The sequence below is a fragment of the Callorhinus ursinus genome, unplaced genomic scaffold (genome assembly GCF_003265705.2).
Source record: "Callorhinus ursinus isolate GAN/ISIS: 27379988/994484 unplaced genomic scaffold, GSC_fseal_2.0 scaffold62, whole genome shotgun sequence".
NCBI lineage: Eukaryota > Metazoa > Chordata > Mammalia > Carnivora > Otariidae > Callorhinus > Callorhinus ursinus.
The window spans coordinates 3,326,157-3,398,245 of NW_027397124.1; the positions used below are offsets into that span (position 1 = coordinate 3,326,157).

Below are 72,089 nucleotides of genomic sequence, written 5' to 3' on the forward strand. Positions count from 1 at the left end.
AACTGAGTTTTAGAAGTGAACCAGACATCTTAGTTATAACAGTGGAAGCTGGAAAAAATATAACGATGTCTTTAAAATTCTGAAGGAATGTTTTCCAACCTGGAATTCTTTATCAAGTCAAATTAGCAAATAAAAGAGGATTTTTTGTTTGTTTTTTAGAGAGAGAGCACACACATATGCTGTGGGCGGAGGGGCAGAGGGATAGGGAAAAAGAGAATCTCAAGCAGATTCCCTGCTGAGAGCAGAGCCCGACTTGGAGCTTGATCTCAAGACCTGAGCCGAAATCAAGAGTCAGACACTTAACCAACTGAGCCACCCAGGCACCTCATAAGTGAGGATGCTTAAAGACATATTGAAGTTTCAAAACATGCATCTTTTCTACAAAAGTTACTGAAGGATTGGTCTAATAAGACAAAGAGATAAAGAAAAAGGAGATCAGGAAACTGTGCATCAGGTTCAGAAAAAGAGAAAAAATAAGTTCCCAGGTTGATGAAGAGAAGGCACAAAACTGCAATTGTGCATAGAGTAAAACTGAAACCGATTAGTGTGGAAGAGACAGGGAGATGACTCAAAAATATGTTAGTATTCTTGATGTAGTTGGCCGTATTAGGAAGCTCCCCTCCATTCCTTTCAAAGAACAATTTAGTGATAAGGTATAGAAAACAAATCAAACCAGGGGCGCGTGGGTGGCTCAGTTGTTAAGCATCTGCCTTCGACTCAGGCCATGATCCCAGGGTCCTGGGCTCCCTGCTCAGCGGGAAGCCTGCTTCTCCCCTTCCTACTCCCTCTGCTTGTGTTCCCTCTCTGTCAAAATAAATAAATAAAATCTTAAAAAAAACAAATCAAACGAACCAACCAACTCAGCTGAGGCAATTTTATATATATATATATATATATATATATATATATATAGCCACATGCCTTCCCCTCTCTCCAGCTTTTCTCATGCCCTGGCTTCTCTCTTTAGGACCAACCCTGATTCTGATATTGAATTATTCAGGCTGAAAGCCTAAGTAATTACTCATATAAACTTTTTAACCCCTGGGCCCTGAGCAGGTCTAGACTTGCCCGCCTCATTCGGTGACTTCCATTCTGCATTCTCAGCATGATGGAAATTTAAACAGCAAGGATCATGTAGTACACATCAGATTATAAAACTTTATATACTGGCGGTGTCTTTGACTATAAAAATTGGTTTTCGTGCCCTGCTTGGATTTGGCACCAGACTAGAAAAGGCTGAACTCTCGCTCCTCAGGAGCCCTCTTGACTTCTCAACCACAAACTCATGTCAGCTGAAATCTTAGAAGTGGCCACAAGCAGTCTGGTTTTGATACCTGCCAACATTTTCCTCAAGCTAGCCCTTAACCACTTTCATAATTCACTTTTAAAACTACCCAGTCCTCATAAGTCAGTGAGACTAAACAGTGTCAGCTGCTGGCTTCGAGTCGTTTCTCTGATGGCTGTATTAATATTTCTGTGTTCTCACCTCCTACCCCTGGAGGCATTGGCTTGCAGGACTGGAGCTATTAGTTAGTTCCACCCAAGATTTTAGTCTAAGGCAAGCCATAGACAGATGATGTTGAAGACAGATGTTTCTGAATCCATATTCACCAGCTTTAGACTGTATCAAACACCCAAGTAAAGAGTTATTATTCTATCTCACTTACATTCAGAATTCGGATTCAATTGAAGTGTGAGACAGAGACAAGCTCTCAGCCCATGGATAACAGAATATTCTGACTTCCTACTCTCTCCTGTATTTCTCTGTTTCTGTTTATTGCTCCATTTTTCTTTCCATCTCCTGGGAAGAATAGCTTGAAACTGTGGTGCTTTGGTTATGTGTTAGGTTTTCTCTTTTTTAGAGAGTTCAGGCAGGAGCTCATCTTTTAGATTTGTATTTTGAATTGCTTTACTTTTAATCTGGATCGGGCTTCATTCAACAAATTAAACTACAGCCATAGAACAGTAATTCAATTCACACTGAGGGATTTTTTTTTTTTTCTTCCCACAACAAGATTCTAATGCAAAGATACTTCTACATACCCCTTGGGATCAGTTGTTGTATGAAAGCTTTCTTTCACCAAAATACATTTCTAGATCTTAATAATGAACTTTATGAAATGTTTTCAAACTATGAACACTCTTTCCAACATACTGACATGGCTTTAAGAGAAAATACTTCTGGGTAGAGGAGACTATCTTTTGATTTTGGGTTCAAATTTTTTGTTTGGGATAGACTTAGAGTAGAAAACAAAGTTTTGGGTCATTCTTTGATCACTCTCCTCTTCATCTTGGGTCCCCAGCTCTCTCTGGAGAAACGTATGGAGGCTTATTAAAATCAGGAACACCAGGGCACCTGGGTGGCTCAGTCGGTTAAGCATCTGACTCTTGGTTTCAGCTCAGGTCATGATGTCACGGTCCTGGGATAGAGCCCCATGTTGGACTCTGTACCCAGCATGGAGTCTGCTTGAGTTTCTTTCTTCCCCCCTACACTTGTGCTCTCTCTCTTTCTAAAATAAATAAATAAATAAATCTTTAAAAAAAGATCGGGAACACCAGATAGAGCTACAAGAATCTGTGTGGACAATGAGTGACCTTCTGGCCAACGTCCAGAGGTATGTTTAAGTTGGGATTCTCTACCCTGAATAATTCTTTTAACAATGGTCCTGTTTAAAAACCTTCTGGACAGAGGGAAATGTCTTTACATCGTCCCCCCAGTGCAGTTTAGTTTGTATGAGGTGACTGGTATAGACAATAACCTTTGTTATCCAGAGGTTGGTTTTCTTGCACTTACTTCTCTGCTCAGTGAAACCTCACTTCTTATTAGCGCAAGTGTATTCACTTAAACAGAGGCTTGGGGAGAAATTTGTGGTTTTCAAAAGATCTATCTCTTGACCTGTTACCACTAAATGTTCTTATTAAATCTTCCATCTGACGTCTGTTCCCGACGGCCAGTTTCGCTAGGTGGGCTAGCATCATGAATCTTAGCAGGGAGGTGAGGCTGGCTAGAACCCGAAGACCAAAGACCCTACCTTTCCTCTCTTGTGGTTGAGAAGTCAAGAGGGCTCCTGAGGAGCGAGAGTTCAGCCTTTACTGTCATGGGCACTCAAACTGTTACCTTTCAACTCTAATAAAGCCACGGAGATTTGCAGCATGAGGATATGGTCCTACGACAAAGGGAGGACAGTATGTATATTGTCACGTGGCATGTTTTAGGCACATGGGTACCACCATTGTCCGAGGGAGAGGGCTCAAACAAACCATAATATTTACTTACAAGTGCCAGGATCTAGAGTAGCCTTAGGTAGAGTTAAGAGTCATACGGGGAAGCCTGAGAGGGGCCCAGTGGAAGGAGTTTAGGGCTGCATCACTTTCCTCTCTGGTGAAGCTGCGTCCATGTCTTTTGTGCGGGTGAACAAGTGGGAGTGTCCCAGCTGACCCCCAACGATAAGCATATTAACACCTCATCTCTTTTCCCCAGTGGTGAATGGAGGGGGCGGGGGCACAGATAAAAGGGAAAGTGTGGGGGAGATAAAAAAAAATGCAACAAGGGCCACAGAACTGGTTTTGGGCGGTTGAGAACCCCTGGAGAGGGCCGTGGTTCCGGGAGGAGGGCTCCGGGACACCTCCCTCCCTTGCCGTGTTCCAACCACCGCCCCCGCGGCTCCTTCCCTTTCCTGCCCCCGCAGCGGCCTTGTGGGGAAAGTACGGCCCCCGCAGGGGAACGCCCCGCGCCCCTCCTGCTTTGGCTGCCTCATCTCCGTCCCTCAGTGCTAGTCACCTGCCGGCCGCCGCGGTTCCAAACCTGTGCCCCTCTCACCTCACCCCTGCGCTACGGGCTGGGCGGCCTTCCTCCCGCCGGAGCCCGCGGGCGGGGGCGGGTGGGGGGGAGTTGGGGCAGGGGTGCGCCGCTGGCTGCGCTCTCCCCCAGGGAAACTTGTGAGCATAAGTCCTGTCTTAGAGATTCCCTGTGCAGGGCAGCGGAGTTTGGGAAACCCGCGTGGGTATCCCTTCTCGGGGACCCACCTGACCTGTCCCTCCGATTCTGAGTCGTTCCGGTGACAGCTGAAGTGCAGTGTCTTTAATTGTACGTCTCCCCAGGAAACGTCCACTTCGTGAGGGCAGGAACTCTGTCGGGCTTTGAAGTGGTTCACAAGATACTCATTTGATTGAACTCAGTTGAAACCTTTGTCCTCTCCTGCTCCTGCTAAAACAAAAGCAAACTTCTTTTTGGCTCGTTTTTGTTTGTTTTTGAAGAAGGAAGATTTAAAACAAATAAGACACTAGGAAACTACAAAACTGCAAAAAAATTTTTTCTTACAAAAATCTGTAATATTGTTCCTTGGTTGTTTAAGTGTGAATGATGCCAGACCCACACTTGCTTGACTTTTTTTTTTTTTTTTCTTTTTTGGTAAAGATTTACTCCAGTGAAATCTCTGCTTCTCATTTTATCAGTCTTTTATACCATGATGTGGAAGGCATTAAGTTTTTTCAGGAAGAAGACTCACATGCTTAGTTTCTTTCCCTGTCTCCCTCAATATCATGTCTCCTCTCTCTCTCTCTCTCTCTCTCTCACACACACACACTCAATTTTCTGATAGATTCTGCTAGGATTGAGAAACAAAAGCTGATCATTATGGGTAAGATTCTGCAAGTTTCCATAATCAAGTTTGCAAGATTTCATAATCTTCCGTTACTCCCCCACTGTCCCATTTTCAGCATCCCTTGCTTCTAGAAGTCTCCTAAGTTAGTGTCATTGCACGGATATTGAGAAAACCAATGCCTGATGCTGACTTCTGCTTCTCAGCAAGTATAGAAGACACACTTTTATGCTCTTAGCTGTTATTTGTGTTGATACAGATGCTATTACCTGATTTAAACATCAAAGGGCTGATTTTATTTTGCTTTTGCCCAGGAGAAGAAAGAAAGAAAGAAAGAAAAAAAGAAAGAAAGGAAGGAAGCAAGCCCCATTTTGAAAAGGAAAGTATCCAATAATTAAATATACTTTCCCAGAGAGCTGAGGAGCAGATGTTCTGTCTCTTTCATGGAGTGGGAGGGTGTGGATACTTATGGGAGTTGTACCCAGAGCACATTTCATAATCTTAAAAAGTCAAGGGGTTTGAGGAAAGTCCCTAAACATGGGAGGTCTGGTTGGGGTAAATTCATACTTGTGCAGCAACACAAAAGGGAATTTACCATGTTTTTTGGCAATCATATATTTTTGCATTTCTTCTCCAAACTCTCAAGATGTGAAAGATTGTTATCACCACAAATTAGTAGAGTTTTTGAGGGGGAAAAAAAATCTTTCTACTTGGCTAAGACAGTTTTACTGAGTAAATTGTTGCTGGGATTTCCATAATAGCCTACCACACAGAAGAAAAGTCAGGCCATACAAAAAGTAAAGCCAAATTTGGAGGAAAAATCATTAACAAAGTAGATGGAAAAGAATGAGAATTATTTTTACTCTAGTTCATATGACATGATTCTGAAACAGGTAAGATAATTAGAGTCACCTGAGGAGCCTTTTCAAACACGCTGCTGCCCCATCACCACTTCCTACCATCTGCCTGCTGGCTTCCTATTCCATGGGATTGGCACATGTCATCTGAAAAGACTCCTGAGTTAAATCCAGTTTGCTCTCTCCATCCCATTCTGACACCCTCTTTCTCAATTTTAGAACCAGGGCTATAATATATATAAACTCTTGAAGAAAGGACAACTTCTATTGCTCTTTTAGAGGGAGAGTATGTCTTACTTTCTTTGATACACCATCCTATGGCAACCCTCTGAAATTGATCTGCTTGGACAGATGGGCCTCTGAAGGTGAAGACAACCACTCCTTCTTCCCTCAGACCCTTGCTTTAGAGAATCAGCTGCTCATTTTGTGTGCTCTATACATGATTAAATTCCCTCCATATCATTTATAATGTTATTCTTTTCTGATCTCTCTTTCAATGAACTTGAAATATCTGTGTATCTGAAATCTTCTGGGACTGAAATAAATCTTCAACGTTACACAGTTTTTAGAGTTGGAAGGAGCATGAGAGATTGTTTCCCACAATTTTACAGGAATTCGTTTTACAGTATCCTAGACAGTTGCTGTTCGTATATTTTAAAAAATTAGGCACCCATTACCTTATGTGGAAGCACACTTTATTTTTGGAGAATGCACATTTGAGCCAAATGAAATGCATTTCTCTTCCTAAGGTCTTCCAGTTACAGGAATCTTAGAGATAGATGGCATGTCCCCTCTCAGTAACTTCTCATGAGCCTCAAATCAAGCTGCCAGTTTACTTAGGAGTGGAACACATTCACATTTAATAATCACGGACTTTACACTCTCTGCTGAATTTGATTTTCCAGCAGATCCACAACTCCCCTGATAATTGAACACTCTTCGTGGTGCTGGTCACATGACCCTTCCATGGCAGTCAGGGCAGGGAGGGGAAAAAGTGAGCCTTCTGCCATCCTCAGCAGGGTCAAGGGAGAACCTCAAAGTCTGCTTGCACTAAAGATGATCCCGGTCATCCTGTGGGACAGCCAGAAGGCATGGCGACAACCTTAATTTCTCATATACTCTGCACGACACCAGGTCAGGCTATGAGTTCCATGGAAAAACAGCAACAACAAACGCATGACAGTTGGACATTTCGTGTCATATAGAACAAACGCACTATCATCTGGTGGTTTTGGCATTACTAGGATGAAGTTTTAGTTTTTATTTTTATTTGTTTTTTGTTTCGTTTTGTTTTTAGAGAATAGCCACTTGCTGTCTGAGCTTCTGGGGTCATTTCTCACATTTCTGCTCCAGAAATGTGTGCACTTGGTAAATAGATTTTTATTGCTAAGACTAAACTTGCTTGTTTTTCTTTCTTTTTTTTTTGTTAGATTTTATTTATTTATTCATGAGAGACAGAGGGAGAGAGAGAGAGAGAGAGAAGCAGAGGGAGAAGCAGGCTCCCAAGGAGCAGGGAGCCCGATGCGGGACTCGATCCCAGGACCCTGGGATCATGACCTGAGCCGAAGGCAGACGCTCAACCATCTGAGTCACCCAGGCGCCCTAAACTTGCTTGTTTTTCTGTTAAAAATTTGGATCCATCACTTTTCTAAAATCTTAGCCTTCTTAAAAACACTAGTTTCCTTTCTAATGTTTACAGTTTTCTGTTACCTAATACTTCTCTGTATTCTGTTTATCCCCTTCCCTGATACTTAGTAAAGATTTCACAGAGTGTCTCTACTGCAGTTCCTTCCAAAACTCCAGGTGTATGAGGTTGATGAGCTTCTTGATAAAAAGATGTGATACAGAGGCTCCTTTGCCTGTGGCCCTGGGAGACACTTTGTGACCAAGTCAGAAGGAATATTTAATTCTTTTTTCTTTTTTTAAGATTTTATTTATTTATTTTATTTGAGAGAGAGTAAGAGAGTAAGCAAGTAATCAGGGGAGAAGCAGAGGGAGAAGGAGAGAATCACCAGCAGACTCCGTGCTGAGCGTGGAGCTAGATGAGGGGCTCGATCTCATGACCCTGAGGTCATAACCTGAGTGGAAACCAAGAGTCAGACACTTAACCAACTGAGCCAGCCAGGTACCCAGGACTAGTTAATTCCGAAAGTGGTGCCCACATGCTCTATGTGAAATGATCTAATCAACACTTTTGGGTTGAACTGTCTTCCTCAAATAGAGATTTGAAGTGCTAACCCCCGTATCTGTGAATATGACCTTATTGGAAATAGATACATTTACAGATGTGGTCAGGTTAAGATGAGGTTAAACTGGCCATATTGTTTTATGACATGGGCCGTAATCTAATGACCGCTGTCCTTACAAGAGGAAAAGAAGAGACATGCATGGGGAGAAGTCCACATGAAGGTGGAGGCAGAGATTGGGGTGAGGCAGATTCAAGCGGAAGGACATCAAGGATGCTGATACCACCAAAAGCTAGAAAATTTGGGAAAGCCTTCTTCCTCAGGGCCTTCCAAGGGGGCATGGTCTTGTCGACACCTTGATTTTGGACTTCCAGCCTCCATAACTATGGGAGAATAATCTGTTGTGTGAAACCACCAAGTTGGGGGCGCCTGGGTGGCTCAGTTGTTAGGTGTCTGCCTTCAGCTTGGGTCATGATCCCAGGGTCCTGGGATCGAGCCCCGCATCGGGCTCCCTGCTCCTTGGGAAGCCTGCTTCTCCCTCTCCCACTCCCCCTGCTTGTGTTCCTTCTCTTGCTGTGTCTCTCTCTGTCAAATGAATAAATAAATAAAAAAAAAGAATAAAAGAAACCACCAAGTTGTGGTGCTTTGTTATGTGGCAGTCCTAGGAAACGAATACAGAGCTTGCAAAGGACGTTCTGTTTCCTTGGACTAAAGAGGCAGTAACTTGGAACTCCTGTTTGCCTGCTTTCCATATTAGAGGCAGAGCCTGGAAGGAAGAGTCAAAATATCCAGGTCTCGTGGCTCTGAGCAATCGCTTATTCTGTGGGCCTTGGGTTTATTTACTCCCTCACTTGCTCACACGCTCCTCACCCAGTGTTCTGCTGAGTATGCCCAAGTCCTGGCCCTTTATGAGCTTTTACTCTAGGAGGGGAAGACTGAAAAATAACAGGGAAACGGGTAAAAAAAATGTCATTGCATTCAGTGTCAGAAAGAAAATAGTGTCCCTGGTTTCTGGTGTAGCTTCTAAAATTTTGGGCTCTTTGGAGTAAGAGTACCTCTTACATATGTTTGTATGTTCATGAGATGACTAGTGGCTGAGAAGCCCTAGAGATAGCTTTAGGATGGGGGCTGATCCCCAAAGACCAAGGAGTGATTAGAGGGTTGGAACTTTTAGCTCCAATTCCTAACTGGGGAGGGGAGAGGGTTGGTGATTGAGTTAATCACCAGTGGCCAATGATTTAATCAATCATGCCTACATGATAACCCCTCCCCCACCCCCATAAGTCTCCCTACAGCCTGGTGAACACACTGAGGTTGTGGGAAGGTAATGCACCTGAAAAAGGCATGGAAACTCTTCTACCTCTCCGTCAATGACTTGCCCGATGCGTGTCTTCCATTTGGCTGTTCCTGAGTTGTATCCTTGATAATCGACTGGTGATAGGAAGTAAATTGCCTTCCTGAGCCCTGTGAGCCATTCTAGCAAATTATCAAACCTGGAGGGGTTGTGGGAACCCCCAGACTTTGTCGGCAGGTTGGGTAGGCATGTGGGCAACCTGGGAACACAAGACTTGCTCCTGAAGTGAGGGCGGTCTTGCAGAACTAAGCCTGTGGAATCCGCTGCTAACTCTGGGTCGTTAGTGTCTGAAATGAACTGAGTTGTACGTAGGACACCCGGTTGGTGAACAGAGAATTGGAGGTTTGACTGATATGAGGGAAAACCCCCGCACATCTGAAGTCATGAGTATTGTGCGTGAAAGCAGACCAGGACAGGGATCAAGAGCGAAAGAGAGAGAGAGATCGGGTGGTTTGGAAAGGCCTCTCTGAGGAAGCAATGAGAATGTGGGGAAGGAGGGAGCCATGCCAAGTTCTAGTGGAAGTGTGTGCCAGGCAGAGGAAACATCATGTTTTCAAGGCCTCAGCATGGGAATCGTGCTTAGTGTGAGCCCAGAGTAGAAAAAAGTCTGGGAAGCTGGAATGGAATGGGCTGGAATAGAATGAGCAAGTGGGGGTGGGATGGGGGAGGGGAGAGGGGACAGAGGATGGGTTCAGAGAGTGGGCCCTAAAGCTCAGATCATGAGGGTCTTATCACTTATAGTAAGGAGTTGATGGGAAGCCTTTGATAAATGATGTGTATGTGTATTTGTGATTCTAATCTGTCAAATGCAGAATTAAATGTTTGCATTTATATGTATATATATGTGTGTGTGTGTGTGTGTGTGTGTGTGTGGTGTGTATTCTTTTTTTTCTTTCCCTAGAGGTCAAGCTTTAAGATAAAGAAATGGCGGGGCGCCTGGGTGACTCAGTTGTTAGGTGTCTGCCTTCGGCTCAGGTCACGGTCCCAGGGTCCTGGGATCGAGCCCCGCATCGGGCTCCCTGCTCGGCGGGAAGCCTGCTTCTCCCTCTCCCACTCCCCCTGCTTGTGTGCCTTCTCTTGCTGTGTCTCTCTCTGTCAAATGAATAAATAAAATCTTAAAAAAAAAAAGATTAAGAAATGGCGCTCCTCACTGTGATTACTATAGGCCTTTAAGATGATTAGCGGATAGGCTGTTCTCCTGATTTTCCCCTAAATGGTGGTGAGAAGGCTGAGCCAAGGGGCAGGTTTCTTCCCCATTCCTGACATGTTCCTTTCAGGAGGAGAGCTCAGTGAGGGGACTCTGGGCCTCCCCAGACTCCTGTCCTATAGCAGGAGAGCCTGAGATGCTCAAAAGGGGTATCATGAAGAAGCCCTAAACATTCAGTATTCATTGAGTATCCGCTCTGTGTCAGGCATGATGCTCGCTGCCAAGGACACAGCAATGAAATCCTCTGTGGCCCCCTCCCTTAAGGAATGTGCGGTCTGATAAGGGTGTCAGACGGGCCCCATGCCTCGTGAGCAGCATATAAGAGACGGATGCATGTAGTGAGTATTTACTTACTATAAAGCATAAAGAAGCTTAAAAAAGGGGTGCCTAACCAGAAGGGAGGTGTGAATTCTCCTGAACAGAAATGTCTTCAGGTCAAGGTGGCATAAATCTGTTTGACAGATTGTCTCAGCAGAGAGGGCCCTGACATAAGATGAAAAGCTCAGGTATTTAGGTCGGAAAGGTACACCAGTTATTAAGGCCGTGTTCTGGTATCTTTTGTTGCCTTTGTTTTGGAAATGAGCAAAAGATTTCCATCAATCTTTTGAACCTCCGGATTTAATCTAAATATGATTTGCTTTTGCTGTGCAAACGATTATCCTGCTCTGTAATCATTTGCAGGTAGAATAGTGAAAAATGTAATCTATTCCCCCATTATCATGCAAATCCCATATTTAAATATTTCCATATCACTATATTTTTTTACCCTTAAGTTTCTTTTCTTTTATAGCCTGTGGGAGAGGGTAGGTTCTGATATCGTCGATTGGATTTTTTTTTTTTTTAAACTTTGGGCTAATAAATCTAAAGTTTGCGGGAAGCTGCATTTGGAGATGCTATCCTTATTATTTGTGAGCTGATGGAAGGCGAGAATCCTAAGCCAGCCGCTGATGCCCCAGCAGAGGGGCACGTGGCCGAAACCAAGCAGCCATGCACCTGCTTCGAGCCCGTCCACTTCCTGAGTGGGTTTGTGTTTCAAGTCGCCCTATTATGAGCTGAGAGATGGCTCAGCCAAGGAAGATCGGGAGATGGGGAATGAATAATTGCTTTTCTCAACAGAAATAATTCCTGGAAGTGGGGGCAGATGAATAGTTAGGTGGAGAAATGGATGACTAAGTGGGTATTTCCTAAAATGGATAGGCCACCTTACATCTTTATTAATGTCCGCTGGGCTAGTTATTTCGTTTGAATTTATGAGGCAGTAAGTTCAGGTAGGAAAGGGGTAAACACCAAGAGCTGGTTTCAAAAAAAACAAAAGGCATGGACTTTTAAAGTGACCTGTTTTCTTTGCAGAGTGCGCAGCCTAGATCTTATGTCAAAAGTTTTGGGCAGGTTTTGCAAAGCAGTTCGCTGGTATGGGAACCAGCGGGAGAGTGTGCTGGCTCTTGCATGACAGGATACTTCCATCGAGCCCGTTCAAAGAGAGAACACAGATAAAGTGTTGGTCTCTGGGAGTCTGTTCCAAGATAGGCTGTGTAAACATGAGAATTTCTTAGAAGTCCATGGGATTTTTGAGGTTTGTCTATCAGCCATAGAGGCAAGGTTAAACTATGGTGACAAGTGACCCCTAAATCTCAGTAGTTTAGAAAAACAAGGTGTATTTCCTGTCCATGTGCTTGTCCATTTTCCCTTCTGCATTGTCCTATCTCCAGGAACCCCATCTGATAGAAGAACCACCAGCTAAAACATTGCTGAAAAAAAAAGAGAGAATGGCAGTTCACACACTGGCTTTTTTTTTTTTTTTAAAGATTTTATTTATTTATTCATGAGAGACAGAGAGAGAGAGAGAGAGAAGCAGAGGGAGAAGCAGGCTCCCCGCTGAGCAGGGAGCCGCCCGATGTGGGACTCCATCCCAGGACCCTGGGATCATGACCTGAGCCGAAGGCAGACGCTTAACCATCTGAGCCACCCAGGTGCCCGACACACTGGCTTTTAAAGCTCCTCTCAGGAAGGGATGCACAGCACTCCTGTTCTCTTCACCGGCCACAGCAAATCACAGGGCCACACCTGGCTAGGAGGGCAAGGAATTGCAGTCCTACCTTACGCCCTGAAGAAAATCCAGGAAGATATGCTACCAGGCTAGGTAGCACCTAGGACTTTCACAGATGGAAATAATGCGTATAAGCAACTAATTGAGGGGACGACAAAACTCCAGATAGCCTTTTCTAATTTCTTGCGTGTTGTGTGTGTGCATGTGAAAGTGAGGCACTAAGGCTGAATACAGAGACAACTCTAAGGAAAGATAAAAACCTATACCCTCCCCACCCCAGCACCCAAATAAAGCGCTTATGCATCCAGAGGCTTACTTGTAATAGAATTGTTTAATTCATGTTCTATGGACCCCTGTCTGCTGGGCTGAAGACAAGCTGGGGCGGCTACTGGATATGACTGAAGAGATTTCTGAGCCAGAAAGAAGGAGAGAGGAATCGAACTGTCTTATTCAGGAGGCAGGAAGGCGGCTGTCTGCTCAGGACACCAGCAGGAAGCACCGAGGCTTGGAGAGAAATGGAAAGACTTTTCTTGTAGGGAAGCAATTCCCACCCTCTGGGTTTTTAATCTTGTCTAATGATTTTATCTGGCACAGAAGGAATTGGGGGAAATGAGCGTGTTTTTTTCACTCTTCACCCAGAGGGTAATCCTTAAGAAGAGAGTGATCATTTGTGATACCTCTTCTCAGATCTACCAATCTTATGCATGATTATTGCTTTATTGAGATTGCAAACTGTTCTTGAATCAGGGCTGACACATTAGCCACTGCTTCCCATGTAGCCAGGAAGAAATTGACAGTTTGCACATCCCCGGGTTAGCTTCACATTAATTAAAGCTCCACACAGCTCTGTCTGCTTCCTTTTGTTATTCACATGGGTTTTTGTGCATCACGCTGTTTACAAATAAGGCTAAATCCAAATGCCACACTTGCATCTAAATGTCCAGATCCAGGCCCATTTGTAATTGCTGGATGCTCGAAAGAGTGGGCAGACTTGGTGAGTATAATGAGATGGAAGAGCTATACAACTCGATTTCTTGTCAGATAACTTCAAAAGCTATATACACTTCCTTTTACTAGCTGAAGTTTCTGGAAGCCAAACGTCTGAAATATATTAAGTAGAAGTTTGCCTGTGTTCATAGTCATTTCCTCAAACTTAAGATTTCACTTCCACAGTATCAACATAAGCAGCTTATCTTGCGTAAAATCTGAGATTCATTACTTGGACATCTGAACATGGGGAAAATAAAGAAACAACCTAACACTAAAAAAAAAAAAAAATTCTACACATTAGGCTGATAGAATCTTTTTAATCTGTCAATCAGATGTTGTTAGGTCCAAAGAGCAAAGCTACTCTATTGAGTTACATTTTAGCCACACAATTCCTTTCCAAAAAATGAAATAGATGTGTGAAGTCTACTTATATCAAATTTTAATGATTGTTCATTAAACATGTTTGAATGAGATTAATGTCAATTTCAAATATGCATGAGTCAACCTCATACGATCCCCCACTAATTAGAAAAACGTTTCAGAGTTGCTGGTTACAACCTGCGTTGTTCAGACTGATGAAAACTTCAAGACAATATTACATGGTTACCTTCAGAAATTTGTCAGCAAATGTGTACTGTGTTGCTTGCCCGGTGGAGTACTAAGTAGAAGGAACTGCTCTAAGTCTGCCTTTAGTCATGTGGTGGTGAGGTGTGGGGAGGGGAAGCAGTCCTGGAAGCTATGATTAGGTCTTGTCTTGTAGTGAACCTTACCTTTGCGTCCGGACTGTGACCTGCACGGGTGCCTCTCACTCTCGACCCCCGCCCCTTAGATGGGGTAGGCTGGGGCTGGGGGTGGGGGTTGGTTTGGTTCGGCTAAAGCCCCAGCCGGTAGGCTCTCCAGAGGGCAGGTCTTGTCACTAGAACCGAGTGGTCTGGCATATTTCAAAACGGTTCTTTTCTTTTACCCCCTCTCCGTGGTGGAAGCACAAGGGCACTTTACCCTGCCTTTCACTGTGAGAACCTGTGAGAGCTCCAGGAGGTAAAACTCACAAAAGTGTGGAGGCCCCTCTCTGGCCGGGCCTCCCTGAAGTTCGTGACTCAGACTGGTCCACACTGAGCCTCCAGCAATTCAGTTAGTTCAGCACCAGTCAACTGCAGCTCAGGTTTTCCTAAGCAGGTGCTGGTTCCCTCGGGGCTGGCTCATTGTGGCTTTCTGCGCCCGGGCCTTGGGCTTCACTGTATTTGCCTGTCAGTACCTCCAGTCTGGAGGAGGAGGGGGGCGGGCAGGGCTCTGTCCTGGGGCCTCACTCCTCTAAGGGATCTAAGAAGAAGTGTTGATTTTTCACTTCGGCGTTTTAGTTGTTGCGGGGCTGGAGTGGCCTCTTTCAAACTTGTTACCTGCCAGACTGAAAAACGGATGTTTGCCAGTGCATTTGAAATCGCATTTATGCGGTATCTGTCCTGCATGGTGACGTATGTAAAAATCCCAATCTGTAAATGGTCACAGCTCTGGTTGACCTTTTTACCATTATAACCCTAGTACTTAGCCCTCTGCCTGGCGCAGAACAGTTGTTTGGTAAAACCTGGGTTGACTGACTAGCTAGCAGATCTGAAAGGGGGCTTTCCAACAATCAGGAAGAGATTCCCAACGCTCCTGGGCCTCAGGGCAGCAGAGCAGATGTCTTAAGGAATAACTATCCGGCAGCTGATGACTCTAGGATAGAAGGGAAAACAGAATGGGGGGAAAAAAGACCGTGACAGACAAAATAAAAGAAGAAAGAAAGAAAGGGAGAGAAAGGAATGGAAAGAACCCAGGATCGTGGAGCCTAGCGGAGTGCCCATGTGCACAGCCTCCCATGGTGTTGGGTGTCGCACTGCCAGGCACTGCCTGCCCAGCCTAACCCTGGACTCAGCTCAGACCCCCACGGCTCTGAACCCGAGATGGGCACATAGGTGCCCTTTTCCCTTCTCATTCATTGACTTGCCACAACTAAGATTGATTCTTTTTTTTTTTTTTAAGATTTTTAAAAAAATTTATTTGACAGAGAGAGACACAGCGAGGGCGGGAACACAAGCAGGGGGAGTGGGAGAGGGAGAAGCAGGGTACCCGTCGAGCAGGGAGCCTGATGCGGGGCTCGATCCCAGGACCCTGGGATCATGGCCTGAGCCGAGGGCAGATGCTTAATGACTGAGCCACCCAGGGGCCCCCTAAGATCGATTCTTGACATCAACATTGCTTAGAGTGTGGTTGTGGAGTTCATCAGCTAAACAGGGTCACTTCCGAGAGTGTAAGGCGGTGCCCTTGATAATTACTATGGGACCTCAGGTGCAACTGTGCTGTCCCAGGAATTCTGGGTGAGTGGGGTTATCCTACTAATGGCCCATTCTGCTGCAGGTGATTTCCTACTTTTGGCTTGAAATATAGGTAATACCAATAGGGCTAAGAAATGGATAGTATCACCTACTTTCAGAAAATTTGGATGGTCAAATTTTTAATTTTTAACTTCCATTATTTGAGAATGTGTATCCATAATAAAATTGTTCTTAACACCCTGGGGTTGGAAACACTCTCTTCTTTCTCTGTACTTTTTTCCCCTCCCACTTTGTATTAGAGTTATATGTAGACCCATCTTTCCTCCTTACTACATCTTATATTGTTGGAGGCAAAACATTTCTTAAAAAATTTTTTTAAATCAATTACAGGTACTAATGAGAATGGGCTTTTGATAAATATGAAAAGCAAAAAGACAAATCTAAGGACAATGATTTGAGAATAAGAAATCTTATTTACAATGCCTTAAGGAGGGAAAAAAACCATTTTGGAAAGCTTTCTTTTCTGATGAATCTTTGAAAGCCAGTTTTTGTTAAGTGAATTTACATCTAAATTTTAACTCTGTTGACAGTTAACTCAAGGGTCTTTTATCTATGCTTAATGTTACTAGCTATATCCTGCCATCAATCTCGGGGAAAAACTCCCTATTGAAATCAATGGGGAGTTCTATGTAAAAATCAATGACAGGATATGGCCTGTAAGAATAGTGGTTACTATAAACCTTCGGCGAGGAGGCCACCACAAATGGTACTTCAAGATAACCCTTTCAACCATGTTCAAAAACAATGGGAAAACCTGCTATTCTTGAGAAGTGGGGAGAATGGCAGGAAGGAAACAGCACATGTTCGTATGGGATAACCTACCTGTTCCCACAGTTTAGCAGGGGTTTTTCTTCGCTTTTCTTTTTTTTTCTTTAAAGATTTTATTTATTTATTTGAGAGAGAGAGAATGAAAGAGAGCGCACGAGAGGGAAGAGGGTCAGAGGGAGAAGCAGACTCCCCGCTGAGCAGGGAGCCCGATGCGGGACTCGATCCCGGGACTCCAGCATCAAGACCTGAACCGAAGGCAGTCGCTTAACCAACTGAGCCACCCGGGCGACCTCGCAGCAGCTTTTCATTGTCTCTTCGAGATTCTCAAAGAAAAATCCACTGAAAAAGATTCATGCTTAAAAAAGTCGGTATTCTTTGAACGGGAAAGAAATGCACACCACCATACCTGATAACACAAATCAGCCCGGTTGAGTGGAACCCACTGCTCCCTCCTCAATTCACACAGTAGCCCCTGGCTCACATTCACCCACTGCTGGCAAAGGCAAGGCCAGCACATCGAAGAGGAGAGAAAGAAGGGAGAAAAGCCATGAGGACGCTCACTGTCAATATGAAAGACCTGTGTCTTCCAGGCAGTAGAGATATCTGAACAATAAGTTCTGGAGTAGTTTGAGAGAACACATGGGCCGTGGAGAGTGAGGTATTACCGACTTGCCATTTCTGTCTGGTTTCTTGTGGTAAAAACGCCCCCCTGGCTGTTCTCGTACAAACAGAGCGGAATAATTGGTGCCTAGCTACAATTAGACACATGACCTTCACCACCGAGAATCCCCCATATCATGTTCTCACAGCACTTCTGGAGATAGGGGAGACGGGGAGGGCAGGGCTCCTGGCTGCATGCGGTCCCATCTCTCTCCCGGGGGACGGTCGGCATCCCTCCTATGGCCAGCTCTGCGGACGCTGGATCCTGAGAGCACCGGTCTTTAAGAGACTCCAGGAGATGAGCCCCTGTCTTCACACACTTGGATTCAGTTTTCCAGGCCCCACAGGGGTCCTCTGCCCCCCCCCCCATTATAAACAATGCTCTCGAGTAGCTTTTCACACTTAATACGTGATTATATTCTCCTGGATATGCGAGAAAAGAGAATTTCCTCTTCTCTTTAGGTAGCATGTCCATTCCTGTGTGCAAGGCCTAACATGAAGGCCCGATATTATGTTACCTTGTCATCTGGGGAAACCTAACGTCAGAGTCCTTTCCTCACGCTGCTCCTGGGGCTAAGGCCTCCTAGCCAAACAAACCTCCTCATTATGGGGTGAGGCAAGGTCCTGCTTCTCCCTGAATAGTGAGTTTCAGTTCCCCGGTGGCCTGAGGAAATATTCTAGCCAGCCAATCACATCCTCTTGTAGGAACCAGGGCTCACCTCACCCTCTTGATATTTCAAGGCCTGTCTCCCACAGCCCCCTGGTGGTTCGCTGGGTTCCCAAGTGCAAGCCCTGTGTGTTCCCCGGGTGCCGTGCAGTGTTCTCTTCCTCTGGGATGTGAGGATATGTGACCAATGAGTTGCTATTGATCGCATCTGTCCCCTTTCAGGTGTGGTGGGCTTGGTCATCCCCATGACCCTGGGTGAGAACCCCACCCTCACCAATGGAGTGAAGAGACGATTCAAACAACTTCCTTAAAAGGAGATTGAATTTAGAAGTGGTCTCCTCCATCCTTACACATAATTATCTTAAATAAAATGTAAATAGGAGAGCATGAACTTTTTAAAGGAAATAGCCAATATCACGGTTAGTCATGTTTTAAAAGGAGACATGCATTTTGAAGACCTAAAAGAGATGATGCACAGGAATATGATTTGATATCCAGGGCCTGGGAAGGAAAATGATAGAAAGGCATCAGGATTAAAAGAATTACAAAGTTGCAAGCAAGGTACAGATGTGGTATGAGGTGGAGAAGTTCCAGAAGGAGAGCAGAGCGAAAGGAGAAAAGCTGAGGAACCACGCTTACAGGATGGACAAGACTATGGAGAGATTTTGTCAGTAGCCCAGACACCTCCAGAACCTAGGGGAAGGAGAGGCAACCAGCATCAGGAGGTAAGTGGCTTACTTCAAACCAGAAATTATCACACTGAGTACATGAAACCGTGTTGGTTTCTCTCAACCATATATGGTTTTTCTGCCTCCCCCCATCCAATATTTTTGAGTTTAGTAGTTTTTCTGTGGTCAGTATGCGACACACAACAAACTGCTAAAGAAGGCAAGGAGAGATTGGACGAGACCCTGGGTGAATGGGGGCCTTTTACATTTCCTGCCTGAGAACAGACGCTAAAAACCCCAAAAGTTAGCTGGCAGTGGACAGAGAGCCAGCAGAACCAAATTTCCCCCATTTTATTCCATTCTTTCTCCTTATTCTACCTCGCCCAGCCACTCTGCAACAATCTGAAGCTTAACTATGTCCCAGACACCACAGCAGACACTGAGATTGCAGATCAGAAAGGCTACCGCTTCCTCAAAAGATCCGCCACCACCTGATTTAACCAGGCCGAGGTCATCCTTTGTGAAATGAGGACCAAGGAGAGCCACCTAAGGCAGCCTTTGTAAGAAGGCTTCCAGGGAAGGGTTCCCAGACGAGTGGGTACTTCAAGGGAAATTTTGCAGGCAAACAGGACTTGGTCAGAACCACCTAAGATGGAATTAGCAGGATGTGGTGACTAAGGGGTCATGAAAGGGAAGGAGACAGGGGGAGTCTAAGATAATTCAGACAAAAATCTCAAACAACGATTCAAGGATGTGGAAAAGCATGATGTATCTAAGGAACTGTAAGTACAGTGGTCCCCTTTTATTCACAGGTGATCCTTCCAAGACCCCCAGGGGGTGCCTGAAACCTCAGACAGTACCGAACCCTGTATATACTAGGTTTTTCCCCTTGCATGCATACCTACGATAAAGCTTAATTTATAAATTAGGCACAGTAAGAGATTAACAGCAACTATGAATAAAATGGAACAATTATAACCATATACTGTAAGAAAAGCTATGCGAATATGGTCTCTGTCTCTCTCAAAATATCTCATTGTCCTTACCCTTCTTCTTCTTGCAATAATGCGAGATGACCACATGCCCCCACGAAGAGGTGAAGTGAGGTGGGTGACATAGCATTAGGTTACTGACCTGATTCGTCAGAAGGAAGAGCTTCTGCCTCCTGTTGGGGTTGGCCACAGTAACCGAAACTGTGGAACGTGAGACTACGGATAAGAGGAGACCAGTAGAGTTTTGGGGTTTCTGGAACGTAGCTTTTAGAAAGGGAAGTGGTGAGAAAGAAGGCCAGGTCAAATGAAAGACCTTGAATGAAAGTTAGGCAGCCTTGAAGCCTTGGAAATAGGCAGGACTTAAGGGATATAAAGCCTTGAATGCCAGTGCAAAAACAACGGGGATCACTGAAATATGTTAAGAAGAGTCACATGATCTGACTTCATGTTGTTATTTCTTTGAAGACGAAGGGGGGCAGTTTCAAGAGGTATTCAAGAAAAATCTCTGGAAAGAGATGAATTTAACCAAATATTATAGTTGATTCAAGGGGAGGCTGTGAAAGCGAGGGCCCTGGGGGACTGGCTTCTGGCTTGGGTAACTGGGATGGGGTATCATGAAAGCAGAGAGTGCCCCGAGGAAGCAGGAGAGTGGGCCCACCCAGAGCTCCATGGAGGTGCCCAAGGGAGGAAGAGTACGCGCTGTGACAAACGTATTTGCAAGGTGTAAGAAGTGTAGGGATCTGTGTCTTGTGGCCTCTCTTTTCTGGCATTGAGGGGGCTGAGCCAAGTGCCAAGTGTGAGGGGACAGACAGGGACGTAGATGCTCTGAGTGTGGGGGCACCAGTCCCCTCGGTGCTGCTCCTGGCACACAGGACGGAAGGGGAGGAGGCAGATGGCTGGGTTGGCTCGGGTTGTTTGTGGGGTGGGGAGGGGCCATGCTGACTTTCTCAGAAAGGCCCCCCTCACTGTGGTCCGCACGGCACCTGGTTCATTCCTTATCGGATCATGATGGATATTTTTCTCATCTTTTCCCCCACCAGATGGTGTGGCCCTTGAAGGTGGGCACAGTCTTTTTGCATCTCCATATTCTCTCTCCCTACCACGTGGCCCAGCATTCGCAGCTCCTTAAAGTTCTGCTGAACGATTGACTGTATTAATACAGAGGAATTTGGAGAGATAGTGGGAAGATCAGGAGGCGGTTTAACACTGAAGCAGTTCTGTGTGATTATTAAAAAAGACTGAGTGTGGTGATGAGAATGGGCTTCTGAAGTATAATAGAGGTTAAATTCAAGTGACTCTGGAGCTTATATCTGTTGTCACTCACTCCCCATTTCATGAGGCGCCGAGCTGGCTTGCGATGAAGAGGAAGGCTGTGAACGAGATTCTCACAGACTTGATGCAATCAGGATAGAGTCAGTTCAGCTTATATTTATTAGAGATACCACATAATAATATACAACCCACTATATCAAAGCACAGGGATATGCTGCATGTTTTAGCATCTGTTGGAAGAATTAAGGTATAAGATACTGTCTTTATTCTCCATTAACTGATAATCTCTTGGAAGCATAATGGGGCCTACCTGTGAATGAAAGGGGGGCTTCACATTCTGGTCGCCAAAAACTGACATGGCAGTTGTCAGATGATTTCCCTGAGTCGTTTTGGTAGTGACTGGATTGGCCTCCTTGAGTGTGGTCAGACCTACAGGCGTGCACACGAGAGAGCTGAACATCAGGCCCAAGATTTTAGGGTTTTCATTTTGCTTACAAGACAAATGACGAAAACAATAAAATCTGACAGTGAGTTTTACTTCATTATATACTCTTGGTATTGGGAATAAGAAGCCACATGAAGAAATAAGAAGAGTGAAAGGATAGGAGTGTTATGACAGGGTGGGACAGTGGGGTGATGATGAGCATGGCCTCTGGGGACCAGCAGACAGGACTTGGCTCTCGTCTCGGAGCCTCAGCTTCTTCCCCTTCACGGCAAGCACACTCACTAATGTCTCCCTCACAGGCTTGTGGTAAAGGCCAGAAGAGCTCCTCCTGTGCCTGGTGTGTCCCGAGAACATTCCGGAAAGGCAGCTAGAGATACGTGAGTGGTGAGAGTGCTGGAATGGTGGCCAGGCGGCTGGCCCTGCGCGCACGCCCGCACTCAGACGAAGGGTTACGTCTATCAGCCTCAGAAAATGCCTTCTTGGCAAAGTGCTGCTTACACTGCCGACTGGGATTTAATGCTCGTGTAATTTGCAACCTCACCCACCCCCTTGTTTTTATTATTAATAAAAGATAATAATGACCGTGAAAATCTGGCGATACTAAGTCCCAGACCCAAACTCAGGGGCAGACCCTCGTTTGGTGCCACCGTAGTCTGTGTATTTATTTATTTATTTATTTTTAACTTTTTTAGAAGATTTTACTTATTTATTAGAGAGAGACAGAGCGAGAGAGAGCACAGAGGGGAGGGCAGAGGGAGAAGCAGACTTCCCGCAGAGCAGGGAGCTGGACATAGGGCTCAACCCCAGGACCCTGAGATCAGGGTCTCTGCAGAAGGCAGACGCTTCACCGACTGAGCCACCCAGGCGCCCCCCCACAGTCCGTGTATTTAAAGCTCCTGGACTGTGGGGACCGGGCAGGACATGGTTGCCGTCTCTGCTGCGGCTGCTCTCTCTTAGTCGGTGATTTCCTTTTATGGTTGCCTGTATGAATGAGCAAAGCCTTAGTCCTATCATGGCATAAAATGTGTTCTTTCTCTTCCTACGAAGGACCCACTGAGTTTTTGTTCTGGCCAAATTTGACCCGAGTAGTGTGGCAATAACCTCAGTTTTTAGGAAGCTCACTTTGGAAATTGTGTTGGTATCAAACATGGAGAATCATGCAGATAGGCTTACAGATTAAGTTTATTATAATGAAGAGTGTTCTCATCTGGTTAAAATTATTGTTTTTATGCTGGTACTTTAAGATACAATTGCAGATACAATTTTACGCCTAATATATTGTTTATTATTTTAGTTTACTACTTAAATTAATGCCATTATGTTTACATAAGCCCACATCTCCGCCTCTCCAAACCCTGTTTTTGTAAGGCTTGTGCTGGAGGTTTTTTAGAGCAAATTATAACCTAAGGCTGTCTTTATGATGCTGCCATCTCAAACCCTTTGGGGAATTAGGTAAGGCATACATAAATAAATAAGTACACGCTGTCACACATCCAAATAAAAATATGAAATATTCAATTTAAAAATGAGTATTTTATCTTTACGGTGCCAAAATACCCAGATTTTTGGCTGTCTTTGAATACGGGTGGGCGTTGTGAGTCAACTAGATAGAGCCTGAGCTGGCTTAGTATCTCTCCCTTTTATCTGGATTTGGAAAAGAATCCAGAGCTGTGTTTTTTTTTTTTTTTTTTAAGATTTTATTATTTATTTGTGAGAGAGAGAGGGATAGAACAGAAGCAGGGGGAGCAGCAGAGAAAGAGGGAGAAGCAGGCTCCCTGCTGAGCAGGGAGCCCGATGCGGGGCTTGACCCCAGGACCCTGGGATCATGACCTGAGCTGAAGGCAGACGCTTAACCGACTGAGCCACCCAGGCGCCCCTCAGAGCTGTGTTCTGCAAGCAGCACCTTGAGTATGGTCTTAACTGCACCCTGTTGGTTCTTCTGCCCAGTGATTTTTCTCTACTCCAGGGTTTCCAGTAATTTCTCTCTCCAGAAATTTGTTCTCTGGCCTACAAAGACCATGAGGGGGTCCTGGAGGCCCAGAGATTCTTACTTGTCTCTTTTGGCTGGGTTGGTGGAAGGCTAAGCCCCTGGTCATTTTTCTCTCACCATGGATATGGGCAAATGTCCCTTGCATTTCAAATTAAAATACTTAAACACATAAGACAGATTCAGCATCTCCGATTTCTTTTAGAATGGGAACAGTTTGGTAACAGTTATGAAATCAAAAGATGGTTTAGAATGTTTAGGATGGCCGTCAAAATAATAGCTACCCTCTAGTGAGTGCTTTCTGGGATTTGCTTTTTCCATGCATCGTGTTTTCTAGCATTTTCCCTCTGAGATAATGAAGACTAATTAATCCCAGTTTAATATGATAAAACTGAGTCTCAGAAAGGTTAAATTATTTGTCCAAGATCACACAGCTGAAGAATGGTAGGGTCAAACGTCTGTCTGATTGCAAGTCTGCTTTCTTTCCTATTATTTATTACTATGTTCTGATAGAATCTTGACATGTTTACAAATATGAGATCTAGTCCTACTGGAGGTTATTTACCCATGAGAGTTTACAGAGTGTTTCTTCTGTAAGCCCTTTTGTTAAAAAAAAAAGTGCTGTCTTTTTCTCCTATGAGGGTTTCCAATATGTTCTCTGAAGAAGTAACATCCCACCTGCCTGAGAATCACCTCTATCCATCACCCTCAGGGAAGATTTTGTCAACCTTTGCTCTCTTCACATTATGTTGCCGAAAATAAGTTTCCCAAAATATAAAAAGCTATATATGTTATAGCTTTTTGAAATCACACATAATTTCCCATTCTACATAGAATTTTGATAAGCCTCTCTTGCCTACTCACAATTCATATTAATTGCGACATATAAAGTATATTATTCATAATGGAAGATAACAGATAATATGAGATGAAAAGTTCCTTCTCCCTCATATGAGCATTGCATACAGAAGATTTTGGTTCGGAGCCCTAAAACCCAGCCAGTTATCTTTCAAAGTGACAAAGGGAGTGGAAATCAGTAGGTTTGCATCCAGCATCACTAGCAGAAAAGCAAAGCATGTGTTCTTTTTATGGTGAATTCAAGGCTACATGGTAGCATCTGTACCACGTCATTTGAGGGACCACCAAAATGTTGTTTGGGACAGAGTCTCTGTGCAACTCTTGTGGGGTACCACTCAATTTATGTTGTGCAGTGCAGAATGTCTACACCTGTATATAGCGGTCCCGCTTGCACTTACCTTAGCTCCAGCTCAGGGCTCTGAGAGCTTTTGTCCCTTATGATGAGGATACTGAGGGTGTTTGTTTCCATATATGTGAGATAATAGAAAATATATATATTGACCTCTGCCCCCGCTTCCTGGCACAGAGCTCTAAAACCCCTGTTATTTCCTAAGTGATAAGAGCACTAGGCACACCTTCTGTTCTTTGCTCTTTGACGCTAATTCCTGACACAGAGCCCCTAAATCCCTTAGCATTTCCTGGGGGATAGGACTGTCTTTTGTTCTAATGAGGCAACTCTGGGTGGGATCCTGGATGGCTCCTGGGTGGGGGCAGGTCACCAGAGAGGCCAAGCCATGATTAGAAGCTTGGAATTTTCAGCCCTACCCATTCTCCAGAGAGGGGAGAAAGGAGTTAGTCATTGATCATACCCTACATGAGGAAGCCTCCGTGAAATCTGAATGGTATGGGGTTTTAGGAGTTTCCAGGTTGGTGAACACATCCATGTAGCAGGAGGATGGTGTACCCCAACTCCACAGGGACAGAAACTCTTGCATTTTGCCTGCCCGGCAGACCCTGCCCTACGTTTCTCTTCATCTGGCTGCTCGTCTGTAACCTTTAGCATGCCTTTTAATAAACTGGTAAACTTAAGTGAGTGTTTCCCTGAGTTCTGTCAGGTGCTCTAGTAAATTACTGGAACTCACGGCGGGGGTTGTGGGAATCTCTTATTTGTAGCCAAGCGGACAGAGTTGCAGGGAATCTGGGCCTACTATTTGCAATTGGCACCTGAAGTGGGCCTGAGCCCTTAACCTGTGGGATCTGATAGTATCTCAAGGCATTTAGTGTCAGAACTGAGTTAAATTGTAGGACACCCTGGTGGCACAAAGTTGCTTGGCGACGTGCCCCAGACATGGTGTCAAGGCGCTCTAAGTGTATGGTGGTCGTATGAGAGTAAAGGAGAAACACAAGAGGGAAAATGGGCTTTTTTCCCCCCAACACAGTATGAATGTATTCTCTTGGAGGGATAGCCCACTAACTTATTAGTAACTGTTATCCTCGAGCAAAATCCTGAATCATGGAAGTTGGGGACAAGTTAATTTTGCTTCTGAAGGAGCTAAAATCAAGCTGAGAAGTGCAGATCTAAATCTGGCCTCAGGTTGAAAGAGCTTGGGGAGACGAAGGATAACACGGATCAAGCAACAGATGGGAGAAGTCAGAGGAGGGAGAAGGACATACTTTAGTTTGCTAGAATCAGACTTCCTTCTTTCAGAATTTGGCCTGGGTCCTGTGAGCCAGCCATGTCCAGCCTGTTCTTCTCTACTCTTTCCAGAGGACTGTACCTCATTAGAGTTCTTCTGATGGAATGTTAATATGGTTAGAAGTTTTATAAACTGGAAAGGGAAAGGCTCTTGGGCTTTAGAAATACACGAAATGGAAATTATTCAAATATTTCTGGGGTACCCACCAAGTGACATAACTGAAAGTGACAGAGTCCCAGATCAGTGAGACCGCACACATTGAGGTGTTTTTATATTTTATGTGATGCATCTTGATAGAATCATTAAGGTTTGGTGTAAAAAGTAGCTTCAGTGGTCTGGATGTCAGAACATTTCCAAAGCAGAATAAAGAGACGAAAGGTCAACTTTTTCAAAGTATAAATGGAATTATTATCAAAAGCAATTAATACCGATTGAAAGGGTCTTGCCAAAGGCAGGCAGACAAAAAGGCTACACCAGCTGTTTTGTAAGCCAAAGAAATAGCAGGAGTCCAGTGTGCCCGCTGGTGAGAACTGAAGCCATCTACTCCAGTGCGGCCTACAGTCCACATTAGCCTCAGTTTGATATTTCATTGTATTCATTAGCATAACTTCACTATTCTGGGAGACCCTTTCCCAGGCACATAATACGTTTGTCCGCTATAGGAACAATTTACAGGACTTGGCAGTTCTTCTACAGAAAGTATAGTTTTTATACCAAGTTTAAAACTTTTGCCTAAAACTCCTCTCCTTGTGTTACCCATTAACCCTAAACATCACGAGCTTTAGGCAATCATCCCGCATCTCCTTTTGCCGCTCCCTCCAAGAAAGACCTACCTTAAGCCTGATGGGATCCAGAATATACCACTGTAGAGAGTTTTGTTTTGTTTTGTTTTTCCTGAACTCTCCTTATCTGTCTAAAAGCAGAGCCTCCCCAAATAATTCAACTGTCATAAATCCCTTCCCTGGGAGTTTTGCAACTAAGAGATTGACTCTTATCACTGGACACAAGAAATCAGAAATTGGTGCTAGTATAAGAAATCACCTAGATAGACAGTCACAAAACTATCATATCTCACATCTGTTCCCCTAAGGGCTCATTTTTCTCTCCTAATAGATATTTGTTTGCCTGCAAGCACCTTTTCTCTCCTTCCTTGTCCCCTATTAAGATGGTTATGTAAGCCCCAAATTCTAATCACCTTTTGAAGTCCAAATTTTTTTTGAACTCCTACATACTTATGTGAATAAAAATCTGTCTTTTTACTCGCTAATCTATCTTTTATCAGTTTAACTTGCATACCTCTATTTCTAAACTGAAGAGCATAGAGAAGTTTTTCCTCCCTGACAAAACCAAACTCAAAAATCTCAGTAAAATCCAACCTTGTCTCTCCCACTCCAAGAAGCTATCGAAGATCTGTGGCGGTGGTGTTCTCTCTCCCCAGCAATAAACTCAGCTTTGTCCTTTTAACACGGTATTGGTGATATTTGGAGAACTAGCACTTGACTCTGCATTTCAGAAAGTGGTGAGAGACCTCTTCTTATATAACAGAAAGACTTCTACTCAGTTGGAATATTACTCTTCCACTGAAAATCACAGAGAAATTTCTTTTTGTCAGAAGACAAGTCTGAAAAATATTTGAAACAGATTTGTTCCAGAAATAAAAAAGGTTCATTTGTGATATGTGAAAACTGTTGGAAGTTGAGTGCATTGGCAGAAAGGGATAGAATTTTTCATTAAATCTCAAATAGAGATGGAGTGCTGTGATTTGATTTGCAAGGCACTGAATGTCCCACAAGTTATTAATTCTGCACTTAAACAATTAGTTTGAAGACAGGGTATAGCTCATCCTTCACAAACTCGGATCACAACATATTGCCTGAATTCAATTCATAAAACACTTGTGGCTATAGCAGAGTTCATTCAATAATTTGCCATAGCTCAACCGTCACTTAATTGGCTCCCCTGAATGCTAATACAGTGACAGATTACAGAGGCAGCTTGTGCATAATGCGAGGGTCCTGCCGCTGTCCCTTCCAAAGGACTCCTGAGCGCTCAGTGAAAGTTAAAGGGCAAGACTTCAGGAACAGATGTGCATCTTGGTTTCCTGGAAACTAGTCACAAGGCAGTACAATCTTCTTCCATTCTGTGACAATAATTTGTAGAACATTTTTCTGCCTTTTAGATTGAGTTAAAATGATAGCCCAGATTCTGTTCTTCTCTGTAATAATAGGACTGTTATTTCAACAGGCAGCCAAGAAGGTCAGACCACTTCCAGAGCCACTGATTGGTGATTCCATCGGAGGAACAGTACAATTAAAATAATTGGTATTTTTCCATTATAATGAAAATTGGTTATCTAGAAGAAAACAGACTGATTTTTCAACTCTGAGGACTCTTTCAAAGGGTTCATACAGAAAATATGTAAAGAACATGGTGTTGGTAGTCTTAGATTTACAGAAATGTATAGAGCAAGTAACACATTAGATCACAAGACAAACTAACTAACAAGAAACATGGAAAGAACTAATGTTATGTTTTGGAATGGCATGATTACAGTATCATTTGGAAGAGCCAGGTCAACTCCACTAGGCATGCTCAAATTATTTTATAAAAATGATTTTGAAATCTTCCAAGAATTTTAAATGGCATAAGTTTTATTAACTTCACTCACAGATATAATAAAGACAATACACACAATGTTAAGAGCAGTTATGTGGCAAGAAATGATATAATACAGATAAGGAAAATGAAATTATGGCCTTGTAAGATTTGATCTCAGGTACCTTGGAGAATTGGCACTAGGACTGGTTATCAGGCCTAAGAAATGATGAAATTGCTCTTAAGGGGTTGTACTTGCATGGAAACCAAAATGACATCAAGCTTCAATAATTCAATTATAGGGAAGGCTGAATATGATGGGTTTGTTTCCAATAGAGCACAAGAGAGTTCTGGTTGGTGTCTTAATTGCTGTTTTAAAATAATGAAAAGAATGAAAAAAAATTTCAAACAGCCTCTTCATATTTGTCCAAAAAGCAAAGTCAAATGTAAGTATTTGACAGTTGACACAAAGGATGCTTTGTTTGGGAAAACATCAAAAGGTAGCCTATTAAGAGCTGGAATAATACCAAGGAACCTCAAAAAAAGAAAAAGAAAGCATGAGAAATAAATAGGCAGACATGAACAGAGACCAGATAGCACCAAGGTGTGCTGGACACAATGGCTCTTTTCTTCGCCCAGGACATTTGAGATTCTAATGAGGGGAACAACTCAATCCTGCTCACACCATGGCCCAGCCAGGGATGTGACTTTCAAGGAGAATGTGCAATGACAGGACATCTTTTGCAAATAAGTCCAATGGGCAGTCAATTTGACTCTTGCCGAAATTCCCAAGATCCCACTGTGAGGCCCGTTTCTGGGCAGGACAACCTGAGTCTTCTGTACTTGGTGTTAACTTTAATGCCCCTCCCCCAACTCCCGGCTATTTTAGTCGACTGAAAGAAGGAAAACAGTCTTGAAGGCATGTTTCCCAAAGCCATATTGTTAGAAGGCTTAGGCATTGTCTCCCCAATTAAAGACATCTGGACTGATTCGATTTTAGATTGAATTTGACTAAATTGTTTAAATGTCAAGCAGATACAGCTCAAGCGTGTCCTTGGAAACACGGCATCTTCTAAGCTGCGGCTCTACCCTCTGTCTGTGAATAGAGTGGGGAAGGGGTGGGGAGGGGAGCCCATTCTGTTCAACAGCTCCTCCTTGAGTTCACACAGTGTGTTTGGTTCGGTGGCACAGACCACTGTAGAAGCGTGATGCCTATTTTCAAGAAGTTTATCAACAGGGTAGAATTAGCACTACTTGACTCTTCCGAGGCGTCTCTTGTCAGGCAAGGGGTTGGGTGGCTCATTTCAGGAATTTACCAACAAGATCTATTACCCCTTCAATGGCAAGTATCGACGGTTTGTGCCATAAGATCCTTTGAGTTCTTGATCTTGAAATGTTCATTTCATGATTTTCACTAATTCTGGACTGTTGTGTTGTGGTCTTTCCCGCTTCTTCTCAAGGACCAGCTTTGAAAAAAGCATTCTAAACCAAACTTCAGATTCTCAGTAACATCCAATCTTGCCCTTTTCCTTCCCAAACCCTATCAGATAGAGCCCTTCAAAGGTGGTGTTCTTCCTCACCTCAGTAAACAGTGAACTCAGCTTTGTCTCTTCACGACGTGCATTAGCAGCTGGAGATGTGCGCACAAATAAATGACAGGTAAGTGGCAGAACGGGTAATGCCATCCCAGCTTTATAACTGACCGTAATGCCGACTCTCTGAACAGCTGTGTAGACTGCTTCTCCCGAGTGGTGCTGGGACAGAAGACTTCTGGTTGAGATTTGAACCAAAGTAAAACTTTGTGACCGAAAAGCAAACTCAAAACCCCTGGAGTCAACCAACACCTGAAAGTTATTCCACACAGGCAATTTTCTGTTGCATTAGACACAAGTCTATGTGATTATGTAACAGAAAATCGACTCTGCGAAATAACTGTAATTGTACCATCTGACAAGTCAACTACATGAGAGAATAGCAAATTCCTTTTAAATGAATACCTTGTAAAGGAATAGAGGAAAGAACTAGATACATATAGGTCCCACTTCTAGGTTTTGCTGACAAATACCCTTTGTCAGTATTCTCTTACCAGCTGTTCATTTTAAAAAGGCATCACTGTTCTTTTTGTTTGTATCCTGTTCTCTGTCTCATACAATTACAGAGTAAATTAAGTTGGGTACCACGGTATGCATTATGTTATTCACTTTAATGTAAGCTGTAGTTAGGTTTCTATGAAATTTCTATTGTAACTCCAAGTCTCACTCCATTGAAACTTTTCAAAACATTATCTTTTGGGGTTAAAATTTTCCTTGCTTCTTTTGAGGCCAGAAATTTTTTTTTTTCTTTTTGGAACATAAGAAGATTGCCTGCAGCTGCTTCTGAGTTATTGGTGAATTAAATCAAAAAGGCTATTTCCATTGTAAAATACTTTATTTTATAATCTCTGCAAAGCTCAACAAATAAAAGTTATCCCAAGAAACCCTCATAACACTTAAAATCATGTAAAAGGCAAATTTCTTACTATTTTCTGATTATTTTGGTTTCTAGGTAAAAGAAAACAGAACAACTCTACCACATTAAGATAACAAAGCAAATGACTAAATCAGTAAATTCAAACACTTAGCCTATGTAAAAGGTAGCTTTCTTCGCTTATTTACAAATATTGACTAAACGCCTACTTTGTGCCAAATGCCATGCATCACTCACATTTAATCTCCTCCAGTAAACTCGTGGACTAGACACTGTTTTGCAGATGAAAATATCAAAGCATAAAGTGACATACATTAGAAAAATAGCTAGGTACAATGAACATTTTTGGTACATTAATGTAAACTAATTTTATTCTTTTAATGAACATTTATTGAGCACCTACTATGCCATTGGGACTCCAAAGGTGAGGGAGACAGACATGGTTTTTGGCCTCATAGACTTTACAAGCATTTCAACTGTAAGGGTCCAAGTATCTATAAGTCGAAAAAAATATATGATGTATCTAATTCTATGCTTGGTTCTATGAAAGATAAAATCTTATTGGGACAGGTCAGGGGACAGGACACATAACATGGTACCACGAAAGAACAGCTAACATTGTGTAGGGCATGGTAATTATAATCTGTACAAAAACCCACATTCCAAATATCTTGAAATAGCAGAATTGGAAAAACATGATTGTAAAAAGGCTGTGCAGACCTAGGAATCAATGCATTTATTTTAGAGCTAAAACCAGTTATAGAGGTAGATAGGCTAGCGCTGTGATTTTCAAACTCTACTTGTGGATGTCCATACGTGCCCTGCTAGGTGTCTCACATGATGAGGGAGGAAACATAGATGAGGGAAAGAAAACAGGGACCAATGGAAGAAAGATCTGTTCTCCATTTCTTTTCTTTTAAAGATTTTATTTACTTATTTGGGAGAGAGAGAGCATGAGCAGGGGGAAGGCGCAGAGGTAGAGGGAGAAGCAGGCTTCCTTCTGAGCAGGAAACCTGACATGGGGCTCCATCCCAGGACCCCAGGATCATGACCTGAGCCAAAGGCAGACATTAACTGACTGAGCCACCCAGGTGCCCCTCTGTTCTCCATTTCAATAAAAACATTTCTATTATGTGTTTTATATACCGATTTTTAATATTATTGGAAGAAGGAATTATACTGCTAAAAAAAAACATCATTTTAAAAATAATTTATCTCGTCCAAATACCTTCTATGCAAATCTTTATATCTATGATCTCATTTCCTTCTGTTTTAAGTTGAATACAAAAATGGGAATAATTAGACTTTAGTGAATGGTCAAGACAAGAATTTCAGATATGATCATAATTAATGCAAATTGTCATCTGAGAGATCTTACTCAAGAATTAATTTCAATATTGAAGTAGCCAAGAAGATCATACAGTTCAGGAGCCATGGATTTATTCATTTCATTCACAAGGAATTTCAAATTAGAGATGGAACTACAAGATAAAACTTCATTCCAGGGAAGACACTGGAAGAAATTCCTCACTACAAAGGAAAGCCTCTCATACCTGTGAATCATGGACCCAGGATAATCATCTGTTTTGTCCAAAAGCATCAAAGGAAACCAAGCAGATCACCTTTCTTCATTTTCCAGAGAAAATCATCCACCATGTGAATTGAAGCCATTCTGGATCAGAAGCCCTTCTACTGTCAGATAAAAAGATGTTATCAAACCCATGTATAGAATATCCAGGACCAAGCAACAATTTATCAAGATTAGAGAAGTTCTTCAATCATCTAAGCCCAGATGTTTAGAAGAAACCACTCTTCAAGAGAGACTGGCCTTTCTTGCAATAAGAAGACTGTTTTTTCCTATAGCACTTCACAGCTTTGGAAATGACCACTAACCCTTAATCAATTCACACATCTAAACCCACATCCAAGCCTATGACTCATGGGAACCTATAAAGCTAGTTATGTGTAAACGGGCTCTATGTCAGATTTTGACCATCCAAGTTGGTCAGGAGTAAGATAAGAACTCAGGGCAGAACGAAGTCTTCATCATTGCCTGTATCCCTCGTGTCAAGTACTTATTAGAAAATAAATATTCATTGGATGAATTAATGGACACACAAGAGTATTACCCAGCAAGTACACAAGAAGATTGTGGGGGTAGTGGAGCAGAATAGACAATGAAGGGAACAGAAGCTCATACAATGCAGTAATGAGACAAAGCTCATCTCCTATGGGGAGTCTCTCATACACTATACTGTGAGGGGAAAAGCCATAAATGGCTTCCTGATCATAGCCAATCCGGGTCAGAGGACTTACAGAGCTATTGTAGTGCAGCAAGTCCCTGCATTACCAAATTGATCCCCAAAATGAAATTCTCTGTTCGGTGCAACTTGAGTGACATAAATTCTCACCCGATTCTAGTGGTGATTTATAAAGTTGTTTTTATCCAAGGATAGGATCCAGGTAACATATGTTTTAACCGCCTGTACTTGGATTTGGTAAAGCAATATGAAAATAGACTAACACTTGTAAGAAATTGGGCCCCACAGCTGTGTAGGTAGGCTCTCATTTACGTGAGGGGAACAAAGGGGTACTAAGAGGATCCCTTTATGAAAAAATGTCTCCCCCATCTTCTGTCACATATATTCTGAAAGTTCATCATGGAATAGTGTAGTGAAGTCGAATGAACATTGGATTTGGCATCAGCCCTAAGTCCAAATCCCAGATTTGCCACTTATGAGCTGTGTGACCTTGGACAAATTCCTTACCTCTCTAAACCTTAACCTGGAACATTTAAGAATAATTCCTAGTTAGTAGTGTAGGAGTCCAGGGCGGGCTGCCCCAGGATGGGCCACTTTGGCACAAAGATTATTTTGAGCTAAAAGTAACCCGAAACCAGTGGATGCAGGAAAAGCTCTCTGCTTAACCCTCAACTGCCTAAATTTACTTTGGAAAGGAGAGCCTGTACCAGGAAAAGACCTATTAACAGACTCCCCTGTACCTAAGAAACTTGTCTGCATAATAGGGCAAGCTCTGTTTTTCAAACATCTCCTTTCACCTTCCTGCTAATGGCCTTCCTCCCCTGTGTGTCCTCAGACCCTACCCCTCTCCTTAGCTCCTGGGCCTCATTGTCTTTGGAATCTTGTCTGTGTGGACTCTCCATATGTACATCCACCTGTTAAATGTGATTTTCTCCCATTAATCTGTCTCATATCAATTTGATTCTAAGTCCAGCTAGAAGGACGAACGGACAGAAGAAGGTCTTCCTCCTTGACAGTAGGGTTATTATGAAATTTAAGGGAGACAGTATGTGGAGTTTCTGACCTATGGTTGCCGCTCAACACATATTGTTATTGTTGTTATTAATTTATTGCCTTGAGCTTTGATGACCATTTTTTCCACAAAGGTCATATTAAAAGGTTTAAGAGAGGTCAGTGTTTGAGCCTTGATTAACACCTTGGTCAGGATTAGTCGTTAGTAACTAACTAGCTGTGGGGACTAGGAGCACTTCTGTTTTCTGAGGATGGATTTTCCCCTCTCAATTTCTTCAACTTTTCAGGAGCCAGTCCCTTCTCTGGGCAAATTTGTCTCCTTCCAGGCAGCAAGGAACTGCACGGATTACAGGAGAAACCGCTGCCTATGGCTCTCGAGCTGCCTTTCCTTCTGTTCAGTGTGTTCCTGTGAGAATGTGGCCATTGGGTTAGCACGTGTATCTCTGGGGCCGTTCTAGTTCACGAGGATCCTTTAAATGTGAGTGGACCCCCTAGGCCAGACATTCCACTTCCGCTTCGGTATTTATAAAACCTAATGGAAATTCTTATCAATCTCACCGTGTTTCTAGGGGAATTCGAGTACACAAAGCCTTTTAAAGTCTTTGTTAATAACATGGAATAAATAAAAATAGTCCTATGTTTCCATTGGACTAATCACAGGAAAAGCCTGTTTTGCTCTTTATTCCTCTAATACCAAAATCTTATCAAGACTTCCTCTTCTGTAAGGTTGGGCCATAAACTCTGGAAGTCACCTCAGGAGCCATGCCAGCTCTTTAAGACTATAAGCATGTTCCAAGAGCACATTTCCCAATAACACTGCTCTGTAGAAATCATAGTTGATAGGACTCCTGAAAATGTTGGTCAGAATGCTTCTACAGTTTTCATGTGATGTGTTTGCTAACTTGGATGCCAACTCAGGAATCTTCTGCTAAGAGTTAAAAACAAAATAGAGTCAAGGGCCACACAACAGTGATTTTGCTTACATGTTCTACATCAGATAAAACATTGCTGTAATGAAATAAATACCAATTTTCATGCATGGACTCTGCCCAAAACATTTTGGTTCTATTTTGAGAAACGTTTCAAGTATGGTCCAATCATTATACATAAGGAGAAGGTAAAATCTTTTCTTACCTTAGTGTCTTAAATATGATTTGTAGCCTTACGTTATGCAAAAATAATGTAAAATAGATAATCTTAAAATGAAAATATTTTGAATAGCTATTAGAGAATGGGATTTGAGGAAATGTGTCTAAATAACATCCCAGACGAGCCATAGCTTTTCTTATTTTTTAAGTTGATAAAAGCAAATGACATTTACAGAATTCCTTAGAAATGATATAAAAAAATAAACAGCCTACCCTTTAACTGAACTTTGAAAATGTGGTAAATGAAAAGTATTTCAATAAGGCAGTTCTCTAGAACATTTTCAGTTGCTGGTTTGATTTTTGCATGTGCACTTTTATTATGCATTGTGAACCATATGAGAATATGAATAAATTTATGAATATCTTCATTTTAACGGTTTTTATATCTGTTTATATTTTCACCTGAAAATTGCTTTACTAAGAATGATTGTGATTAATTGAGACTGGAAGTAAAAATGACCACGTGGTTATCTAGATTCTGTTTCATCATTGTATTGTATAAATATTCATTATTTCATTATAGGCTTATCAAGAGTAATGATGTATCATTTTATCATATGTAGTTTTTTTAAAACTTCTACTTGATTTCAGACATGATCTTTTCTGCAAGGCTCTTCTTTGAGCAGGTGTTTATTTAAGTGGGCTTCATTTTTGTTTTTTGGTTTTTGTGAGGTTTTTTGCATGAAATTAAATGGCCAAAGCAATAGACTCTAAAAATGTTTGGCCTCAACATCCTAGCTATTTTAATTATATCTTTTAAGTAGGTTTAAATACAGTTAGCTCACATTTAACCCAAACAAATCTTTGAAGAATAAACATTAACCCAAACTACAGATATCCTCCACCAATTGCTACTGGAAATTGAAATCCTCTCAAAACACAAATATGGTATAAGCATGTGAATAAAGAAACAACACTTTCCATTATTTGTGTGTGTGTGGGGGAGAGGGGCTATTTGTTTTAACAGTAATGCTTAGCCATAATCTCCTTCTCTGGATAGTTTACTGACACTGATATTTTCCTACATTCATTTTAAAAGGATTTTAAAAAAGATTCTTTGTTTTGGTCTTACATATTCACATAACCTAACTACAACGTATCTTGAACCATGTCATAGTGATGTCTTTACAACATTCCGCAGTAAAATAAGAAGTTCAGAATATTTGATTAATCCTTGTGGATTTTCATAATCCATTTTCTCTCCTGTGTGTGCTCCTGGAGTCTGCAAATCCTTTTACTAATCCATTCATTAGGCTTGCTTATAAATACAAAACTTGGGTCTCAGAGAGGTCTGATTATTCTGGAAGGTAATTGGTATTTGCCTCTTGACCTGAGAAATAAACTTAATTTTTGCAGTGGATGACCTGTACCTCCTTAATCTCAAGCTAGATGCCTCCTAAGAATTTGCTTGGCCTGTTTTTGAGAAATAAATCCATTTAAAAGTTGATCTGTATCTCAAACTGGAAGAGAACCAGAGGGTCAATCACAATACCATTTGTCACGTTATGGAAATACTCCTGAATCTCTACGATGATCTTGAATAGCCAACAGGCAGCCGCTAGTCATATGGAGCCTGACGCTAGGCCCTTCAAGGCTGCTCTGAAGGAAGGCTTTGCCACTGGTATGGACATGAGAGAATTAGAATCAGGCCCCTTATAAATCACAATGTCATAAAAGTTGCACAAACAAGTACATCTCCTATGTGCTGAGAAAGAAACTACAATTACACACTTTATGTGCATTCAGTCTAGGAATCTGTAGTTCATGTGAAAAAAAGAATATGGAAGGGGCTATTGTTAGCTTTTAGGAAGGAAGTTTCAGGAATATCTCGCTTGTTGCTGCTTATTTTGATTCTCATTGTTTTCAGGCAGGTGTCTGGCCCCTTCTTGCCAGGCAGCCCGGCGTTTTGTCTTATTTTTTACTGGGAAACACATTTTAACATCTGCAAGTCATTTGTAACTCAGCGATCAGCATCAGGTTTTCATGTATCTTCTGCCATTATTTAACCCATGACAAATACATTGATTTACCATGACAAACTTCCACAAAGTTTCTCCCTTTGGCAGTGAGTTACAACAAGTTCTACGAACAAAATGCATTCTTCCGGCTCTCAGCTTAAGCGGGTGGAAAAGCCGTTCTCCATTTTGCTGTCACATGTAATACTGCTAAAGTTGGGACCCAAAGAGTATTTAACAGGAATAGCCACTACAGATTTGCCTAATTAGAGAAATCATTTTTTAATGATCTTTAATTTAAAGTTTATTATCTTTCACTATCCTGTAAAAAACAAACATGAAACTTTGGGTTTTTAAAACTGTAATAATTTATAAAATTTCTCTCCGGAGTGTGTCTCATCAACTTTGTGGTTTTGGGCTCAGAATAAACTAAGCAAGTGAGGGGAATGGTAGAATAAGGAAATGCCTCTTTCAAGCCAGCCCATGGGGGAGAGTAAACATGGTCTCTCCGTACAACCTGCATCCAAGTGCATCATGGTTTGCAATATAGTTAAAAGTCACAGCAGATGAGAAAAAGGGAAATGGAAAATAGTATAAGAGGAGGACAGCACTGACATGTAGGTAACGATAGTTGAAGCAAAACCAAAAAGGCAAGAAAAGCACTGTGAGGCTTTTAGGGGAAGAAACCAAGAAGGTTCAAGTACAGATGACCCTCAAATAATGTGGGTTTGAACTGTGCGGGCTCACTTAGACCCAGATTTTCTTTTTTGTTTTTTGATAAATACAGTACGGTCCTGTAAATGTGTTTTCTTTTCCTTATGATTTTCTTAATAACATTTTCTTTTTTCTTACTTTATTGTAAAAATACAGGATATAAGACACATAACATACAAAATGTGTGTTAATCAATTGCTTATGTTATCAGTCAGGCTTCTGGTCAACAGTAGGATATTAGTGGGTTAAGTTTTTGGAGAGTTCAAAGTTATACCATAGATTTTTGACTGTGGTGGGAGGTCAGCACCCTAAATCCCTGCATGGCTCAAGAATCAACTGTATTAGAGGTGATATGTCTTATCATACAGGGTCTTGAAAAGGTCAAACAGGGGCACCTGGGTGGCTCAGTCGGTTAAGCGTCTGCCTTCGGCTCAGGTCATGGTCCCAGGGTCCTGGGATCGAGTCTGGCATCGGGCTCCCTGCTCTGCGGGAAGCCGGCTTCCCCCTCTCCCTCTGCCTCTCCCCTTGCTTGTGCTCTCTCACTCTCTCGGTCTGTCAAATAAATAAATAAATAAAAATATTTTTTAAAAAATAGGGTTTGAAAAAGCCAAACATTAAGAGGTAAGAAAAACAAAACAAAACAAAGGGATGGAGAGAACACTTGAATCAGACAAGAGGCAACAGGATGTTGATGATCGACATGGGCATTCCTTAGGTGAAGATGTAAGCCCAGAAGCACAAGTTCTTATTTAGTTCAATTTATATATTTAAGGAGCACCTCTGGTATGCCCCCAAGGACTTTATTTTTTGCTTAATGATTTCCTTCATTGATATTAGGGCCGCTAACCTGGATTAATGTGCACAACTTCCTTCATCTCCCTTTTCATTTGGCTTTAGATGGAAAAAGGGAAAGAAAGGACTGTAAAAAGGAGGTTCCAAGCCAGTTGAACACAGATAATTAGTATCCTTTGAAGACTCCCATGAAAAAGAATATATTTAGGCCTACAGCTCACCAACATAATCTCTTGAATGCTCGACTACACTCTAACTGAATTTACTGTATGTCGAAAGAGTATGATTAATATCTTACCTCAATTTTTGTGGTCATCTTAACTACAGATAAACACAGTCCCCCTGCTGATATTAACCTTAGAGGTCTTTCTTGGAGAGCTGTAAGTACACAATTTCCAAGTGCTCTGAACTAAATTGGAACTTCGCAATATTTATAATGAGAAATTATCTTATTTATTTTTAAAGGCTTTATTTATTTATATTAGAGAGTGAGCAAGTGAGAGAGAATGAGTGGGGGAGGGGCAGGGGGAGAGGGAGAAGGACAGGGAGTCTGATGCGGTGCTCAATCCTGGGTCTCCGGGATTATGACCCAAGCCTAAGGCAGATGCTGAACTGACTGAGCCACCCAGGCGCCCCAAGAAATTGTCTTTTTTTAATTACTCAAAACATATAATGACAAAATGCACAATACTGTGCATGTAAAGCCCTTTGGGGGTTAAATTATAAAACTCTCCTTTCTCTGTCTCTCTCTCTCCTTTTTATTTATTTATTTATTTATTTATTTATTTATTTATTTATTTTTAACCTAATGTATTATTTGTTTCAGGGGTATAGGTCTGTGATTCATCAGTCTTACACAATTCACAGCGCTCACCGTAGCACATGCCCTCCCCAATGTCCATCACCCAGCCACCCCATCCCTCCCACCCCCACCACTCCAGCAACTCTGTTTGTTTCCGAGATTAAGAGTCTCTTATGGTTTGTCTCCCCCTCCAGTTTCGTCTTGTTTCATTTTTCCCTCCCTTCCCCTATGATCCTCTGTCTTGTTTCTCAAATTCCTCATATCAGTGAGATCATATAATTGTCTTTCTCTAATTGACTTACTTCACTTAGCATAATACCCTCTAGTTCCATCCATGTCATTGCAAATGGCTAGATTTCATTTTTTTGATGGCTGCATAATATCCCAATGTATATATATACCACATCTTCTTTATCCATTCATCTGTTGATGGACATCTAGGCTCTTTCCATAGTTTGGCTATTGTGGACATTGCTGCTATAAACATTGGGGTACACGTGGCCACTGAGTCACATTTGAATCTTTGGGGTAAATACCCAGTAGTGCAATTGCTGGGTCATAGGGTAGCTCTATGTTCAACTTTTTGAGGAACCTCCATACTGTTTTCCAGAGTCGCTGCCCCAGCTTGCATTCCCACCAAAAGTGTAGGAGGGTTCCCCTTTCTCCACATCCCCGCCAACATCTGTCATTTCCTAACTTGTTAATTTCAGCCATTCTGAGTGGTGTGAGGTGGTATCTCATTGAGGTTTTGATTTGGATTTCCCTGATGCCAAGCAATGCTGAGCACTTTTTCATGTGTCTGTTGGCCATTTGGATGTCTTCTTTGGAAAAATGTCTGTTCATGTCTTCTGCCCATTTCTTGATTGGATTATTTGTTCTTTGGGTGTTGAGTTTAAGAAGTTCTTTATAGATTTTGGATACTAGCCCTTTATCTGATATGTCATTTGCAAATATCTTCTCCCATTCTGTCAGTTGTCTTTTGGTTTTGCCGACTGTTTCCTTTGCTGTGCAAAAGCTTTTTATCTTGATGAAGTCCCAATAGTTCATTTTTGCCCTTGCTTCCCTTGCCTTTGGCAATGTTTCTAGGAAGAAGTTGCTGTGACTGAAGTTGAAGAGGTTGCTGCCTGTGTTCTCCTCAAGGATTTTGATGGATTCCTGTCTCACATTGAGGTCTTTCATCCATTTTGAGTCCATTTTTGTGTGTGGTGGAAGAGAATGGTCCAGTTTCATTCTTCTGCATATGGCTGTCCAATTTTCCCAACACCATTTGTTGAAGAGACTGTCTTTTTTTCCATTGAACATTCTTTTCTGCTTTGTCGAAGATTCATTGACCAGAGTTGAGGGTCCATTTCTGGGTTCTCTATTCTGTTCCATTGATCTATGTGTCTGTTTTTGTGCTGGTACCATACTGTCTTGATGATGACAGCTTTGTAATAGAGCTTGAAGTCTGGAATTGTGATGCCACCAGCTTTACTTTGCTTTTTTCAACATTCCTTTGGCTATTTGCAGTCTTTTCTGGTTCCATACAAAATTTAGGATTATTTGTTCCATTTCTTTGAAAAAAGTGGATGGTATTTTGATAGGGATTGCATTAAATGTGTAGATTGCTCTAGGTAGCATAGACATTTTCACAATATTTGATCTTCCAATCCATGTATTTCTCTCTTCTTCCCTCCCTCAGTGTCTGGGTATCTGTATCTGTATATCTATTGATCTATCTATCATCTACCTATTATTAAACCAAAGTGCCTTGTTTCCACCTAGTCAATTGAACCAGACCAATAGTATTACAAAAACTTCTGGCCAAGAAATAGTCACAGCATTGTTGTTAATAATGCCAAGTGTTCTTGCCCAAGGGAAGGAAGAATGCTTTCCAGACATAAATCTGCAGTATAGTGAAGCTGAAATTGTTCCTTTTGTGTCATGATAGTACCAGATGTCAGGAGTCTGATTTCATCCATCTTGACAAAATAAAAGTACTACTTCTACTTTTATATTTTTTGAAGTCATCTATTTCAGTTGGTCTGAGCTATCTCAATGGGCGTGGAAAAATCATAGAGAGGCGCCATGATTTCTAAAGATCACACCTACTATTGAAAAAAATGTGGCTCTTCTCAAGCTCTTCTAATAGGATGAAAAAGCACTCTTTTGATATGTCACAGTCATTTATTGCTTCTCTGTAGTTTCTCAAAGACAGGAAGTGTGAGGATTAGGGTGGATTTGTAAACTGTATATTATGGGAATCCATTTGGTGTCTCCTATTTAAACTTGGTATAACTAATGTAACATTTTTCAATGGGTCAGAATTTAGTAGCATTAAAACATGTATGTCAAGAATTATTCTGACCATCTCTGACCTCTCAGTTCATTTCCAGTATCTCTGCTTTGATATAAGGAAAGATAGCAGATGGTGTTCACTTTTAGTGTGTGAAAATTTCTGCAACCAAACCAGTCAAGAATCTCCTCTTGATTCTGTCAAAAAGTCATTAACCAAATTTCATTCTTACCTGAGTCAGGATTCATTTATCTTTGCTTATGATTCTAGCCAAACTGAACTCTGGATTATATTGCCCAGGCTCATAGGAGGTCAAAGCTAAATTCCAATTCTTGCGCACTGATTGCTGAATGAATAATTAGGCATGAATTTACTCTGCCAAGGCACTGGGGGACAGAGAAGAAAGAAGAGCCTAAGAGGAAAAATAGAAGAAGAAATTATTATGAAACTTTCTTTCAACTTTAAGTCATCAAAAACTGATTTGGAAAGAAATATGGAGGAAATGACATAAACATTCCTTTGTAATAAAAGGTAGTGATAGGGTTTGTTAGGGCTGCCCAGAGCTGGGGAAGACCAGATGTCTTGGGATGGCTTTCCATCTTCTTCTTCCCTTATCAATTCCTTTCATCTCAAAACTCAGCAGGACCTCAGACTCATGTGCTCTTATAGCACTTTTGTATCACTATTAGTTTTTCAATTCTTACCATATGTAAACAACCCAATATGAGAGGGCTTATCTGCTCTATAAAATTATAAGCTCATTGAGTAGGAAACATACTTTGTTCAATGCTGTGTTTCCTGAAGTGCAAAGTACAGGATTCTAAATGCAAACCAATAAAAAAGAAAAAATAAAGAAGAAAAGAAAGAAAATTCCCCATTCAATGAGAATGGGGGAAACAGAGATTCAAGTTGAGAAAAGTTTCAAAAAAATCTTAAGAATTAAGATAGTATCTGAGAACATCTTTTTATTAAGATCTCCAAAGTTAAAATAAAGAGTGGTTATCAAAATCACAGCATTTCTGTCTGTACTTCTTTTAGGCCAGTTATGTATTTTCTCTGCAACATTACATATTTCTTCCCTTTTCATACATGGCTTTTTTTTTTTTTAGCTTTTTACTTTAATATAATTTTAAGCTTAATAAAATGTTATAAATATGATCCAAAGAACTTCTGTATGCCCTACACCAAGAATATCACTATTGCTTACATTTTACCCCTTTTGCCTTATCATTCACCATACCCCCCCTTCTATTTCTCAAGGAGAATCATTTCAGAGTGAGGTACAGATGTATCATGGTAACTCTTCGATATGTCGGTGTATGTTTCATAAGAACAAGGAAATTCTCTTACGTGTATACATCTCAATGTACAATACAGTGATCAAAACCAGGAAATACAACACCGGCATAATAATATTTGATTCACAGTCCATATACTAATTGCATCAATTGACCTGATAGTCACAGGACTACTTTTTCTTTAGTTGTCTGATCTCTCTAGTCTCCTTTTTCTGGAAGCATTCCTCAGCCTGTCTTTTTTTTTTTTTGGTCTGTTTTTCATGACCTTGACATTGAGTACAGGCTAGTTATATTGTAAAACATCCCTCAGTGTATGTTTATCTGTTTCCTCATGAATAGATTCAAGTTATAAATTTTGGGTGGTAATACTACAGAAGTGATGTCATATCCTTCTTAGTGCATTGTATAAGGAGGCACATGATGTCTGTTGTCCCAGTGGTAGTGATGGTAACTTGGATGACCTGGCTCTGCCAATGCCGGCCAGGTTTCTCCTCACATGTAACTTTTTAGAGGTCTTAATTAGATAATGTAAATTTTAAAGATATAGCTGAGGGAGTCAATAATTATGAAGGACAGCTGGAAAGATAAGTAAGTCATTTCACCCTTGTTGATGCTCTAAAATTAACACTTCTCAAGCCAGACCATAAGAAAATCATGTACCTGGACCAAGATAGGCTGGCTATATATAGAATTGCTTTAGTTGAGGGTCGCCCGGGTGGCACAGTCAGTTAAGTGTCCGACTCTTTGTTTTAGCTCAGGTCATGGTCTCAGGGTCATGGGATCAAGCCCTGCATTTGGCTCTGTGCTCAGCACAGTCTGCTTGGGACTCTCTCTCCTTCTCCCTCTGTCTGCCCCCCCAATAGATAAATAGTAAATATATATACATATATATATATTTAAAAAGAATTGCTTTACTTGACTGTGTTTGGTTTGTGCTTTGTATAATAAAGTATTTGTTTGGTCTTTGTCCATGGATCATGACACAGAGCATCTAAAACTCTTGGAATTTCCCATTAGATAGGAGTATCTTTGTTATTCATGACTCCCTTGGATCACACCTGAATTTATGCTAATGAGATGGTTCAGGATGAGGGCTGGTCACCAGCAAGACCAACCATGTGATTAGATGGTTGGGGCTTTGAGGCAGCCTGACCTCCAGGGAGGGAAGAGAGGCAGGAGATCAGGTTCTCAATCATACCTATGTAATAAAACCTTAAGTACAAACTTTGGACACTGAAGCTCAGTAGAGCTTCCTGGTTGGTGAATACATTAATGTGCTAGATTGGTAACACTCCCAAATTCCACAGGGAAAGGACATAGCAGTTCTGCAGTCAAGACTCTCTCAGACTTTTCCCTGTGTGATTCTTCATCTGGCTGGTCCTGATTTGTGTCCTTTATAGCAAAACTGTTAATTGTAAATGCTGTGCTTTTCTGAGTTCTGTGAATCGTTCTGGTAACTTATCACACCTGAGGGAGTCATGGGACACCCCTCCCCCGGATTTGTAGTCAGTTGGACAAAAGAGCAGGTGGCCCGGGGATACCACTTGTAGCTGGCATCTGAAATGAGGGAAATCTTGTGTATTCTGCCCTTTAAGTCCAGGTGGTTACTGCCAGAATTGCATTGTAATATAGCAATTGGTATCAGAATAGACTCATAGAAAGATGGGACATATACTTTCTAATGAAAGTTCAATCTCATAACAAAGTTTCAATTATGCATGTTCACATTTGTACATATAAAATGAATTGTGTGTATTATATATACAGATATGAATTATATATATGTGTGTGCTACAAATATAATCCATCAATGAAACGTTAAGTGGAAAAAATAAAGTTGTTACATGATAGTTTCATTTCTTTTTAGTTCCTGGGTGCAAATACTGATCCAAGGTTAGAGTAGAAATATTGAATCTTCCGTGTTTACTTTTTAATGAATTGTCATTTACTTAAGTAAAATTTACAGTTGGTCTTGGCATTTTACTTGAGGAAAGTGATGAGTGGTTGGTAGGAATTATTTTAAGGATTTTGATGGAAAATTTTGTTTAACAATGGTTTCCTTTGGCCCAAACTGTATTCATGCATGCTAGGTAATAATCTGGGTCCTACTGAATGAGAAAGCTTTCCAGTGGAGGAAGGAAGTAGGCCTGTCTACACATTCCCCCCCTCCCTGCCTTTAGGTCAATACGTGAGCATTTAAAAAAGTTGTTCGAAGATTTCTAGGGATGAAAAAAACTCAAAAGGTCTGAAGTTTGTTGCCATATCTTTGAAAGGGATTATACTCAAACCATCTGAGAAAGATGTCAGTTTATAGTTCACATAAAAAGCAAAGGTAACAGTCAACAATACAAAGAGACAACCCACAGAATGGGAGAAGGTATTTGCAAATGACACTACAGATAAAGGGCTGGTATCCAAGCTCTATAAAGAACTTCTCAAACTCAACACCCAAAAAACAAATAATCAAGTCAAAAAATGGGCAGAAGATATGAAAAGACACTTCTCTGAGGAAGACATAGAAATGGCTAACAGACACATGAAAAAATGTTCATCATCATTAGCCATCAGGGAAATTCAAATCAAAACCACATTGAGATACCACCTTACACCAGTTAGAATGGCAAAAATGGACAGGGAAAGAAACAACAAATGTTGGAGAGATTGTGGAGAAAGGGGAGCCCTCTCACACTGTTGGTGGGAATGCAAGTTGGTACAGCCACTTTGGAAAACAGCGTGGAGGTTCCTCAAAAATTTAAAAATAGAGCTACCTTATGACCCAGCAATTGCACTCCTGGGTATTTACCCCAAAGACACAGATGTAGTGAAAAGAAGGGCCATGTGCACCCCAATGTTCATAGCAGCAATGTCTGCAATAGTCAAACTGTGGAAAGAGCAGAGATGACCTTCAACAGATGAATGGATAAAGAAGATGTGGTCCATATATACAATGGAATATTATTCAGCCATCAGAAAGGATGAACACCCAACTTTTACATCAACATGGATGGGACTGGAGGAGATTATGCTAAGTGAAATAAGTCAAGCAAAGTGAATTATCATATGGTTTCACTTATTTGTGGCACATAAGGAATAGCATGGAGGACATTAGGAGAAGGAAGGGAAAAACGAAGGGGGGGAATCGGAGGGGGAGATGAACCATGAGAGACTATGGACTCCGAGAAACAAACAGGGTTTTAGAGGGGAGGGGGAGGGGGGATGGGTTAGCCTGGTGATGGGTATTAAGGAGGACACGTACCGCATGGAGCCCTGGGTGTTATACGAAAACAATGGAAAGTGGATCACCACATCAAAAACTAATGATGTATTGTATGGTGACAAACATAACATAATAAAATTTAAAAATAAATAAATAAATAACATGTTTTAAAACGAAAATAAGACACTAATTCATAAGAATATTGCCCAGAGAAAGATGCCACACTATTTGATGTCTTATTTTACTTACTTAAATTCAAACCTATAATATCGCATGAATAAGAAATTATAATTGTAATTAATCTTTAGTATATGTATCTTATCAGTTCATCTTATTGAATGCTTATTATTGTGTTGTTTGCATTTTAATAAATATAATTCATATACAATAAAAAAAAAAAGTGCAGTGAAGTCTGGAGTTCTCCCATATCCTTGTGTGGCTCAGCTTCTGTTGCCAGCCAAGTAAACCGGAACTGCATTCTTTCCTCAGAGTTTCCCCTGGAGCATGACACCGTGAGGACAAGAGAAGCCATGGGCAGTGACACTGAGTAGGGCTGAGCTGTGAGCCCTCACTTCAGGGAGGGAGGCCTCTCTTGAACACATCCTTCCTACTGGGAGGTATTTGCTAAGACCTCTCAGGGGGCTTCCAGAGCTAGGGATGGAGCACTATCTGATTTTGTAATCGGAGTTCAGACTCTCCTCCGGGGCATTTTGGGTCTTGCTTGCTGACCCGGATATTTTTGGTGGACCAGTAGAGTAATGAATTGAACACTTTGACCTGCTATCTATCAAAACTTCTTGGTGGTATGGAATAGAGAGAATTGTCTCCAGCTGTTTGGTGGAGAAAAAGGGAGAAAATATTGAATACTTACTCTGTGCTGGGAACAGTCGTCCCATTTAATACTTACCCCAAGCTTATGAAGTGGATTTCTTCCATTCCTTTGTTTATTCATTTATTACACAAATATTTAGTGACTACATACCGAGCACTGTGCAAAGTGCTGGAACGCGGTGGCCTTTGCTTTCTCAGATCTTATAGTCTTGTGTATTTCATCATTCATATGACTTTAATCCAATTTTAATTAATTTGGAGCTTTAAAGTATTTCTGTAATAAAGTTAATATGTAAGAAGATAATAAATAAAATATGTAGAAGATAGAGTGGAAGGAGAAAAGCAAATGATCTGCCTTCATCACATTTCCACACGAAGGAAGGGAATGTGGAAAAAGGAACAAAAACCAACTTCTCTGATTTTTTTCACTGCTCATAGTGGGCCTTGGGGTCACCTCTGTTACCTGATAATACTTGGCCTCTGAGTCTTTCCCTTAATCATACTCCAGTGAACTTTATTTCAAGATCAGCCTGTCTATTTCACAGGACTGATCTCCTTCCAGACTTCAGATGGGAAATGTCAGCCCTCTTGTCAACATCCCTAACATTTAAATTCTTGGGATACCAGAGATACTCTAAGAGAAGAGCCAGGAGTGGACTGTGTGTTCACGTTACTTTCCCAAATGCTATTGGGCAGAGGCAAGAAGACTTCTCAGCCATTTTTAAATAGCAAAATAGGCCAATAACAAGGTGATACAAAGAAATCACTTCCTTGCTAAAGAGTTTGGTGGGCATGAATAAAATTATAATATTTACAGAAAAATTCAATTGATTGTTTTTCAATCCAAGAGCTTGAGAAAGAAATTCCTGTACTAACAGGTGACAGGGACTGACCAGGCATTCTGGGCTTTGGAGATGTTGGGCTTCTTTATCAAAAGGACATCAAATATACTAACATGACAAAGGCCACATTTGCCCAATCGAAAATGTTTAGGGATGTCCTAAATATGAGACTCTCTGAAAAGGCATTTCTGCAAAAGTCTGTCCTTCAGCCCTGCCCGAGGTGGCAGCAAGAGTGTGGGCATGACTTTCATGTTAAATGATCCTCCCGAGTCATTATGTTTGGATGTGTGAACTTGTCCTATGATTTCGCATGCCTGAGTGCTCCTTAGCTGACTCATAAGAAATTTTCGAGGTTCTTTGCTATGTCGAAAAGAATCATCCCAAGTCTGGCCAGCATGCAGGGATGAATGCTTTGATATGCTTAGCAGGACTTACTGTAATTTGTGAAGCACTAAAATTAAACTTGGTGGCAGCCTACGGGGGCAGAAGGCTTTGTCCAACTGACAGAGAGGCTGCCCAGAGACACACAGGCAGGCAACAGGTGAAAGATGCCTTTTCAGGGGCGCCTGGGTGGCTCAGTCGTTAAGCGTCTGCCTTCGGCTCAGGTCATGATCCCAGGGTCTTGGGATCGAGCCCCGCATCGGGCTCCCTGCTCGGCGGGAGGCCTGCTTCGCTTCTCCCTCTCCCACTCCCCCTGCTTGTGTTCCCTCTCTCGCTGTGTCTCTCTCTGTCAAATAAATAAATAATAAAAAAAAAAAAGAAAGAAAGATGCCCTTTCAGAGCTCCCATGAAAGATGTCCAGGATGAGCTCGTGGAGGGATTCAAAGGGGATGGTAGTGATCTTTGCAAGCAGTCTGGAGAGAGGGGGCTGTTTTCTCAGGAGACTGAGACCTGAAGAGACTGCTGAAGAGACACTGTCTTTGTCACCGTGAGAAGAATCTGTCTGTTGGATTTGGACTCTAGTGGCAGGGATGAAAAGGAGGCTCTGTGAAAGACATATCAGAATCAATAGGCAGGAGCTTGGCTGTGGCAGGAAACATGAAACAACCAAATTGAGACAATTTGCTGAGGAAAGTGAAATGGCCAATAATTACCTCAGATTGAGTGTGTGCCTGTGCGGGGAAAGTGAGGTTCTTAGCAGAAAGAAGCATGAGCTCTGGCCTCCCTGTGTTAGCTCTGGGCAGCTGGTGAGGCCTCCTGGTGAGAAGGCCCGGGAGACAGTTGGATAGATTGCTGCCCAGAAAGGCACAATGACTTCTTTGGATTTGTATGGCTATTGGCACGTGGGCTCGAGTTTTCTTTTACGACTCAACATGGCTTAATGTGACCTACCGTGTGTGATCGAGACTGAGCCATGGGTGAGAAAGTGTGTAAGAGATTTGCACTCGATGACATATTTCAGCAGAGTTCCATTTGCTGAAAATAGAGTCCAAACCATGGTTTACCTGAGGCTAGCTTGTGTGTGACTCCCGGATTTCTGTTTATCAGCAGGCTGCGCCTTGGTGCACGTGGAACAAATTGGACCCATTATTATTTGCATGTGAGCCAGAGAATGCCCATCTCACACAGGGTCACTGGTAAGTGCTGGATCATGATAATACCGGTAATTCTTACATTTCCAAGGCAAGTGTACAGAAAAGCTCCAAAAACCTACACAATGTTCTGATGAGGTAGGAAGGTGTCAGGAACTATTTCCCTATATTATCTTGAGGGGTGAAGACCTATAGGGTAAGTGAATTGTCGAAGATCAAACAAGAATGACAACTAGACTTCTTACCTATCTTAAAAACTGGATTTTCTCAGCCCTGATCTTGTTTTCAGTATGAATAATGTGCATTGAAACCTGTATTCTGAGACCACATGCTCAACCCAGTCTTAGAGAGCGTCTAACAGGCATTAATGGAAATAAAACCTCTTTCGGGGGCCAGAAAGATCACTTCTTAGAGGAAAATAAATCCGTAATAGGGAACATACCTTGAGGCTACTGGAGGCCTGGGGAATACAAGGTCTCTGGGTGATGTTTGAATTAGCTTGTACACACACACACATACATGCACGCACGTGCGCGTACCTACACACATCTTTTCCAAAGCTGTTTAAAAATTCATACACAGCTGTAAGAGATGGAGGTCACATGTGGAGCCCCGGGATCTCATTTCATAAGCTACCTTAAAGATCATTTGAGAGTCAATTAAAAAAAGCTTGCCATAGGACAAGGCACATCAGTGTGGAGCAAGGAGAAGAAAACAGGAAAGCCCATCACCAGACAGGCATGTGAATGTGGAAGTTGAGAGAGAAAATATGGCAAAGTGCCAGTACTTAAAAGAACAAATGATGCCTTTTAGTCCATGGAAACCTGGGGCAGCGTTAATGGTTTATGGAAAGGCCACTATGCCAGTAAGGGTTATTGTCAAAATTGGATTCAATTTAGCGGTACCACAGTAACTAAATGTTATGGTCATTTTTGAGCACAAACTTTACATAGAATCAAGACAAGATCATTATTCCAAAACCTCTTTAGAAAATAGTACTGCCTGATTAGAAAAGAAGATAGCATTTTTATTATTTTAAATTAGTCTTCAGATACAGTTTAGGCTTCTCATCTTTCCCAACTCATACCCTATCTACAATTCTATATGAATAACATATCTTGAGATCTGTATTAAGTGACTACCTGCTTGGCCCATCTCAGAAAGCCTGTCATGGACATTCAGGGTCAATACTAGTTCTTAAAAGTGACAGTAACTCACCTTTATAGGAATGTAGATCCTTAGTAAAACTGAACCTCTCCCAAGACAGCTGGTCCTCCCAGTACTCATCTGATCTCTGGGGAGAAGAAAGAAGATCTCTTGTTGTTGTAAAAATATGCCAGAGATAACAGAAATCTTGCATATATTAAAATTCCATTCCTAGAGATAAACCTTAAAACCATTCATTAGTTTTTATCTTCATGTTTTTGTCCCTTTTTGTTGCACCGTAGGCTCTTTTTGACAGAAGGGCTTCCATCATCTATAAGCCCACTATTTGAGAGCCCTTTCCAATAAAATGCCAAACAAGTGGAAGAAAAGTGAAAAATTAGATCTTCCAGAAGTTTTCAACATCGTTATTTGACACGTAATAACACAGATTCAGGCCATTTGCATTATCTTCTAATTTTATACCTCTATCCCCAGCCCCGCTGGAATAGATGTTCTCCTGTGGAATCTCAGAGTTCCAAGACCCCAAAGAGATGATTTAGCCCAGAATGGCCGTGTGTCACTCGGACCTCAAGAAGGTAAAGACCAGCTGCCTGGGTCTGAATTTCGGTTCCACCTCTGACTCACTGTGTGAGTGTAAACTTACTGACTTACTCTTGCTGTACCATAGTGTCTTCATCCATACGACAGGGATAATATTGGTGCCTCTCCCCTTTGGTTGTTGGGAGAGTTGAACGAGTTAGCAAGTGCATGGTACTCGCTTGGAGGAGTTCACTGCAATCTCTGTCATAATTTTAAATACCATTAATGTCTCACTTAACTACTGATTTATATTGACAGCATCTATTCCAGTAATTTTCTGGAGCTCTGGAGTAGCTTTTTGGCCTATGGCTTGCTTTATTTTCCTTAGGAGTGTGTGTTGTGAAGAATATAAGTGTGGCTATTGAAATTAAAGATACCACAAGGCCTACAAAGAGCTGTTCATTTGTAGCGTTCACTATTCCAATGAATAGTTGGTCAAATTCCCCTGCCAGGGCCAAATTTGGCTCTTCAAAATCATTGCTAAGAATTTCACTGATAAAACATGGCTAAGGCAGGGTCGGATATTTGTGTAAACACACTCAGCCCCACTCACATGTGGGTGATGGCTTCTAAGAGCTGGAAGAGTGTCTAAGTAAACTCTCTCAAGCAATTGGATCACAAGCCACCACGAGTGCACCTGTGCCCTCACATAGGTGCTATGGTGACCACATTCCTTCTTTCTTGGCAAAAAACCAGCTGTCTAGAAGATGGATTATAAAAAGCCCAACTCCTGAAAGCTCAGTCTGTCAGGTCACAGTGTAGGTGACCAGAGCTTCCTCAGAGGCAGCTCTGGGGAGGGCTGAGAAGCGGGAGGATTTGCTCTCTCCCTCAGGACTCCTGGCTCCAGCTCCCCCCATTCTTGGCTGCTCGGTGGCCCTCACCCTGATGGCATCATAGGAAGGGCCCAGGGTGCTGTTTCTCTTCTCATCTGATTTTTCATCAAAACCGACTTGCTTTCTTGCCTGCCCCCTTAAGACTCTGCATGCATTAAAAATAATCCAATCAACTAAATCTAGTTGCCATGGACTGTGTGTGTGTGCACGTGTTACGTGTGTGTGTGTGTGTGTGTGTGTGTGTAGAAGCACAAGCATGGAGGTCGCAGAGGATGTGAATGGTTGAACTCATTAAGCTCCCAGATTGAACTTACATTTTATCAAATGTCAGTGATGCCTTAATCCAAAAAAGAGAATCATGGGGAGCAGCACAGTGTCCAGATGACTAGGGGAAACTTGTTCAAGAAGTTGTTTCTCCTGTCTCTCAGTCCGGGGATACTGCTGTGAGTGTTGGCTTTGGAAATAACATTAGAGATCCAATGATGCATGTCCCAAGTCCAAAGGTCCTGAATGACCTAAGCTTCATGACTGTTGATTAAAACAATTTATTGTTGGAAGAGACCTCAAAGATGGTGGGGAGACACATAGTGTCAGAAATTTGAAGGGCTCCCTGCCTTCTTTGTACCGTGACATCCCTGAGGAGTGTTCCTCGAAGCAATGGTGGCGGTGTCGCTCCCCCCCTCCCCCAGGCATCCAGCCCAGGGAAGTAGTCTGAAGACATCCTAGGCCTCCTTCTAGCTCTCCATCTCTGGTTAAGGATCATTTACCTAGACCAACTGGCTTTGAGCCCCAGTTAAGCCACTCACCAGCTGCGGGAGTTTGGATAGGTAATTTAATCTCTCTTAGGCTCCTGAATCTGTGAAACAGGGATAATAGTATCTAGCTTGCAATGTCATCAGGCCAAGATGGCGCCAGTGGGGGAAATCGCTGGTGCGGGGTAGGCACACTCTGGCCATGTCAGTTCATCACCCACATAGTTAATTTCTTCATGGCAGAGAGGAGTTTCTGGGAGGCTAAGCAATTAACTCCAGATCAACACAAAGATATTTCTATAGAACAGTTGACAGCGTTTTACAAATTATGGCTCATTGACAAAGTTGATTCTCAACAAAGTCCATTTGCCATCCATGCTCCTTCCAGAGAGACAGAAAGCTTGGTTTGCTCTACAACGCGTTCTCGCGTTCTTCTCGGGTCCCCGGGTAGAAGTGAGCTTTCAGGCCGTCAACTTCTAACAAATTATGTCCAACACACGTGTGGTAATTTTGTGACAATTGTTACTCTGCTGGAAGTTGAGATGAGACAACCAAATATATAATTTTCCTGTTTCAACTTTTCTGCACCACATTATTATCTTTAAATAGAAAATAATGTACAAACAAAATGGTTAGGTACTCTTTTATCCCCCACTCTTTTCCTGTGAGGTCCCTTCAAACCTCTCAGTCTTCAAGCTGTCTACAAAGTGCTGCTTTCAAATATTAAGGGCCAAAGATTCAGTTGGCCTTCTTTTTCCATCCTTCTGTTATTTACAGGTGCTGATTCTAAATGCAAAAATTCCAATTTACTAGTGTAATTACCCAATTTATATGCACAAAGGTGGGCTGCCACTCACAAAAATTAATGCAGCCCCAAATACCGCAGGTGAGGCCAGTTCAAATGTGGTTCTCACTTAACACGTTCAGACCTGGCCGGGATTTCTGCTGGCTAAATTATTTTAGTTACGCCGCATCTCTTAATTTTACATCAGTGCCATGATGGGGTTCTCTTCTGAGCGTCCACGGAGGAATATAGATTTGATCTTGTAGGCAATGGAGAACTTTGGTGAGTCCTTCGGGAAGGTGATATGATGGAATTGGGGTTTTTGCACAATGAAGCTGCTAGGGCGAGGCAGGATGACTGGTGGATTCTGAGGTCCTGAGACAGGTGAGGAGGCCATTGTCATCGAAGCAGTGAGTGTGTGGGCTGGGAGTGATGGCCTGGAGATCTGGAAGGAAAACCCCTCTCGGGGGGGGGGGGTGGGGGGGATAAAAAAGGTGGGGATGGCCTTATACCCCCAGGAAGATGCCTGCAAGAGTCTCAGATGCCTAAGAAAATAACGCAGGTGGTCTTCAACTGGAGGGAGAGGGAATTTAGGGATTTCTGCTGGAGAATGAACAGTAAGCTTGGTAAGGACATGGTCCGTGATGGCAGGGACCGTATATCATCCATCCTTGTGTGCCCTCTAGTATTCTTTACAGTCTTTTGACCTGAGTGCATGGATGTTCAATAAAAAATTTGGTGGGCAATTGACTGAGGGGCAGCGGAACCTTTGAACAATATAATCATAAGGCAAAGCGGGCCCAGGATGGCTGGTTCAGGATTTTGCTCTTAAAGATTTAGACAAAGTGACAATGTTAACTATGTAAGATGGCCAGATTCTAGAAGATAGGCAAAAACAGCCTGTTCCAAGGAACGTTTTTCTCCAATAGACTGCTCTTTCTCTGGCTTACCCGATCTGCCTGTCTGTATGTGTACGGGTGGCTGGCTTTCCCTCACTCCACTGTTTAGGCTAACAGCAAGAGAAGGCAGAGCACGGCGTCTCTAAAGCTGGGTTTGTATGGCTGTGTTAGGAGGCCAGAGAGAAACAATTTCACCTGGGAACCACATGGGTCAAAAATTGTAAAGTGTCACTCATGAAACCCCATTAAAGCAGAACCCCCATGTCCCCTGCACGCCATTCCGCATCTGGACGGTGCTCACTGTGGCCCAGTGATGACAGGAAAGGCGGCAGCTCATCAAATGACAACCATGTGGATGCCGTGAGTCCGGACGTTATGCAACGCTCAAGATCTCCCCTGAGTTGACATCTATTAAAAGCTGCTTGATACCAGAGTTAAGTTCTATCTTTGGGCCTGACAAGCTCTTTTAAGCTCTTAAAACTACTTGCCATTTACGTGGGCAAGAGTCCCAAGATTGAGGCTTGAAATAGCCAGGACTACTGGATTTGCTTTTTGAGTGGCCTGCGAGGAGGACTTTCCAATTCTTTTCTTCTCTTTCCTTCACCTCAATTCTCTCTTTCTCCTTTTTGATTTACCACCATGCGGGTCTCATGTCACTCATTTACTCAACAATCTGTATACATTTCACATCAAATGATTAATGATTCCTCTGCCAAGTTTAAGCAGACAATTGCAATAAAACCCCTCTGATATCAATAGCATACTTAAAAGTCTAATTTAACAGGAACATGCTTGGCTTTTTGATTCCTTTTGATTTGCCTTATCTTTGTTCATTAACTTAGGAGATTTTTCAGCTAGCGTTTTCTGATTCTCTTCTGACTCTCAGTGTATGTGGGCATCCTGGGCTCCTTCAAAAAGGAAGCATGGTGATGAGAGAGGGTAATGTACAGAAGGAAGAATGTGCCCTTTCCACTCTGGCAAGCCAGGGACGTGACCATGACTGGTGGTGCTAAAAGCAAGCTCCCAACCTGGCCTGTTTATCTTTACGGGTGGAGCCTGAGGAATTTTCTCTATCCCACTTTCCTGATAGGGAAAGTGAATTCCAAACCCGAGGCCAACACTTTGAAGGTTATGGGAAAAATAAATACTTTAGTGTCTGCAAATAATCCTTTCTTGCTACAAGCGAAATATATCTATTTATAAAATAAAAATTGTTGTGCAAATATTTTTTTAAAGAGAGGCAATAAAAATGACAAGGTGCTTTATATGAAGGCCTCCAGCCTATTGTAAATGTTCAGAGTCACTGCAAATGCTGTATTAACCCCAGAGTAAACTGCTTGTTGGACCTGAACTCATCAGTTGTGGGCTTTGGGCAGTGTCTGAGCTGAGGAGTTCCCAGCTCGTATCAAAGACCATGAGAGACCCTGTCCTCTCAGTGTGTGCTCTTCAGGCCTCACTCCTTTGCTTCCAAAGGGTCTGAGGAAACAAGGGCATGGAATGAAATGAGTAGAGTCCTGGTGTCACCTACAGTGCGAATAAAACTCAGGGTCATCTGGAACTGTTTCCTCTTTGTAGGCTCTAACCAGCCAGAAAGCTGATTTTTAGATCTATAAATGGGAAGTTAGATGTCAAATATCTGCTCTTTACTTTCTTTCTTTTCATCACTTCCTCTTGCCACCCTCCTCCATCCCTTCTTATCTACTTACCTTGTCGGCCAAAGCCCCGTCTAGGTATGAAAGATTCTCAGGGGACCAAAGTCTGGTTCGGACTATGGCCCATGAGGCGGAGCCAGGGTGGCCTGGTCAGGGGCTGGGAGCGGAGCCGTAAGACGACAACCCCAGGTCCAGGCTGAATGTGGTAATTGTCATAAATTATGCATGAAGACAAAGCTGTGGGTGCTCAGAAGAGATCAAGGCCACATTCTGTGGAATTTAAAAAATATGATGACAGAAAATTAGGCAGTGGCTCCAAGTGCACAACAAGCTAAGATTAGTTAGCAGTGGCAGATATTGGGCAAAAGAGAAAAGAAGAATCACAGTACTTTTCTTGGGAATGATCCTGTTTTTATTTTCATTCTTTTGTGTAGGCTTTTCCCTTAGAAGGTAATAGATATGCATGCTTTTTATTTTATTAATAAAAGTTTTCTTGTAGCAAGAAAGGTTTATTTGCAAACATAAAAATATTTAATTTTCTCCTAACTTTCAAAGCAGTGGCCTGGGGTTTAGAATTCACTTTCTCTGTAGGAATAGAGAAAATTCCTTTTTTCCCTTTGTAATTGCAAGTATGAAATAACCCTAATTAGCATCGTCATGACACTAGCCATTCTGAGCACTTATTTACATGCCAGGCCCTGGGCAAGGGCCTTTGGTACAGAATTCTGCTTCATCTTCCATTTTACAGATGAGTAAACAGAGGCTCAAATTGTTTCATTTATTCAAGGTCCCCAAAGGGTCAAACTAGGGCTCTGGGCATGGGAGCCCAAGCACCCCGCTGCTGGCCTCACCTGGGGGCTGCCCCCATGAGATAGTGAGGTGTTAAGACAGCCCCATTGCCTACTCTTCTCTCCTGACTCACCTGTCTTTCCCCCAAAACTGACTCCTACTCATTGGTTGATTCTTGAATTTAACTGTCCCTCCACTGTACTCACAGTGAATTTGTTTCCAGGTTTTGTTTGTTTGCTTTTGTTTCTTTGAAAACAGAGTTTCATACTGTTTTGAGGGAAGAAATGGTAAAAGCTAGAAGCTTGAATGAAGCAGGGCCAGAGGGACTAATGGGTGGGAAGGAGGTGTAGAACCCGGAACTCTGAAGGGAAAGTGTTTGGCCTTTCCCCATTCTGTCGAGGGCAGCTTTGTTCCTAACCAAGGGAATACTTTCTCCCGGATCCACTATTGAACTTAACACTGATATTTGAGAGGTAAAAACAAGGAAAGGGGAAAAAAAACAAAAAAACCCCAAAAAACCAGAGAACATTTGGATAATAAATTTGGTAACTGCCTTTTCCTTCGGAAATGACAGGTTTGTTTTTTTTTTAACGATTTTCTAACTGTGTTGTCCTGCAATTTACATATTATTAGTTAACTAATTAATTAATGTTGTACATCACAGAGGCAGTTTTAAAATATGCATTAATTTATTAAACTGAACAGCAACTAATCTTTGCAAATATAGTCAATGGCCCATGGGTATGTTTGCAAAAGTCTGCAGATGAATTTCTCCCAATTTTGTGTAACTTTAAAGCAACTCCTCCTGTTTTAAGATGTTCCTTTTGTTCGCTTTGCAGGTATTTTTGTGAAGAATACAGATAAGTGGACATAAGTAAAACATTTGAGGACTCTGACTCGTTGAGACTGCTACTTTTACTTTCTGAACTTGAGAGAACCAGATTGTTTTCATTTGCTGGCCTTCTAGGTAGAGGGATATTTGAAACTGCTAAATGTTTTAAAGGTAGTATTATGGGATTAATAAAGTAAAATTTAAAATTCTGTAGAACTTGAAGTATCTTTATGATAGACTCACAAAAGGCTAGTTTGCTACCATTGAGGTTTGCACTTTTTAAAGTAATACAATTAGGAGTTGAGTAAATGTCTTCAAGGGATGCCAAGTGATAAAAGCAAGTCTTCATCTATAAAACTGAAATCTTTTCTAAAGACATATTTATTTTCTACCTGTAATATATGTTCATTGTAAAAATGGAAAAAAAACAGAAGAATATAGAGAGGAACATTTTGAGAGAATTTTTATAATCCTACCAGCTTTAAATATTTCCGGCAGCTGGCTGAGAAATACACATCCACATAAACAAAGTATGTTAGCATCCTATTAAAAGTACAATTATATGCCCACCTTCTTCCACTTAGTTTCTATCTTGAGCATTTACTGTATATTAATTATATATAAGAAACATGATTTCTGGGGACTGAGCAAATTATTATTCTTATGGATATCCCAAAATTAATGTTATTAATACTCCATTATATGACACTTAGGGTTTCCCAATTTTTAGTTAGTGTAAAATAGCCCTTAATGAGCAAACTTATCTTTATTTATCTTTACGTTAGTATAGGTTTTGGTGTGTAGATAAATAGACCATTTTCTTGGAATATTGTATAGCAGCAGAATTACTAGGTCAAAGATTACGAGCATTTTTGCAATCCAAGTTTGGATCCTAGGTCAGTTTTTCCAAAGTCATCGATGCCAGGAGCTGCTGATTTGTGGCCAGTTTCCTTTGGCAAGGGTGGACCATCCTAATGGGCAATTCCAATTTATGATGGGTATCATCCCAATTGGCACATACAAGCCTCTGTGTGAGTTTGGCAGCAATGGGTTCCATCCAGGGCTTATTCTACCTCCACCTGCCCAGAGTTCATTATGGACCCTGGAGAAAGGCCCATTCATCTACAATGAGCAAAAGAAACAATGGTGGCAGTTGAGATGCTGGCTGGATATGTCAACTTTAGGCAGACGGCTGTGTCTCTCATTCAGTTCCCCAGCTGCCCCTGGAGATCCAGGTGAACTGCTTGCTCTCCCCTCAAATGTCCTTCTTATCTGGATGAGGGAGAAGGATAATGAATGTCTACTAGATGAAGCAATTAATCTTTAGAAAAATAAGAACTAACACAGGAAGGGCGTCAGTAGAAGATGCTGTGTTCTATTTTTGGCAAAATGTGAACATCTATAGATAAATTGCTCTGTCTACAGTACATCCAGATTTTACCACCTGTGAATTTAATTGAGTCAGTACCTAAGTACCAATTTAAGTAATATGCTCGTTTATAAAGTTGGTGCCTGTGATTTATCCTCACAACAAGAGATAGTGGTTTTCTTCTGGTTTTCAAAATTTAAACAGTGGATTTCTTAGTCTAGGCTAGTTTAAAGCGTAAAGGAGGGCAGTGACCTGGGGTTGCTGGTCACTTTGTGCGTACATCTATTTTCCCCTGGGTCACAAAGATGCGTAGCCTCTCTGTTTTCAATGATTACGATATTCTCAGGGTGGGAGGGAATCCCTGCTCCAACAGCTGCTGGTTCCCCAGGCTGCCCTCAAACAGCATATCTAATAAGGTGGCTGATGTGGAATCCAGGTATACTTGACAACACAGACTAAGAAGAGGATGTGTCTGGGGGTGAAGCAGTTGGCAATGTCAATGATAAAAAACTATCAGGCATTTAGTAATACAATTGCACTCAGAACTTGCATGGGAGGCATCCACACAAACAGCACTGTTTCTCCTCAGCAAGACGGACTCCATTGTGTCTCTCTTCGTGGCTCATGTTGGAAGGTAGTGCATTCTGACTATGCAACGGGACCGCCAATGTCTCCTTTATCTCCCTCTGCCCAGAGCCCAGCACTTGTCCCCGCCACACTGTGACCAGGGGTCCATGGGAAATAGCCTTAAAATAACAGGCATTTCCCATGGCACCCAGATTTGCGCTAGACAAAAATCTGGGAAGAGGGGCTTCCCCAACTAATTCTGAAGCAGAACACTGATCCCTCAAGCCAATTTTTTTTCCTCTAGTGAGAGTATGTATTAAAATTAAAGCGAGAATATCGTTTCTAAAAATATGCCCATCCCATGTGATCTTTCTGTAAAACATCACATAGAATGCTTTTATTCTTTGTTATCGAGTCACAGTTGCATGGACCTGGAGAGATCTTTCCTTTCTTTCCTTCTTTTTGTTTTTTTTAAAGATTTTATGCATTTGTTTGAGAGAGAGAGATAGCGAGAGAGAGCACAAGCAGGAGGGAGGAGCGGCCTCACCGCCGAGCAGGGAGCCCGATGCGGGGCTCGATCCCAGGACCCTGAGATCATGACCTGAGCCGAAGGCAGCTGCTTAACCGACTGAGCCCTTTACCGACTGAGGCTCCCGGGTGCCCCTGGAGAGATCTTTTCTGTTCTTCTTTCAATAAGTGAATGACCAAATCACCCAGCACAGATGAGGCTGTCTAGTTTGTTCTTAAAGTGCCCTGTGACGGTATCAAGTATCGGCAAGCGTGGGGGAAATGGGCCTCTAATAAGCTGCAGCTGTGAGTCGGCACTTTCAGAATTGCCTGTGATAGCAAAAGGTACAAACAGCCTAAAATCTACAATAAAGGAATACTTGAATACGCTATTAAAATCCACATTATGGAATACTTTGCAAAAGGTAGATCAATGTATACTGACATGGAAAGATGGGTAAGATGTATATTTTTGGAATGAGAAATTGTAAGTATAGAATAATAGGTATAGTAGCATAGTATCTATCATATATGAACAGAATGCTACCCACCAGATATCCGTATTGGTGGTATGTGTATATGGGTGTGTAAGGAGGAGTTCCGGAAAAATACAGAGAAAATTGACTAGTGTGTTGCACACTTTTTTGAAACAAATTAGGTGTAGTGGGGGAGGGTGGTCTAGGGGAACTTTAGCTTTAGTTGTGATGTTTTTAATTTGGATAACTAACATTTATTGATTACTTACGTATTTTATTTCTGTATGTCTTGCTTTTCATTTTAGAACTTTTAATTTTTATTACTTTTTGATATTACTTTATTACTTCATTATATTATTTATTTATCTATTTTAAAAAGGTAAAGAAAAGCTCTCCAGAGCAAGGCAGACAACAAGTGATCAATATATGTAGTTAAAACTACCGTTAAGTCGTGGTGCCCGGTGGCTCAGTCGGGACCACTTTTGATTTCAGTTCAGGTCATGACCTTGGGGTCGTGGGATCGAGCCTAAGCTCCGGCTTCACTCAGCAGGGAGTCTGCTGGAGATTCTCCCTCTCCCTCAGACCCTCCCCACCACTCCCGTGCTCTCTCTCCTCTAAAATAAATAAAGAAAATCTTTGCCAAAAAAGAAAAGACACTGTTAAATGGGTGAGAGTTTCTTCTGCAGCTCACCGTTCAGTTTGTTGCATCCTGGAATCACAGACCTCCATCCTTGTTGTCAAGCTGAAGTTTTTTTCCCCACCTTAGCTTAGCATATGCTTATTTTTTTCTGGTTTTGCCCTCCTATTGGGCATTTTGAAACTTCGAAGAGTCTGGTGAGTTTCCTGCCTATTGCCAGCCCACCGACACGCCTGCTTTCCCTTCTCTGAGCTTCTGCTTCTCCCATGGTGTGTCTGGATCTCACTGCTGTTGGACCAGGGTTGCTCTCTCTGGGGAACAGGGGCATTGACTCCTGCTCTGTCTCAACATGAGCCCTCAAGGACAGGTCTGTCCACATCTCATCAAAAGAACACAGGAGTGGTCCCTGTTGGCTGAAAGGGGAAAAAAATAAGATTTGTTTTTCTTTTTGAAGGTGACTGACCCAGAGGAAGAGTGTCCTACTGAAAGTGAGCTGCCAAACTAGTCTGAGGACAATTAGTTCTCTGCAGCTCATTGCATATCAATGCATATGTGCAAATTTGGAGATTTAATGACTGAATCCAAACATATTTATCTACCCACAGTGGGGAAAAATGTTCACAGTACATTATGTTAACTGTCGATCCAACTTCTTTTTAAACACGTAAAAACAGCTGTCTTACTTTTCTCACAAGTCAGCAGCCTGCAGAATTCTATTACCTGAGTGAAATTTAACACAATTAAAAGAAAAACAATGTGTTTTATGATGAGGGACAAATAGAAGACTCCATCTCTATTGGTGGCACGAGGGCCGGGGAGCCGGAAGAATCTATGGGACAGTTCTCAGAGCGAACGTAAGGGGCTCTGGTTTTTAATTCCACTATGTGGCCCTGTTGGGTTCCTCACGTCAAATAATGATGTTAGTCTCACCCCTGTCCCCGCCAACTGAACCACAGCATGATGTTCAAATGAAAGCCAGCACCGACAAGTTCTAGCTTTCCCTTCTCGGGTAATTTCCTAACTTTTAAAAAATGTCTTTCGGAGGTGGTTTCCACCCACACGAATTGATGAAAAGCATACGCTGAACAGACTGTAGTACCAGAGCACACCACAGGAGGCAGGAGTTCTTGTGACTAAAACATTCCATCGTCTGGCCCTTCCTCTCGGACAGGCAGCCCCCTGGCCTCTCTATAAGCTGCAGCTTCGAGAGTCTCCTGTGGAAGCTCCATCCCCGCCCCCCCCACCCCGAGGGCCCCGGCTGGATACGGTTTCCTTGTTCGTGCTGAGAGCAAAGGCCACCTGCAGACTGGGACTGGCCAGATGGGATCCCCTTCCCCACTCCCTATGCCTTCCTCCATTCCAGGCTAGCCTTGGGAAGACACAAGCGCACCTTTTCCCGGGTCAGGGTCATGTGAGCTCTGAAGGACCCCTTCGCCTTGAGTTTTTCAAGGTCCCAAAGTTACCAATAAGTCAGATTCCTCCTGCTGTTAGTTAGAAATGTTACTGTTATTTTGTCTGTGTCTTTTAAGATGCTGCATTATAAACATGTAGCCAGTTGTAGGTTCAATGCCCCCAGTGATCTTGTGAAACTATACATCTGAGAGGAGAGTTAAGGAGGCCCCAACTTTACACTTGGGAAGTGAGGTGAGCAGACCATTACGTCCAAATTATCAACAGTGGCTCTGTGTGGAATGTTCTGTCTACAGAATGGGCGAACAAAGTGCATCTGTGGCTGGAACAGCCTCTCCTCCATCCCCCATGGTGGGCCCCTGCTTCGACCACACCTCCTCTGCTGGACCGCCTCAGTGGCCTCCAGGACTCTGGATTTCTCCTCTCTTGTTAGCTGGCCCATGTCTCTCCCCAGTTTTCTTGTGTTGCCTCCTCAATAGTACTAAAATTAGACCTAATACTAGTAAACAGAGATCCTTTACTACAATCTGCCTTGCCGCCTGCCATAGGACGAGTTGTGTCCTCCAAAAAGATTCAGGTCCTATTTCTGATACCTGTGAATACGATCTTATTTGGAAATAAGGTCCTTGCAGATGTGATTAGCTGAGATGAGGTCTTACTGGACAGTAGGGCTGGCCCCTAACCCTAATCCAACATGACCGGTAGTCTTGTGACAGGAAGAGTCACAGGGACACTCACTCAGAGGGAGGAAGGCCACGTGACGACAGAGACAGAGATTGGTATGATGCAGCTACAAATGAAGGGACACTTGAGATTACCAGGAGCCCCCAGGAGCCACTGGAAGCTAGGAGACTACATGGAGCAGATTCTTCCTCAGAGCCTCCAGAAGGAATTAACCCTGCTGACACTTTGATTTTGGACTTCTGACTTCCAGAACTGTGAGGAAATACATTTCTGTGGTTTGTGGTAATTTGTCATAGGAAATACTGCACCCAAGCCCTGCCTCTACCTCCTTCCCCACCCTGAACCCATCAGAATGCTGCACTATCCTCTGCACACACCAGCCTCCCATCGGTGACCTGAGTCTCAATGGGAGTTTTTGTATGTTCATGATCTAACACTGGAGACCACAGAGAATGTACACTCAGAAAAAAAGACAGTCAGATTGTCTTAGACCATGATGACCTCTGACTAATGAGGCATTTACTTCCTGGGTGGAGAAACTTAGCTGGTCAGGTAAAAAATCTTGACTAGAAAATAGGTAAGTGCAGATTATCTAACATGACATCCATATAGTCTTTCCCCATAGGATTTAAATGTTTGTGGTCAATATTGAATGCAGGCACAATCAGAAGGTGTGAGTATAGCAAAGTTGGGTGCCCCAGAGGAAAGGTGTCCTCAGGGGAAGACTGTCTTTGGTCAGGTTTTCTAGAAGTGGAACCATCGACATCCAGGCCACAGGAAACACTCATGTTAGGTGACTGCTCACGGTTCTACCGTGGACTATGACCAAGTCCTTTAGGGCTTCAACCTGCAAGGTCAGATCTTTCTAGCTGTAATGAAACTACAGGAAATTGGAATACATTTCCATTTCTGCTTTTAGTTTCTTTCTCTTTTCACTCTTCAACTATCCATAGGCAGGACGTTCCTTGACTTTAGTTTGAGAAAATGATGTAAGGTTTCTTAAATCTCCCCCCTTCCCTTATTTGTAGCGCTGGTGACACTTAGGAGACATCTGTAGATACGTACACAGGGAAAGAGAGAACAGTTGACTGAGTGAGCGAATGAAATCTTTACTTTTTTTTTTTAAGATTTTATGTATTTATGTGACAGAGAGAGTGAGAGAGCGCAAGCAGGGGGAGGAGCAGAGGCAGAGGGAGAAGCAGGCTCCCTGCTGAGCAGAGAGCCCCATGCAGGGCTCGATCCCAGAACCCTGGGATCATGACCCGAGCAGAAGGCAGACGCTTAACCGACTGAGCCACCCAGGCGCCTGGAGCAAATGAAGTCTTTAAAACCTAAAATAATATGCTGAAGGTTGTCAACCTGATATATTTCCCGGGGCATCTGTGATGGTGCTCCCGTGGGAGTAGGCAGCCTCCCCAGGATTTGAGGACAGCAACTTTTCCTCACTCAGTAAGAACAGCTGGTTCTTCTTTCACTATTTGGTTAGGAAGAAATTCTTTTCAGAAATCATGAAGAATTTTTGTCTTCATTAAGTTATAGATCTTTTTTACATTTGCATATTTCTAGGTTTGTTTTTTTTTTTTTTCCAACTCTAGGTTATATCCATGGGATTTGTGGAACTAATTGGAAACAAAATTCTGATATTCAATCCAGTCAAGCCTTTCCCCACATGCTTGCTTTGTCAGGGGGATTAGAACTTTCTCCAGCTGTGGGCAGTACACACTACAACTTTGCTTCAAAATCAGAACGAAACGCTGGGTTTCAGATGGCAGCCCTGGACGGACCTGGGTGCCCCGGCCCTGTGTCCATATCTAGTTCTGAGCTATGTGGAAACACTCGCCTACGTGTACCTACACACGTGGGCACACACAGAGGCACGTACAGACGTGGGTGCTTATAATCCTATAGGGAAAATGATAAGTCACTGGAAGGCAGGATCATTTTATTGTTTAATTCACTTCGTTGGATTCGAATTCTCCATGCGCCGTTGGCTCTACCTGGAAGCCGCCTGATCGCCGGGGAGTGAACCCTGTTTCAGCACAAGGCAGTAGGCAAAGCTGCACAATTGAGCAGCCAGAAGTGTTTAGTGCTGCATTTGTTGTTGATTTGGAAAACAAACAAATGTGTATTGACGTAAAGCAATCTAAAAATTCAATTCAGGCATACTGACTTTTTCACACTTAGGCATCAGAGAGTAGCTGAGAAATGAAAGATTCAACCAATGATGGATATGTGCCAGCCCCTGGTTGTAATGCACATTTGAAGGCTTCTCATCTCAAGTGTCTCTCGCAGTGTGTAGCACGAAGAGAGCGTGCTGGTTGGTGCTTTGTTTTAAGGGGAGTGGATACAGGCAAATGCTTCTGTTTCAGCACAATTATTTTCTCCTCCCGCCCCTTCGTTCTGTCAGGATGCACACGGAGGGATCTCTATGTGAAATCCACCCCCACAACCTCTGGGCTTCGCCAGGCCCCCGGCAGAAACACTTGAACTACATTCCATAACCCAGGGCAGCCCATATCTCTGGGTCAATCAGAAATGATGGGAAATTTGAGAGACCACGGTTTCGTGCTGGCCTCCCAAATAAAGTTGCTACTTTTCCATAGATGTCTCATCTATGGAAATCCCAAGCGTGTGGCGATCGCCACACTTTAGTGGCGCTAGGATTGTGCTAGCGTCAGCTCTCCCGGTTTTCTAAGAGCTCATATTTTAGACCCATGCGCTAGAGTGCTAAGTGAGTTAAAAATCATTGTTATCTCTTGAGGTAGTTTATACAAATGTGGGAGTTTTCTGTTTCCCAATCCCTGGGACTACACCAAGGTGGCGAGGCGCTGATCTGTCGTCTGTGTGTCGTGCAGGAAGAGCTGTTATTCCCTGAAACGGGGTATTGTCTAATACAGGTGCTTCTTTGTACATACACCAAACAGTACGGTCCCCCGATAACAGGCGGCTGTTATTTAACGCTCTGAGCTAAACAGAGTAATTATAGGTTCCGAGGAGACAGGCCGCTGTGGATTGAAGCCGCCCCAGTTCGGGCTTTCTTTTTGTGGAAGTGTTTTAATTATATCCTTAATGGCCTGGAATTCACAAGAAACTGAAAAAGCAATACATAGATATTCTGTCTGGGGGTGTATCGGTTATTGTATTTGGTTTGTAAAGCGATGCAAGGAAAGGTTGAAAAGGCTATAAAATACTTCAGAAGAGTTGCTTATCTCCAGGTTTCTAACCTCAGGATGAACTCGGAAGTGTCAGACTTTAGATTGTTTTGGCGGTGTGTGTGTGTGGGGGGGGTGGGGGGTGGGTACGTAGCCCCTCTCTTCAGTTTTCAAGGTCTGAAGGACGGCTGGCTTTCTTGTGTTGGTGTTCTAGCAAATATTGATTGCAATCATCTTGAGTAGCTTCAGTAACTCTAAGTTATAAAGTAAAACAAGAAGGTTTATACTGTTGGCATTTTCATAATGGCATATAGTTGAAGAACTTTGTCTTTCATCCAGATCTGAACTTGCTTTTATAAGTTTAGAGGAAATTTTTTTATAACTTTAGAAGAATATCATATTCATTGAGAGATTATAAACATGCTTCCTCTTTTTTGAGCCATATGGAATGTATGATTAAATGAACTGAGAAAACATATAACAGTGCCTACAAAATTATTTATATTGTATTTGATGCATTAAAAAAAGCAAGAGGATATTTTTAAACTGAGACTGGTGATGACTTCCTTCTGGAATCTACTGTTGCTGTGTGTTTATCACATGCCAACCAACCAAGCAAATCTATTTATCAGTCATTTAGTGGTGGGGAAAAAAAAAGGGGGTCAAACCAATTGTTTGGCCTTATATAGCTAAAATGATTGGTTGAATGACCCAATTTTTTGCTGGCCAATACGTTGTCGTGACGTAGCTGTGGTCCAAATTAGTTTTGGGTGGGGAGTAGACAAAGGATTGAAAAGACTATCTGACTAGCTCCTTGTTTTTTTCTACGTTTAGTATCATGTTACTTGCTTTTTTCTCTGCCGAGGACAATGTGATTCTCCCAAGCTCAGGAGGAATGTTACCTCCCAACACTCTTCAGTAATCTCATCTACGACAAGAAGAGAATAGAGAAAAAGTGAAATCACCCCACTTTACAGATGCATGAATTCTGTTTGCACTTGCAGGATGGTCATCTAAACACCTACTAAATTATCTCATTGGACACTTAGTATTGGCTCAGATAACACTGGAATTCAAAGGACTGTAGAATTATTATTCTGTTCAACTGTTCAAGCTGTGACGTTGGGCCCCAGCTTGGCAAAAGGGCCTTTGCTGTGCCTTTGCTACGGCACTGCAGCACCTTGTGGGTACCTTTAGTTAGACGCACTTCCGTTGACCACTGCAGTCTTTGGTACCAGGTCCGAAGTGGCATGGTGTCAGTGGTGGAAGGATCAGTCCCCCTGCACCACTGTGGCATTGGTGACTTCTTCATCTAGAGCAAGTGACGGTGTGTCAGCAAACAGTCAGAGTAAAGGACAAAGGCAGGTGCTACATAGTACTGGGAGGGCTCAACATCTGGGAAATAACCTCCAGAGTCCCCTAATCGGGAACTCTGAGTGAGTGTTTGTGGGGGCAGTCCAGTCTGTAGCTGTGGGCGGCCAGAGGAGGGTAGAGACAGAGCAATACCATTTTGTTACAATTAGTGACCCTATTGTTCCTAGGCTGGTGTGGTGTCGCTGAACATGGGCTGTGCTTCAAAGGCTTAGACTAAGTTGCTCTGAAAGGCTGTGAATTTCTTGTATCCCAACCTGTTGGCAAGAATTGGCTTTTTGAAAATTCGAAGAGAAACTCTTTCAGTGCAGAGATGCTGTCGAAACTGTGTTATCTTGTCAACCAGGGTGTCAATTACACTGGGCTTGAAGAAGCATGTTTGTAGCTCCCCGTCATGTATGGTTTCTGGAATTTCAGACAGCAATCCATACAGTGCACATAGCATTTCTGTCATAATGTGAGAATGGGAATCATATGCTCTCCCTTCCTGAGGGGGAGAAAACTATTCTGTAATGTTTTCCAGAAATGACACTGTTTTTCATTATCTGGTGCATTTCATGTCTTGTTGTTCAGCTCAATGCGTTGGATTCGCATCACGGTGGTTGTCTCCACAGGCTGCAGTGGGGCACCGGTGTTTTCCTCTGCTGTGAGTTTGGAAAGTATGTCTCCATTTCTCTTGAGAAAAGAAAACAAGACTAAATTCTTCTTCCCTGTCTTTCCACCTTACCCTCTGCCACCTCATTTATGGTATGACAAGTGTGTTAGTTCGGTCTTGAAAACACAACCTCAGAAATACAAAACTGACATTGAAATAACGGACATAGCTAAGGTGTCATAAGCATTTTCATTGCCATAATTCACTGTGTAGAAATCAACTTGGTTCTTGAAGGGATTTTGCAAAATATAAGCTCACAGTACATTTCAAAACAGAAGGAGGCCATATGGTCTATCCAAACCCATCCACCTGTCTGTCTAATGTTTGTATCATGGAATTTTTTTCTTCCTTGTCTGGCTCTTCTTTGAATATACTCACAGTTGCATGTTTCATTGTTGCCTTTGGTGGACCATTTCACACATTAATTATTCTCTGCATAAAGAAGTTGGGTACTTTTTTTTTCTCCTTCTTCTTCCTAAAGGCTGAAGGGGAAAAGGCTGACTATGACTAACTTGAATCTTATAATAGCAGGTGGGCAGTTAATTGGGAAATGAAAGCAACCTAACACTAATTTGCAGAAGTGTTCAGATTTCCTGAGTAATTGCCATGTAAAAGGTAACTTGGCTGCGGGCTCAGTGAAGCTGAACGACAGACAACATCTAAATATGGCTGTGGCATTTGTGACATATGTTCTTTGCCTAGAGGTGTAGCAAAAGAAAAGGGTTGTTCTTGGATGTAAACTTTGAATCAGAAGACACAGGGCATTTTTCAAAGGAAAGGAAAAGCAAATGGGGCTGCGTGTTTTCCACGGAGTCAGATATTCTCTCCAATCTGAAGTGCCTTTTCTCATTACTGGGGCTGGGGCCGCTGTTACAGTGTTTGGATGAGGGCAGATGCACGCCTGAGGCAGCCTTTCTCTCCCCTGAGCCAAGAGAAGGCCTGTGCCCTGCAGTCTTGAGGAAGGAGTCTGCCTTTTTTGCTCTCCACAGCACACGCAAGACCTAGGAGAGTGCCTGGCCCATGACAGGGTCTCAATAAACAGAAAGGTGTCTGATGGAAATTCCTCTGGTGTAGGCTCCAAGGCCATCCTGATGGGCGTGTCCAGACTGAAATGGGGAGGGGCTTATTGTTCTAACCCAGTACCAGCTCCAATGATAAAAAGTGAAGAATGGGTTCACTTTTGAATTCCTTCTCCTGTATGTCTCTAGCCTCCTTACAGTCTACCCTCCTGCCCAGATTTTAATCCTGGATATTTAAGTGGCCTCATGGAAGATGAAACTGTGTAATTAGCTCATGTCCCTGAGTCAAACCAGGAAACAGAAAGAGCTTTACTGGGTTCTGTGCCAAAGGCTGCCTCCTGTGCGAGAGAGCCTACAAAATTAGCCTGAGGTTCTGGGATTACGGACCAGGGATGGGAATCCTTTGGATGGGGTATCTACTCGAAAGCAATTTTGGACAAGAAGTCCAACAGCTTTGGGGCCCATATTGTCAGATGGCCCAAATACCTCTTTTATATCCATAGACATCTCCCTGAGGGTGAAGAGATAGAAACCATAACTGACTGTGCCCTATAAACAACTGTTGTGTTTGGCTGGCAATACAGCCTCGATTTCTGCCATATGGTACCAGAGGCTCCTGACCAAACCATGGCTAAGAGAGGACACGGCAGCCTCAAGAAAAGCTTCCCTTTAGTGAGGCACAGAGGTGGTCACTAAGACCCAGAGAATGTGTGAGCACTGAGGAAATTGACTTTAATGAAAGTATTTAAGACATATGGGAAAGCATTTGGAAGAACCACAGTTTTAATACTGGCTCCCAAGTCCCTAGGAAACAATTCAGAAAAGGTCCCCTTACCATTTGTGAATTGTGAAATAAACACATCTCCAGGGGGGTGCGTGGGTGTGTATATATATTAATATTCCAGGGGTGTGGGCAATATTGACACCGACAATTTTTTTAAGTATTTGCAATTCCTACCCGACTCTGACTCATCTGAAATTGGCACGCAGCAAATCCTTCAAGGCTGCCAGATTCCTTTTGAAAGGAAATGTTTCTTCCCATTACCTTTCAGAGTCAGCTCTCCCGGGTTTAGCCAAGTGCTGTATTTCAATGTGTTGCTATCACTAAAAGAGAGGAAGAGGAAGTTTGCCTCTCTGAGTGGGGATAGAGGAGGCCAGGGGACTAACTGCAGCCACCTTAGAGAGGAAATGTACCTGATGACTTAGCTGGGGCTTTTGTCCTCACCATTTACCAACAATTGACTAAATGCCTTTGCTACACCGCATCTTTTTCTGCTCCCATTGTTCTATGTAACTGAAACAAACCAGCATGGCCTTGTCATCTATGTCAATAACGGTCACAAAATTGCTTTTTCTCCTTCTGCAGCAGACTGCCTGCAAAACATAAGGGAGTGTAGTGATGCACCCAAGCAAATTACCCTCCCAAACTCATTTAAATAATGTTTTCCCGTCATATATGCAAAATTCGGATGAATATTTACGACATCCAGGAATAGGTAGCACAGGAAGAAAAAAAAAAAGATGACACATGACCAACCCACCCCACCCCTGCAAGTGTAATCATTCTCAAAATGCTCCCCAAACAAATTGTTCTGGCTCCTGTTGCCCGGCAACAGCCCCACAGTAGTATTCTGCCTGGGCACATGGAAAGTGGGGCTGTCTCTTCCGCTCCAAGTCTGCACAAGCATGAGCACACTAACGGCAGGCATGGGGATTGAGATGCAAAAGGTTAAAAGTCAGGGTCACAAGGGCAGGTTGCTGGGACCCTAAAATCAATTTCAAGCACTAAGACTGACATTTGTTCTGTGTTCTATCACTTGATGTTAGTCTTGCAATGAACCACCTAATCAGACCTTGGAGACCAGGGGACCTTTGGGTTCCAGTGGTGTCGGGTCAATTTCCACCCGCCAGGAATGAGGCAGACCATTATCTAGGCTCTCGAGAATCTCAAAACTGTGATGCTGTGAGCCGAGAGAGTGGACAGAGCTGCTGGGGCTCCTGTGCCATCCCCCCAGGCCCTGATGTCACTCACCCTGTGGCTTTGGCTGGACCGAGTGCAAGGGGCCCATGCAGTGACAACGGCCTTACAGAAGACCTGCCCTGAGTGATGGGCATTTCTCCTAAGGCATTCTTCCTCAGATACAGGAATCGTTCTTTTTTCATCTTTCTAACACATGTATATGTAAAGAAGAAAAAGAGGAAAAGGAAGGAATCGCATAAAATAATGCATCTCCACATGGCACTAATCACTGGTCTAAATAGAATTACTGAAGTATGGATGGATGGGCCGTTAGTGTACTCAGGCCACACCAGGGCTGGACCTAAGGCCTGGGTGGTTCCAAATATCATTGGATCTATTTCCAGATATATTTTTTAAAGATTTTGTTTATTTATTTGAGAGAGAGTGAGTGAGAGAGAGAAAGAGCATAATTGGGGGAGAGGCAGAGGGAGAGGGAGAAGCAGACTCCCCACTGAGCAGGGATCCTGGTATGGGGCTCGATCCCAGGACTCTGGGATCATGACCTGAGCCGAAGGCAGACACTTAATCCACTGAGCCACCCAGGCATCTCCCCCCCAGATATTTTTAAGATGGTATGATGGACCGAAGTGAGGGATGACTTAATTCATAATTGTGAGTCTACTTATTT

At 42.4% G+C, this 72,089-nt stretch overlaps 1 long non-coding RNA gene across 1 annotated transcript; it reads left to right on the top strand.

The window, feature by feature from the left end:
• The first annotated feature begins 49,261 nt into the window (after nucleotides 1–49,261).
• On the top strand, nucleotides 49,262–57,736 carry LOC141371246 (uncharacterized). The gene is made up of 3 exons (XR_012376046.1): nucleotides 49,262–49,352; nucleotides 50,949–51,049; nucleotides 57,602–57,736. It is a non-coding gene; the product is annotated as an uncharacterized lncRNA (long non-coding RNA).
• Nucleotides 57,737–72,089: the final 14,353 nt, after the last annotated feature.